The 71424-nt window shown below is 44.6% G+C and overlaps 5 protein-coding genes across 6 annotated transcripts in view; 3 read left to right on the plus strand and 2 right to left on the minus strand.

Annotated features, from left to right (window-relative positions):
• The window catches only part of med10 (mediator complex subunit 10), a 7653-nt gene extending 5416 nt beyond the window's left edge, over positions 1-2237 (minus strand). Inside the window, exons 1-2 of the mRNA XM_080002357.1 lie at positions 2005-2237; positions 1796-1879 (exon numbers count right to left, since the gene is read on the minus strand). Of these exons, the coding sequence (XP_079858483.1) occupies positions 1796-1879; positions 2005-2126 (206 nt within the window). The 5' untranslated portion in view covers positions 2127-2237. The remainder of the gene's footprint in view (positions 1-1795; positions 1880-2004) is intronic.
• A 2025-nt stretch (positions 2238-4262) lies between these two features.
• Positions 4263-10369, plus strand: ube2ql1 (ubiquitin conjugating enzyme E2 QL1). The gene is made up of 2 exons (XM_080012400.1): positions 4263-4765; positions 9578-10369. Exons 1-2 carry the CDS (start codon positions 4412-4414, stop codon positions 9707-9709), a joined length of 486 nt encoding a protein of 161 aa, XP_079868526.1. The 5' UTR covers positions 4263-4411; the 3' UTR covers positions 9710-10369.
• Positions 10370-26612: 16243 nt separating this feature from the next.
• Positions 26613-45740, minus strand: nsun2 (NOP2/Sun RNA methyltransferase 2). The gene is made up of 19 exons (XM_080010198.1): positions 45580-45740; positions 43014-43171; positions 42810-42914; positions 42571-42676; positions 41640-41711; positions 41434-41518; positions 40924-41116; positions 38025-38099; positions 37702-37832; positions 37513-37586; positions 37217-37347; positions 30692-30788; positions 30290-30480; positions 30009-30101; positions 29781-29916; positions 28413-28493; positions 27757-27895; positions 27350-27389; positions 26613-27250 (listed from the first exon to the last, which is right to left on the minus strand). The coding sequence occupies exons 1-19, from the start codon at positions 45643-45645 to the stop codon at positions 26974-26976; spliced, it is 2250 nt and encodes a 749-aa protein (XP_079866324.1). The 5' UTR covers positions 45646-45740; the 3' UTR covers positions 26613-26973.
• Positions 45741-47161: 1421 nt separating this feature from the next.
• srd5a1 (steroid-5-alpha-reductase, alpha polypeptide 1 (3-oxo-5 alpha-steroid delta 4-dehydrogenase alpha 1)) lies at positions 47162-56241 on the plus strand (the record flags this gene model as incomplete). Of its 2 annotated transcripts, XM_080005589.1 has the most annotated exons (5): positions 47162-47472; positions 49492-49658; positions 54810-54911; positions 55845-55995; positions 56113-56241. In XM_080005589.1, 5 exons carry the CDS (start codon positions 47162-47164, stop codon positions 56177-56179), a joined length of 798 nt encoding a protein of 265 aa, XP_079861715.1. In that variant the 3' UTR covers positions 56180-56241. The 2 variants fall into 2 exon arrangements, with proteins under 2 accessions (XP_079861715.1, XP_079861716.1); XM_080005590.1 differs by lacking the exon at positions 49492-49658 and having other exon boundaries at positions 47381-47472.
• Positions 56242-63929: 7688 nt separating this feature from the next.
• Positions 63930-71424, plus strand: part of tent4a (terminal nucleotidyltransferase 4A) — a gene marked incomplete at its 3' end in the record, with an annotated part of 11303 nt that continues 3808 nt past the window's right edge. Inside the window, exons 1-7 of the mRNA XM_080009181.1 lie at positions 63930-64147; positions 68142-68265; positions 69133-69179; positions 69345-69465; positions 69606-69713; positions 71041-71169; positions 71393-71424. The exon at positions 71393-71424 is cut by the window's right edge and continues 182 nt beyond it. Of these exons, the coding sequence (XP_079865307.1) occupies positions 63945-64147; positions 68142-68265; positions 69133-69179; positions 69345-69465; positions 69606-69713; positions 71041-71169; positions 71393-71424 (764 nt within the window). The 5' untranslated portion in view covers positions 63930-63944. The remainder of the gene's footprint in view (positions 64148-68141; positions 68266-69132; positions 69180-69344; positions 69466-69605; positions 69714-71040; positions 71170-71392) is intronic.

Genomic DNA, 71424 nt, shown 5'->3' on the forward strand with positions numbered 1-71424 from the left:
CATCAGTTCTCTGCGCGGTAGCACAGCAAAAAAATTACACATAAATTGTGAAAATATTGGAAGGATAATAGCATTACACTAATAACGTTTTCACACCAAAATTAGCGGACTGACCCTGGGTTTTTTAAACCCGGGTCAACCTGCTAAAATGTCATGTTCAACGTCATGAACAAGTCGGAAAAGGGCCGTGTCATGGTGCCAGTGTGGTTGGGAAAAACAGTGGAGACAGCAACTTAAACAAACAACATAAAACTTTCAAAAATAAAAGTATTTTGAGCCATTCAAAAGAATCAGGTCTTCATGAACGACCCAACACTACAGTAGAAGTAGCATGGAGCACCGGCACCATGGATACTCTCTGCTAGCGGTGCACACTGATACTCCATGCTGCCGGTACACGAGTGTGCACTGGCCGGTGCGGGCACCGGTCCTTTGCCAGTGGACCGGCTTGGGGCGGCCCTGGAGTGACTTGGAGCCCAGTGGGGAGCGTGGGGGTTCTCCGCTGTGGTCCCCATGGTACGATCCCCACACTCCCAACATTTCAGGGACCCCATACGGAAAAAAGTCAGTAACTTTTGATTTTGTATTCTTAATGGGATATGAAATGATACATGGATATTCCTGTCTATTTATGCGGCTACGTCCGGAACATTAATGCGCGTCGCATCACAGTCCGGTAAAGGGGCCAAAATTAGACGGTCGACCCGGTGTCCTGCTCACATCAGAGTCGATCGGAGGTGGAGCCGATTAAAACCTGTGTCTATTGCAGGGTCATTTGACCCGGGACCGAGACCGGGTTTTTCCTCCCGCTGGTGACAAATGCCAGATGTTAGCGGGTGTTACCGAGTTTTTGGTGCAGTGGGAAAGGGGTATAATTTAGATAGAAGATTAACACCCCAGCCAAGGACTGTTTCAGCTGCTGCCGTCTGGCAAGCGGTACCGCAGCCTCGAGGCCAGGACCAAGAGGCCTTGAAGCCTGAGTTCTTTCCACCAAGCAACCAGGCTTATGAACAATGGACACTAAGGCCTGTTGCCTGTCTGTCTGTCTGTGACACACACACACACACAGTTAACATAACTTGTTTTGTTATTGTATTTAAAATTATTTTTGTACTATTGCTGCTTTTTCTATTGTAATTTTATTGCTACTGTTACTGCAATGTCGAGGAGCCGGAACCCAAGAATTTAACTTCATTATAATTGTATAATGGAATGTAACAATAAAGAAATCATGATACTTACTTACTTGATGCTTACTTATTCAGATACATGTATATTAAACAGCACATGGATCGGCGGCATCAGTACAAACTCATCAGCATGGGGTTGACCAATTGCAACTACACCACAAATAGTTTCAATTATGGTCACTCAGATCCACCGACCTAGACCTTTTATTCGCCCCCTCGCTCCAATGTTAAACCCAAAGGTGACTCCATCTCTCTGTAACACTCACCTTCAGTCTATCAGATCAGCCAAATCTGTCGATTGTTTTAAGCAGCCCCCTGTAAACTCGTTTTTATAAGTTAGCCTTTCTATGAAGCTGTATCTCTGATTTATGTGCCCTTTGTTTAAATGTGCTTAATATATGCCAGGGTACTTCAATAAAATATGATGTATTATTATAAATAGACCATATAAATAGTGTGCAACCTATACAGGTTATGAAGGCAAGGTTATAGGCTGTATTAGATGCACGAGGGAAATACAAGAAATATTTAGGAACTGTATTCATTTATTTAAATATATCAATATATGAAGGAATCAGATCAGACACTAATAAAATGACACTCACTCAAAGGCCTCGAGTGGGACATTGATTTCGTGGAGCTGCTGGCGACACTTCTCGATGTCTTGCAATCCTGAAATCATGAAGTTTCTGGAATGCAAAAAGAACAGACATACAGTTAAAATTTTTACTAACACTATTACTATTACTATTATAACTAATAATTACAATCAGTATATAGCAGTAATGATAATACTCCGGTACACACGACGCACAGTTTCTGGTTGAGCCCTGTCTGGCTGCTGGGCTGGAAGTCGCTGACGATGATGCCGAGCTGACGGATATTTTCAACAAATTTCTCAAGATGCTCTTCGAGGTTATCAAACTTTTCCGCCATTTTAAAATATATTCGAGAAACATATATTCTTTATCTTACAACAATGCGTTGACGACTCATAACGATAGACTATTTTCTCCGTTCGCCTAAGAAAGCCATAACACTGTACCGCTTTCCGGCACCGCGATAAGCCAATGGCAACTCTAAATGCTCAAGCTACCTGGGAAACAGCCAATCAGAGAATGCCGACATCCGATTCCTTGAGTCGTAAACTGCCGCGATGAATTGACAGACACATTCTCTTTTTGTGTCAACTCAGTCGATAGACCCCGAGGTTCACGGGGTCTCTGATTAAATTCTGCCGTATATGTCATTTGTCCTTTGACTTGGAGTGTTATGCGAAAACGTTGTAGAGAGTTCGACACATCCGTTTCATATTCTGCACATGTATATCAACGTAAAAAGACAAAATAGTATTCTATCGTAGTTTATATATGAATTGGTATGCAAGCCTGAACAGTTTATTATTTCTGACAATGTGAATTGTTGATGCAGGCGTTTATTGTTTGTTGATAATTTGCTGAGCTTATTGTATATTGCCATTTTTCTATTGTTTTTTGGGGGGGGGTTTATTGCATATTTGTCAATTGTTTTCATTGTTGTGAATTTATTGCCTGTTGTTTTGATGTGAGCAGATATAACACCGCAATTGCCCTCTGGGGATCTATCTATCTATCTATCTATGTCTGTCCATCTGTCTGTCTGTCTGTCTATATATCTATTGGTAGTATGTGATGTTCAAAGACAGTTTTGGGCTATTACAGGCGAGCAAATACACCTTTTGGGTGCATTATAGACCATTAAAGGTATTATAGGTATTTTATGACACATATGACACCGTTGGTGTGCCTCGATGAAGTTGTTACGTTGTTAATCAGGAGAAAATAAAATTACCTTTTCAGTGTGTATTGTTTTTGGCAAACTGGTGAGCGGTGCTGGACACCCAGAACACAAATGAAGAACATCCACAGTGATGTTCGGTCACGATCTTTTCACTCATTCGGGACAAACCCGGTAGTTTCGCTTTCTGCCGTTTTTAAAGGACAATTATTAAGCTGGGAGGGGCGTCCTGGTCAATCCGTGACGTCTGGAGCGCCGCCAGTGCACCGTCCGTGCGTCCTTCCACCGCCTCACTCAAGCCGGGAATGTGCGGGCGGAAGCCGTCTTATGCCTGGAACGTGGCCGCGCACGCACACACGCTGAATCTCACGGAGGAGCGAACGTGAGCGCGCTTCGCTGGTAATTGGGATTACCGGGGGTGTGGTGGAGGGTGGGGTGGGGGGGGGGGTTGGTTCGGTCCTCGGCCACATTAGAGCCAGTGTTGCAGCAGCTGCACCGGCATCAAAGGCTCCCGTTCCGCTGCTGCAGCCCGGACCCGACGACAGGAGCTCGGATGGTGCGCGATAGATGTGCGCGTTTTCTCACACGCACGGTGGAATTCGTCAAGTTTGGCGCGTTCAACGGAGCGGTCGTGAATCTCGTCCGTCTGCGGTGAGCGTGTGTTCATTTAACGGGCGATTATTTTACAGCTCGATTCAGCTGCTGTGCACTGGAAAGAGCTGCGGGCATGTAGGTACAACGCCGCGAATGAATCAGTGTATTTGATATAACGCGTTGACTGTATGATGTGTACTTTGTAAGACTGTCATGGCCCACGGCACCCTTTGAATTGCACAAACTCATTCCTTTATTGATCTGCGTCGTTTTCCAGTGGAGCCTGGTTGAGATGATGCACTGAGAGAGCCCCGGCGTCGTTTCCACCTCAGGCTGCAGTGATCGCAGAGGGATTGCGGCAGAACCCGCTCCCTCGCCCGTTTCGTCGTCGTTACCAGCGGGACCGGGACCTGCAGCAGCAGCAGCAGCAACGGTGTGGTGATCCCTCGCCCGTGTTACCCGGCGACAAGATAATGGCCACCCTACTGCGGAAGATCGGTCTGATTCGCCTACACGACCGGGACACCGAGGACCCCAAGCACCACCAGGGCTCGCTGAAGGGGACCAAGGGCAGCCAGAAGAACAACAACGCTGCCAAGCACTGCCAGACCACGAACGACGCCAACCTGCTGAGCACCCCGGAGATCAAGGCCAAGAAGCTGGACCAGCACGGCAGGGACAGGCCGTCCGGGGGGAGGGATAAGCAGGGCCGGGATGCGAGGGTGGAGAAGCAGCAGCAGCAGCAGCAGCAGCAGACCCTTGGGGGCAAAGCCACCGGAGCCCCCACCGGGGTGCCGCCGCTTGCGCCGCCTCACCGGCAGCACTGCACCCAGGTCCGGACGCGGAGGCTGATGAAGGAGCTGCAGGAGATCCGCAGGCTGGGGGACAACTTCATCACGGTGGAGCTGGTGGAGGACAACCTGTTCGACTGGAACGTCAAACTGCACCAGGTGGACAAGGACTCGGCGCTGTGGCAGGACATGAAGGAGACGAGCACCGAGTTCATCCTGCTCAACGTCTCCTTCCCCGACAACTTCCCCTTCTCGCCGCCCTTCATGCGTGTGCTGACGCCGCGGCTGGAGAACGGCTACGTGCTGGACGGCGGGGCCATCTGCATGGAGCTGCTCACCCCGCGGGGCTGGTCCAGCGCCTACACCGTGGAGGCCGTCATGAGGCAGTTTGCCGCAAGCCTCGTAAAAGGACAGGTGAGGGCTTGGTTTTTCCCCCCTTTTATCCATATCGGTTCATCCCGGCCATCCCCGCAGAGCACGGGTTCATTTGTTTTGAAACGTGACATATTCCGATGAGACTACGGGCATTTGGGCGTCCGACGCGTACAGCGCGCAGATTGGTTGAGGGTTTTTAGTTGGTTTTTTTTTTCCCCCAAGATCTGGAGTATTATTCATCTATATGTCACACTGGAGGCGGCCATTTCACGAGATGTATCTCTCCTTTTATGTAGCTCCATCGGTCCCTTTTCCCCATTAAGAAAGAAAAACATTTGGAGGAGAGAAAAAAGACTGCCATGCCAGAATGACAAAGTGATGGAGGGAAAAAACCTGGCTGTGTTTTTTGGTTGTTGTTTTTTTTTAATCTTATTGGAAGCCCAGAATCATTATATGAATTGGGTACAGAAATAGATGGATAATGGCAGTCATCTGATAATCCTATTTTACACAGATACGTGAATAGACGTGTATATTATTATTTACGTATTTATGTTTAATTGTTTATTATGTATTAACCATATTGAAGGAACATGACCATTCTAAGTCTACGAGTTGGGTACAGATATAGACGCATAATGGTGGCTGACACTGACTAGATTATGTAATCCTGTCAAATCTGCCCCCCTCCTCCATTTTCACGGTGCACCGCAGCAGCAAAGTGCCCCGAGTACCATTTAGGAACATATCGCCGCGATAAAAAAAAATAGTCCCTTTTTGTATTTTATTTTTTATATAATTTTATATTATCATTATACATATATATTTTGCATTGCATTGCGTTATTACGGTGTTTGCCTCTCCGCATGCTCCAGCGTCTGCCCAGCGTGACGTCACTGTTATGACAACGTCATGCAGCAGACCTTACGTAAACTGTCACTGGGATCCCCTCCGGAGGACCCGAACGGTGACATAACTGGACCCCCCCCCCCCCCCCCACGTTGGTCCATTATTAATAAAATGTTAATGAGCTGGAGTCACGGAAGGATTCTGCCACATCAAATGTTTATTATAGACAGTGGAAATGATAGATTGTGGCTATTGATCATCATATCCCATTAGAAGCACAACCAGGCCTCCAATATTTTTATATTGTAAGGCCTATAATATATTTTTGGTCTGTTTCTTTGTTACGGAGAGGCGGTGGTGGTGGTGGTGGGGTACATGGAAACATGTGTATTGTACTACCCACTTCACCCCCCACACCCGCCCCGTCTCACATACAAGTGTGTGCCGTGTCAGCGTGCATGTGCGCATTCATCCTGATTTGCAGCTCAAGTAGATGAGTTGACGGCTCTGACTTATTCTGGTGCAGTGTCTTCCCCTCTCCAGTTTTGGAATGGAAACAATATTGATTTAATGTGTGTGTGTGTGTGTGTGTGTGTGTGTGTGTGTGTGTGTGTGTGTGTGTGTGTGTGTGTGTGTACCTTGGCACATGCATGTGTCCTCCTTTTCTGTCCAATAGAATAACATTAAATGGGAAGTGTACTGTATATGCTACATACCTCCGTCCGTTAGCCCACTAATGTGAGGAAACTCAAACAGGCAGGAACACAAGACTCGAGCGTGCGTGCGCTCTCTCTCCGCACACGTGCGCGCACCAAAACACACAAGCCCCCGCGCACATCCAGATTAGAATTGATCTGGAACTGCCTGCACTCCCCATGTCTGTATTATCAGACATTGTGAAAGTATTAAAGGCTTGACCGTGAAATGAAATAAGGAGACAATCCCGTCCTTGAGACATGTGTTTTCCACCCCGGACACCATCTCAAATGAAACAGCTTCATGAAAATACGTAGAGTATTGATTGAAACCAACGGCGATCTCCATAGTTCACTAATAACTTACCGCTGTGTGCACAAATGTCTGCAGATGTTTGTCCACACACGCCATCGTTCAAAGATCAGACCTTGGAGCCGCCCGGGGTCTATCTCATAAGATAACGAAAGTGATGATGTTTGACGATCTCGATAATGACAATGGTGTTTATCCTCACCCAGCGGTTCATGTTCGCATTATGCAATCTCCAAGCCCAGAGCGACTTTCCCAGCATGCAGCGAGGCACGCCATGCCAATTGACTGATATCCACTCGCACAATTACCCAGCAGCCACTTTAGACAAGTGTGTTTTCCCCACCCTGCAGCCCACACACACTCTTAGTTTGGTACGTTTTTTCCACTCTTTCAATCCCTCTGTGCCTCCCTTTCACACGTTCTCTTCTCCTTATATGCACATGCAGAAGCAAGCTTTTGTCTTTGGGTCCACTCTGTGTTTATGAATCTACTCCTCCACACACACACACACACACACACACACACACACACACACACACACACAGACACACACACACACACACACACTAGTGGGATTACAAGGACTGGGCGATAATGTAGAAATCATACATATGCATATTTGTTTATGAATTCAGATTCCCATGTTGAAAATCCATCACACTGAAATCCATGATAATGTCAAGTACATAGATTCCGATCCCTCTACCAGATTTCATATAGCAAGAAATTGTAGGTCAAACCTGTAGATGTATTTAAACTGAAAATTGTAATTACATCCTGTGAGGAATGACCAGCCCCTATGTGCATCTGCAGCAGTTAGGCTTTAATCGAACAGCGATGTCCATCTCCCCTGCCATCCATCACCATGGCGATATTTAACGATGCACCATCACCATGGCAATCCGCAGCACCAGGTGGCGGCAGCCATTTTGAGGCATCGTCAGCCACCGTATGCTGGGACGTGGAGATATGCATGGTTAACGAGGAATCTCCCGATGACGCTTACCTACCCCTTTACCGTGTCAGGATGCAGTTTAAAGATGGTGGCTGGGAAAGCTCCTGTGTGTGTGTGTGTGTGTGTGTGTGTGTGTGTGGTGTGTGTGTGTGTGTGTGTGTGTGTGTTTGGGGTGTGTGTGTGTGTGTGTGTGTGTGTTTGTGCGTGTGTGTGTGTGTGTGTGCGCATGTGTGTGTGTGTGTGCGTGCGTGCGTGCGTGTGCGCTAATGGGGGGGGTCCTGCACTGCACCTGCAATCTGTCCAAAAAAGATGGCAAACAAATGTCAAAAGTAGACTCGAGGGAAAATAATGCAAACTGTGTTGTTATGGGAGAGAGACAGAAAGTGAATGAGAGAAAGAGAGAGAGAGAGGGGGAGTGTGTGGCCATGCACCGAATCGAGGACAGGACACACAAACCCCCCCCCCCTCAACCCCATCAAACATTGTCTGTGTGTGTGTGTGTGTGTGTGTGTGCATGTGTGCATGTGTGCGTGCGTGTGTTTGTTCTCCACCGCATTCCCAAACTGAAAATGCTCAAGCGGCACACTAGATTTTTGGGACACCACGATCCTCGGGTGAACAAGAGATGTTTCAAATCAAATTTCTGTGAGTCCCCTTAGCACACTGACAAACATGTTTTTTTTTTTATATTTCATGTAATATTGTTTACTATGTGGTGTACTGGCTTAAGGTTTAGGGTTAGGGCTAATATCAAATTAAGAAGCATAAGATCTTAGGGGGAGAGTTTAATACGTGTTTGCATGGCATGTATCAAAGATTCCCTTCGCATTCAAAGTCCACTGTCAGACAGTCCCAAAAACAGGCCGTATGCCTCCCTTTTGTAATGCAAAACAAGCCTTTTTCCCTATTTTCCTTACAGAGTGTCTCCTCCTACACATAACAAAAAAAGAAATAAAAACTTGAATATTCTCCTGCTGTTGCCAGTGCTGCTCCATCAGTTCCCCCTCGACATTCTGGAATTTACATCAGATAAATTGACGATTTGGCAATTTGATGGTCGCATGGTCGTTTGCCTGAAACGTGCTTCATGGGAGAGTGGAAAATAATGATGATGATAATAATAATAATAATAATAATAATAATAATAATAATAATAATAATAATTATAATAATGTACTATATGAATATGCTGTGACCCTGTCAATGTTGTCATCCTCTGAATGGTGAAAGGTAGGGATTAACCAACCAAAAACCAAGAGTGACTCCTCTCTACTCTGATTGATTTGTCACAGCTGCGGGTCCACGTCTTTTCTTTTCTTTTCTTTTCTTTTCTTTTCTTTTCTTTTCTTTTCATTCCCTTTTTTTTTTTTTCAGAGGAAGACGTTTGTTTGTCTTTCGTTCCGCTCCGTTCGCCTGCCCACATCAGCGTCCTCGAGGGGAGACTTGGAACGGCGGCCAAAATCCGAATAAAGCAGATTTCTCATCACAGGAGACACGCCCACACACCTCTCCCTCACGCCGTGTGTTTCCTTTGTTTCCCGTGGCCGTTGCGCGATTGCGTGATGCCATCGGGACCAACTCCAATTCTAGCCTTCTAGGACCAAGGGCTTAGTCTAGGGGGATGGCAGGAGCGTGTATCCAGTGTGTATTTATTTGGATCTTGAAGGAACCTGGAGCACCCAGAGACCGACCAGGGTTAGAGAGGGTTGGCAAAAAATAAAAATAGCCTCACTTGGTCATGGCAGTGCCTCAGAAGATATTTGTTCTTTGTCGTGCCAACGTCTTTTGGGGTCTGGCGTATGTGACGTCACGGTGACAGTGGAGGGAACGTCTCCACTTCCGATGGAGCGTAAACGTCCTAAATAGGCTTTCTCTGCCGTCCGCGGCTGAAAGAACGAGTGCCGCCTGCCTCCCTGCGGTCACGTCGTCACCAGTATACCAACCTGCGGGCGTCTGTCTGTATCTAACCTGGGTACTTTGTCGTCAGTCTCAGCGTTAATAACGCCCCCCCCCCCCCCCCCCTCTCTCTCTTTCTGCAGGGCCGCATCTGCAGGAAAGCGGGGAAGTCCAAAAAGGCCTTCAGCCGCAAGGAGGCGGAGGCCACCTTCAAGTCCCTCGTCAAAACCCACGAGAAGTACGGCTGGGTGTCCCCGCCCGTGTCGGACGGCTGAGGTCCCGCCCCCCACCCCCCCCGTCCCACTGCAGCCCGGCTCTGGCTCCGACCCCCCCCCCAACCATCACCCCCAACCCTGAACACCCCCCACCCCGACATGCAGAAAACACACCACGCCAACTCAAAACTCTCAAACCTCTCAACTTGGCTTTTTACATTTTTGCTCTTCGGTTTCGGTCGTTGGTTTGGTTGGAGCGTGGACACCGGTCGCCCCCGCCCCCCCCCATCCCCGCTCATCTTTCCCTCCCTCCATCCATCCCTCCCGGATGGAGTCGGGTGAGCAGAGCGAGAGAGGAGCGTCGCCGAGAGCTGCGGAGATGGAGCTGTGTGTGTGTGTGTGTGTGTGTGTGTTGTTTTTCGATGGTAAACTGTGTGACTCATTCGCCGGGACCAGCCGCTGGGGGACCATCATCGGGCCTTTTTTTTTTTTTTTCTGTTTTGAACCTAAGCGCCGAGAAACAAACAAAGGGGACTGCAGGGGCCTCGCCGCCTCTACCGCTGGACTCTCTCACCCCCGTACGCCACCCCACACACACACACACACACACACACACACATCGCACCGAGCCGGCGTCACTATCCATCCGCCCATCTGGTCATTTGCATAGAAACGGAGCCGTTAATGTTTAATAATTGGGCGAGTGTGCTAGTGTTTATATTTTACTCACCCACCCCCCTCCCCTCCTCCTCCATCTTCCTCTTTTTCAACTGGGCTGTGGTTCACAGTTCAATGCAACATGAAGATTGTAATTTATGTGGAGCTGTGCTCTCTCTCTCTCTCTTTCTCTCTCTCTCTTTCCCTCTCGCTCCCTCTCATGGCTAAATTTAGAGCTCAGTGTTGCGTAGTCCGCTATTGTTTTCTAATGAAGAAACGAAAAAAAAAATTCACATGTTGCTTTATGCAGAGACTATGTATGATAAATAGAATGAAGGTCAATCAACCTCCTTTCCTACTCTCTCATTCTCTCTCTCTCTCTCTATTATTGTGTGTGTAGGAGAAGAAGAAGACTTGTAATTCCCATGATTTGTATACCAGATGGTACAGTTGATAGCCAGGCTTCAGCATGAGCGGGTGTGTGTGTGTGTGTGTGTGTGTCTGTGCATATGTGAATGTGAATGTGCAGATTTATGTAAAATATGGAGTGTGTGTGAGACAGCGAAAGAGATAACCCTTTAACCATAAAAAAAAAAAAAAAACAATGATTTACTGTGAATGACTACTGATGCCTAAAGGGGGGGCTTGTTGTTTTTGTTGTTGTTGTTGTTGTTGTTATGAGATAACACTTGCGTTAGGCGCAAGCTTGTCACGTTTGTCACCTGCTACGGGACATTTAGGGATGCTCTCCTCCGTGCCCACATATCAACACGTACGCAGGTGGAGAGGCGCTTTGAAGGACGCTCTCCGTGATTGACGTCTGCCTGGTGGACGAGAATGGCAGATAGGGAGCGCGGTAAAAACACACACACACACACACACACACACACACACACACACACACACACACACACACACCCACACACACACACACACACTAGGCAAAAGGGATTTGCGAAGGCCTTGATTTCCTTCTTGAAATGCCAACCAGAATGCAAAGCAGGCTCAAGATAGACGGTGTTTGCCGCTGTGATTGCAACACGAAAGACGAGCTACACACCATCCTCAGAAAGAAACGCCCTCATTGCAGGGATCAGCTTCACAGCAACATGAATCGATTCCGGCGCGTAGCCGCACCTGCCTCGACGTGGGTGTCTGTGTGTGTGTGTGTGTGTGTGTGTGTGTGTGTGTGTGTGTGTGTGTGTGTGTGTGTGTGTGTGGCTGTGCGTCCGTTGTGTATGTGGTGTCAAATGTCAGGGACGAAAGCTGCTAATTGGCCTGACATTTCTGCAGAGCGCCATTAGAGGAGTGGAGGGAGGGAGTGAGGGAGGAAGAGGAGGAGGAGGAGGGTGAGATGAACGGACGGCTGTCAAATCACCTGCCCCGTTGGTGATATTTGTGGCTCTCCCGTGCGGTGGAGGGGTTGCATTTCTGGGGGGGTCGGGAACCCTCCGATTCACAACCCTGCTTCGGTTGTGACAACAACAACAACAACAACAACAACAACAACAACCAAACACCATCTGGTACTGTATGTGATCATGTGAGAAGTCAACGCGTGTTTGATTTTTAGTTTGTTTTTTTCCGGTTCGGCTAGTCATTTCAAGGGCGATTGTAGAGTGTTCTCTTGGCCTGTGGGCGGGAGACGACTTTTTAAAAATGAATTATTATTATATGACAAAATATCTCCAAACTGAGTGTTTGCTGGTTTCCAGAGAATCATTTTGTGATATAGTTTTAGATTGGTAGTTTACAGACACTAACCGGGTGAACTGATTATGTTGTAATATATTTGCATGTGAAATGTGATTGGTAGTTAGCTATATCTTCTTTTTTTTTTTCATGAAAAGCAAGAAAAAATACCAGGGGGGCGGGGGGTAGTGGGCGGGGGGAAACAAACAGAAAAACGCTTCTCTTCTCTTGTTCTTTGAGTTGTTCTCTATGTACTTTTTCTTTCTCTCTATGCGTCCTAAAAGAAAAGAAATGTCACATTGTGTTTAATGAATGTTTTGTGTTTTAATTTATTTGTGGTTTGCCAAAATCAAGATTTCCGAAGCATGTCGCAGGTATTGTCACAGAAAAATGATAAAGAAGAAGCGGAAGAAGAAGAAGAAGAAGAAGACAAAAAAAAAGAAGAATGATGGCCTATGTATTTGTGCGATGGAGGGGGGGCGGAGGTGTGTTTGGATGTTTTTGGGAAGGAAAGCATTTCTGGGACCGAAAAGACAGAACACCTCCAGAGGCCGGAGGGTGTTCCCCCCCCCCCCCCTCCGGAGCGTTCCATCACGGGGGAGACGAGGGCAGCTCTCCTCCAGCTCCCGACAACACTCCCAAGTCCAGCACTCTCCCCTCCCCCTACTGGTGGTCTCGGTCTAGACGGGGATTTGACAGTGATTCGATCCGGCCGAAGATGCGAGATCTGGAATCTGGAGTTAACCCACACCGCCCCCCTTCCCCCACCGCCGCCACCACGCCCCCCCTCCCCCTCCTCCTCCTCCCCCCACCGTCCCACTTTCCCCACAGATCTGCGGTGGGTCAGTGAAAACCCCGTGCAGTCGTTCTCGAAAATCACGGAGAATCCGACCTGTGATCAGCTCAATCCGCGGGCGACTTCATTCCTAACTCCCAACTCAACGGTTTGGTCCAGACCAAGGTCACAAGGTTCAAAAGGTGAAAGGTCGTTGCAAGACCAAACAGGAATGTGCAATAAAAGTTACAGCTGATTCAAACCTCTGCTGTTTGGACTTTGTGGTTTGTTTGTTTTTTTTGTTTTTTGGTTTTTTTTTCCCATTAGCTCTGCGGGTGAATATCACAATGCATGTTATGTAATCGCATTCGGCCAAACGCACCAAAACTGTTGATTGATGGCATAACGCGTAACTCTCTATAAAGAGCTCAGTCGCTGTAAATAATGGTTCCAACTATGCACCACTATGCCGTTAACCGCTAAAAACTTCAGAAAAATGTAGAACTGTGCTTATTATTATACCCTACTTATAGTGATGCAAGACTCGTGAACAATTTTTAAATGACTTGGGTCGGGAGCCACTCCGGGACGAGTGGGTGAGTGAGCGAATCTTCAATTTCACAAACTGAAAATAATTACTGCCTGAATTGAGGGCCAAAGGCAAATGAGGCCAAGGCGTTTGGCACAATTTATGGTTGAATGTGACTGATTTACTCGTCTCATTCCGCCAACATAACGTTCTGGTGAGAACTCCATTCACACCTTCGAGCCGAACCGACTCTTCTGACGCTGGTCACACCGGAAGTCCTCCCTCGCCCACGGTGCGTTACGCCAACTGGACCAAATGAACCAAGAAAATCAAACAGCTATTTTTACTGAGTGACACGCCAAGAACCCAATCTATGAAGAGAGTTGGAGCTTCCGTCACGACGTACTGTATGGTTGTCATCTTCAGGGTGAAACTTGTTCTGATGAACACAGAGCTGCTATGCTGACCTGAACCGATGAATTTGATGAAATTAGTGCAGCCTTGCAATTTTGATCTTGCAACACAATCATTATCTGAGGTAGTTAAGGTAGTTTAGGTGGTTTTAACATGTATTTTTCATCGCGATTTTTGAGTTTAAGTGAGTGCACGTGACCAAACAGGCCTCTCCAGGCTGTTTTAAAGCTGCAGATGCGTTGTTACGTGATGGATTCAGTCATAACTCCCCGTACGCTCTTCGCCTCAAAATGACAATTTCATACATTTGTCCTTCGTCCTCCTCATGGTCACACGCTTTGTGTCCTTGTGGCCTTATCGCCTCTTCGCTGGGGCGCCTTCATTATTTATAAGTCTCTCAGTTGGGACATGGAGTTCTTCTTGGAGACGGAGAGAGATAAAGGTTTGGTGGGCAAGGTTGTACATGGGCACAGGCTGGTTCTGTCTCTCACTCTCAGTGGATATGAAGGTCGTCTCTGAGCGTGATCGCCACTTAACACATTGAAGGACGTGGGGGAGGGGTACAAATTGAATACATGCTCTGCTATGCAACGGGATTCTCAAATATCCGACATGCATCAACCCACCACGATCAGCGGGAAAAAAAGCCTTTGTTTTTTATCTTAGTTCATCCAAGATCCACATCATCTGTCCTTGACCGCCGAGAGAAATGGAAGAGAAAATCTGAGAAAGAATGTGTCTCATTGTTCCCCTTCAGACATACATGTCTTACATACCTACACGGTGGTATGTAAGCACGAAAACCACCTGAATCTGAAAGGAGCTGGTATTTGAGGGGACTTGTAAAACCTCTAACCTCTAGCAAGTAACTCTAAAATGTAATTTGTGTTGCCAGGTGAAATGAAATGACATTTAAAAAGATCTTTGTCTACCATGGCCCGTGGCTTACATTCCGTTTTTCACATTCCTCGCTGGCTCTGGAGAGCGGTGAAGGATAGGTCTGAAGTGGAAGTTTCAGTGGCATTCAGGAGAACTCTCTGTAATACTGACTGACTAAAAGTACTCAATGGTTCCAGCCCCTGACTCTGAAATGACAAGCATGAAGCAGTGTTTAACGTGAGGTTAGAAGCCTTAAACCCAATGCGTGTCCTTGTTGTATTCAATAGGCAATCTGCAGTTAATGCTTGGTCAAACGTATTAAACATGGGTATTTTCATGGTTCATGGTTATAATATCTAGAATGTACCATATTTTTTCAATTTCTTAAAAGACTTACTCATGAAGGTGGAGCTTTGTTTCTTGCCGCTTGCCAACGGGGCATTCTTACTATAGACCAATCAAAAGGTTAAAGTTGAAACGGTCAGATGAAAATATTTGAACATTGGCCGTCCAAAGGAAACGCCTCCTCTATGAATCTGGACTGGACACACTCATCTAAGGTCAGGTGTCTGTTGATTGTGGGAAATGACATGCATCCAGTTTAAAACATGTTTGTCACCCGTTATAGCGTTAGGCTGGGCATAGCTTGTTAAAAAACGAATGCACCTACAGTATAATAACACACACACACACACACACACACACCTTTGCATACATTTTTTTTCCTCCACAAGGCTGCACATCACTATTAATTGATCCCAGAGCACTCGGGTTTCTGTCTAGCTGACATTTCAGCTCTATTCATTAGGGAGGGGATATAGAGCAGTGCATGGTTGAGAGAGAGAGAGAGAGAGAGAGAGAGAGAGAGAGAGAGAGAGAGAGAGAGAGAGAGAGAGACTGATGACAGCATGCTGAATACCCTGTGGACAACAGGCTGAGCAAATGAGTTTAATTTCCTGATTAGTCAACACAGTGAACATCCAAGAAGAAGTGCGTGTGTGTGTGTGTGTGTGTGTGTGTGTGTGTGTGTGTGTGTGTGTGTGTGTGTCTGTGTGTGTGTGTGTGTGTGTGTGTGTGTGTGGGTGTGTGTGGGTGTGTGTTTTCGCACGCTGTGTTCCTAAAGATTGGACTGGCAGAAAAACTGACAAAAACATTCATTCTTCAATCGAAAGGCAAAAGAGATGCGATTCCCCGAAGGTTACCTTGACACGGACGCATCCGAGACAGCCTTGGCAAGTAAAAAAGGAAAAGGACAAGGGAACCCAGAAGGGAGGGAAAATAAGTCTATGTACTGCGGAAGGTGACCTTGAACCCGTTTCTGCCTCCATTCAAGTCCTCTCGCTCCCAACAGCGACAGCGACTGCGGCGGAGCTGTCAAGCACACAATCTGGGATGGTAATAAGCAGCACCACAGCTCAACAAACAATGTGTTTCTTGTGGTTCACCTTGATGACACATCCTCAGAAAGAGCATTTATTCGGGTTTAGGACTTTCTGTCAGGAGTGGATGTGGGTATGATCCCCATCGCCATGAGGCTGCTCACTGATTTCAGTACAAAGTAGCCCACTGTTTTCAATCAATTAGCTTTTGAAAGCCTGCACAGGTGTATTTCCTTAATTTCACAGGAGCTAGGCTAGCTGATCCCCTCTGCAGCCATGCATTGCGCCAACACAGTTAGCATGCAGCCGGTCGCCATCTCGGTTCTGGAGGCACAGGAAGCAAACTGGTGTTGACCTTCTCATCTGAATCTGGGAATCTGGGACAAAGAACAAATTTACCCCAAAACCGGAGTGTCCATTCAAAGGAGGATAAGTAAGGAGATGGACGGGGACAAAAATATATATATAAATAAACGCAATAAACAGAACAACGATGGGGTCAGGCAGCAGTCTCCTCCTCCACTCCTCCCTCTCCCTCGAAAATTGCGTTAGCTTTATTAGATGAGATGCAATTTGCGACTCTCCCCATTTCCGTCCTCGCAGAGGCACAGGCAGGCAGCTGGTGAGATTTCCCAGAATGCCTCTGTATATTAGGTCAGCCATGTCAAGTGCAGGGCCAAGGATATATACTGTACATAGACACATGCACGCAAAAACGCTGCCAAAAACCTTGCCCAGCGGCACGGCGGAGGCCTTGCCGTCCCGTGAATACCAGAAGCTGTTTTTCCACTCTGTTCCACTCACACTGACAGAACGGCTGTAAAAGGGTCAGAGGAGGAAAAAGCCCAGTGGCCCCAGAGGCCTCTGGGAAGTGGCCATTAAAAATAGCCTTTGTTGAATTATTGATCTGTCCCATCTCTGGCCCACAACGCAAGTCAATGCTGGATAGATATCCATGTATGACCCGCTGCCTTTTTTTAAATCAGGGGAAATTGTCGCGCCGCCTGATGCCTTGTACGGATGATCAATGGGTCATGGGTTATACAGTATATTACCGGTTGATCATAGGGTTCCACGCAGGGAATCGACCAGTAGGCCAAGAACCGCTGTCGTGAACGCTGTGCCGTCGGAGATTGCACCATCCTCCAAGAAGAAAAGCCTCAGATTCTCGCAAGGACGAAGGAGGTGGGAATCTACCGAGCACCCTTTTACAAAGAAGGTTCAACGATGCTGGGATCAAGGGACTTGAAGAGGCCTCGGCAGGCGGTTAGTTCATACAGTCGAGGCCAAAGATATTGGCACGCAGAAAAAAAACTCACAAATTCTTATTAACGTGGGTTGAAATTGACAAAAGTGTTTGATCTCCACAACTCTTTTCCCTGTGAGTGAAATAGAACTTTATTTTTGATTCAGAACTCAACATATCCTTTCAAATCATAAAATTAACAGAAATGGGCGTTCATTGTGGACGCCCCTAGATTTAATATATGGCGGCACCGCCTTTGGAGAAACTATCTGCCGTCGAGCACTTCCTGTAGACTTGGGTGAGACACCTCTGCACTGGCAGTGCAGCGCACTCTTCTTTTGCAAACTGCTCTGATGTGGAGGCTGCCTTCTTCCATCTGCCGTGCGCAGATCTCTCCGCAGGCGTTGAATGGGATTTCGATCTGGACTCACTTCTGGCCACTTTAAAACGGTCCAGTGTTTTGTATTTGAGCTACTCCTGAGTGCTTTTTTTGATGTGTGTTTTGGGTCAGTGTCCTGCTGGAGGACCCGTGACCCTTCGACGGGGGACGCAGCTTTGTGACACCGGGTGGAACATCGTCTGACCTCCTCGCACAATTCTCAGCTTGTTGTTTTCTTTTCTCCGTGCTCGGCGTGGTACACACAGCGACACAGGACACAAAACAAGTACTGTGCTCCATCTCAAGCGCTCGAATGACTGATTATTAGATCGCAGGCACCGAGTGACTGATCACAGGTGAGTTCAAGGTGAATCACCTGCTCGAAATCCAATTATGTCTTGAACTTCTAAAAAGGTGTAAATAATATTGTCTCTGGACATTTTTGAATAATCTTGGATTCAATGTTTTTTTTTTCTATTTTTTGTTTTGTTTTGTTTTGTTTCCTCTGCAAACCAAAGAATTACATTATGTGGATACCGAAATATGTTTTAATTCCACAATTTTCTCGAAGCAATGGTATATAATTCAAAAAAAAAAATGCAACGGCGTCAATATTTTCGGCTAGGACTGCATAATAATGCATATCCATTATTTCTAATGATGAATAAAGGATATGCATTGGTCATTCCATTGTTGCAGGTACGCGAATGGAGACCACCAGAGAGTTCAAGAGGACTACACAAGATTATTATTCTATGGCCTCCATACATTATGCACCCACGCACCAATCTACTGCCGCATCGCCTTGGAAACGTGCTGTTCAATTATGGATTTGTTTTCCCTCTTGATACTTGGATGTATGGGGCGAGGACGGATGGATGTGTGTGTGTGTGTGCGCGTTCGTGCTCCTGTTCTCTCTATCCATCCATTTTGCGCGTCTGCCTGCGCGCCGCACGGCCGTGCAGCCAGGACAATCAAAAATTGATGTGGCTTGGACGGCCTCATCTGAAGGGCTTCCTCTGCTCTGTCTCCGCGGTGTTGAAGAATGATCGGCGGTTATTCGGGGGCTGCACGAGGTAGTGGCTGATATTTTCTAAGTTATGAAAAGGATGGGTAAGTACGAGCATCTAAAATTAGAACACGGCACAGAATCAACGCTTGTGGGTGGATTTCTCTCACTCTCCCTCTCCCTCGCCCTCTATCTGTGTGTGTGTGTGTGTGTGTGTGTGTGTGTGTGTGTGTGTGTGTGTGTGTGTGTGTGTGTGTGTGTGTCAAACACAAACAGATCCTCTCCCCATCTCTCTTTTCTTAAATTGCGTTGTGGTGTTGTGTAAGCCGTGGCACGGTGCAGGGAGGAAAAGCCAGCTCGCCTAAGACCCCCTCCCCCCCAGAAGCTTCTCTGCCGCTCTCAGCAGACTGGGGTTCACTATAAATATTTTATATGGCACGGTGCATGTGGGAAAAAAAGTATTTTTAGACGCATTCGACTCTGCGGGCGCACGCACGTGTTGCCGTGTGTGTGTGTGTGTGTGTGTGTGTGTGTGTGTGTGTGTGTGTGTGTGTGTGTGTGTGTGTGTGTGTGTGCGTGCACCTGCTTCCACTTTTAATGAATCCGTCCGTTAATCCAAATTTGAAACGCGCTGACAGCGGCGCGGACAGGGACTCAGGGAGCGATAGCGGCCTGGCTCAGCTCAGTCAGGCGGGAGGAGGGACGTATGAACCGGACAATAAAAACATTTTTTTTTTTTTTGCCTCATAATTTTCTGAATTATCCGCGCTGTTTGGGAAACGTGCACCGCTGCACACGTGTGCGCACGTGTTAGCGTGCGCTGAAGGAGTTGCATAGTTGCATTACAGCCTAATCTGGATTTCCTTTTTGTTTCCACTGATCGGCCTTTCGATTGATTTTTGTAAGAATACAAAAAAAATAAAAAATAATAATGGCAATATGCAATGCCATAAAAAAAAGCTAAAAATTAACTCAACTAACGAAAAATAACAAAAAAAAGGCTGATTTGACAACGTACAATAAACCTAAAAACTGATAAATAACAAAGAAATGTAATAAAAAAATGTCAAAATGAAAATGACAATATATGGAAAAATATGGAAATCTACTTTTTTGTTACAATGTGTTGCTTATCATTATAATTAGTATATAATGTCATATTTTATTGTGTGCAGTTAACCGTTAGCTTACAATAAGACAATAAGAAACAAAAAATACAAATAGAAGTGACCTCAAAAAAATTGGAACTGTAAAATGTGCTCATACATATTGTAAACACTAACTAGGTGAACCAGAAAGCTGAACATAAAGATGAGAAATAATGGCAATAATAAACCTATTAGCGAAACATTATATATAAGCCTTAAAAAATTGACAAAAACAATAGAAAAATAAGCCTTATATTTTAACAGTCAACAAAATAGCAATAAACGTCAAAAAGGAACAGTAAGCATATACAAGTGTATCAACAAATTCACATTTTGGAAGTTGTGCAATTTATTTTTTTGTTTGTTTTTCTTTGTAAGACATGAACAGCATCAACATATTGAATATAAAAGAGACAGTCCTGGTATGTGTGACACCTCCACCTCTCCTCCACCATTCCCTCCCCCCTGTGTCGCCTGGTTCATTCTGTCTCCACCCAGCTGTATTAGTCCCATCAGTCACCTCTCTCTCTCTCTCTCTCTCTCTCTCTCTGACTCTCCGTCACGTGTGTGTCTGAGAGGAATGTGGTGTGTGTTACACCTGGCCTAATCTGTCGCCTGCTGTATTTTTAAACGAGGCCGCAGGTAACTGGGTCAAACTTGTGCAACCTGCCTGCACACAGTCACACACAGACAGACAGACCGACAGACACACACACACACACACACACACACACACACACACACAGTGCTATGAGACAAATCTAACCTAAAAGAAATAAACTGTCGGCATTAAAATGTAAAAATGATGAAGGTCTGGATCTCTACACAGTGGCAGGCTGCGCGGCTAGTCAATGCAATGCCATGGCAACAAGTCCGGCGGATTTATGTGTTTATTATTTATAATAATAATAATTATTTTTTTAATTTTCTCCACACTGAAGGGCTTTATTACATTTTTCTCTGATCCACTCACCTTCTCTCTCTATCCCTCCTCCTCCTCTCCTCTCCCTGACCGGGGTACAGAATCAGTGGTGTACAGTAACAAAGTAAAAATACTTTGTAGAAGTATTTGGGGGGAGTATCTGTACTTTACCTGAGTTATTGTAACAAAATAACAAAATGAAATCGGAGCAAAATTAGTAGTTAATGATGTAAGTGAAGCCAGTTATCACCAAGTTATCACCTGGTTTATGGTCAAATCAAGGGTCATATCAGCCAGCGAGCTGAGTGTAAAAACAAACACTCTCGAGCCTCTGTTCAGAGTTGCCAGGCCCACGGCTTTCCCGTGGAATTGGGAAACTTGTGTTGAAGCAAGGTTGTTGTTTTTTTTGTCTGCGGGTTGGGGGGGGGGGGGGGGGGTGGCTGGGCTTGTCATGGAGACCTGGCAACCCTGCCCGTGTTAAGTTTCGTTTCTGCGTCACTGCTACTGAACAAGCACAGTCAGGTCCCAGAGACACAACCAAGCAGCCTGTTGGAGAGCCATACCCTCAGCGACAGCCTCCTCCAACGGTGATGCTGCCCCACCTGCACCTGCACCTGCACCTGCACCTGCACCTGCACCTGCACCCGCACCCGCACCCGCTCCTGCCCCCACACCTGCACCCGCACCCGCACCCGCACCCGCACCCGCACCTGCACCTGCTAAGACTGATGGAGGCCAACACCCAAGCCACATTTACAACAAATGTTTTCTTATGGCAGAGTGAGAGACACGTCGTTCTGAATGAAGTGCCTCTTATGCTTCCTCAAAAATACATAAATATTGGCAGGCTTTACAGGCTTTCTTTCCATTTACTTTTGATTTAGATTGAACACAATTTAATTACTTTTGATACTTAAGTACCTTTAATACCAGCTACTTAAGGACTTTTACTCAAGTAGTATTCTAATAAGTGACTTTTACTTTGACCAGAGTAGTTTTTTAGTAAAATACACATCTACTTTTACTCATGTGTGGCTTTCCAGTACTTTTTCCCACCACTGGACAGGAGCCACCAAGACTGCTAATGAGATACACATTCATCACTATGCATCTGTGTGTGCATTTGTATTTGTGTGTGTGTGTGTGGGGGGGGGGGGGGCTTTTCGTGCATGTTTGCATTTGTTTGTTGGTGTGTCTGTGTGTGTGTGCACTGGGGATTTTGAAAGGGGGCTTAAGGCCAGCAGTGAGAAAGAAAAGCGAGAAAAGAGATTAAAAGGAAACACTCTCCCTTCGCCTCAGTCTGTTTCCTCTCTGTTACTAGGCAACACCTGCAGGCATGCACTACATAAAGCCTGTACCAGGCATTCAAGCCATCCACCCACCCTTCTCTCAATCCTCCACCCACCCTCCACCCCCTTACCTTCTCTTCCGCCCCCACTCATCTCCCTCCTCACCTCTACCCTCCCCTACCCCACAATCACCCTTATTCGTGTCTTCACTGGACTCCTCTTCCTGTCCTTCTCCTTCTCCTTCTCCATCACTCCACACCCACTCACCCACCATCGATCATTCCCACCGCCATGACCCTGGCCCCGTTAGTGGGGTTGGACGGGAGAAAGCGCCTGTGGGCTCTTGAACTCTTCCTGACACCCATCCTGGCTGGAGGCGATACTTTTCTTATTTAAACGACAGGAAAGGCACCGACCAAATGAGACCCCACCCCTCCCCTGCACGCACAAGCAGTGTCAATGCCGAAGGAGAAGAAATAACCGACAACCCCGCCCTCACTGGGAACCCTGCCCTCCCCCTCGGACCTGTGGAGCTCCAACCGTGAGAGCGCAACAACCACCCGTTAGCCATTCATCTTCGTAGAGACGGGACAGGACGGGATGGAGTAACATACACGGCAAAGGAAGAGAGACCGGGACAGAGGAAGAGAGAGAGGGAGAGAGAGCGAGATAAGGAGGTTAAGGCAGGTAGTGAATGATGGAGCTATCACGGCAGCGTCTCCGGATAAAAGGCCTAACCCCAAACTGTCACTCTGACGTATACCCCATCTGGCTCTCTCGCTGCCACCAAGGAGGAGGAGGAGGAGGAGGAGGAGGAGGAGGAAGGGCATTAATCTTAGACCGGCGAAGAATTCTGTCATCCTGACAGGGCAGCTTTCACGCTGTGTCGGCAATAAGCCTTATCATATGCGGGAACAGAGGTCTATGGTCCTCCAACTCCTTCGCGCACCAGCAAAGGTTTTTTTGTCAGACATCGTAGGCGAACCCACATGGGCGACCTTTGTGAGAATAGGCTTTGTTTATCATGGGTTGTGATGCTGGTGCAACTTGTAAAGCACATCCTCAGTTTCCAAACACTTTCCCAATAAAGGCCAACTCCAGCCAGTGTGAAAAGGCTCGTTGGGTGTTCATTGAATCACTTATGGCATGCAACCCATAATCATCTTGTGTGTTCCCATCAGTCAGTGTGAATACTTCCTAGAGCGGAAAAATATGCAGGTATCCACGTCCCTTGCTTCATATTGGAAAGAGGCAGCAACCTGAGGACTAACGACCGGGGGAGCCTGCTACTTCCATGTTCCATGGAGCATATTCTGGCTTGGAACAGATCACAATTGCCAGAAGAAGGTCAATCTGCAGAGGAGGGTTAGCGCAATGGGAATGCTTCTGGATACACAAACTGCCTTGACTTAGAAATGGATATAAAACCCTTTCTACAGTTTGAGTGAATGGGTATATTTTTTTACAGATTCCGTGTTCAGTATATATTTTACTCTCTTCATCCACACACGTGTGAATGCAAACTTGTAACACACAGCAGGGGATTATGGGTCGTGATGTGTGATTTAGGCATAAGGCTGATTCAGTGAATGACGAAGGATCTCAGGGAATTCATTCATTGTATATTTAATAAAAGTGTGTGCGGAGCATTTTTATTGTGCAGACTTTTTTTGACTCCGTTTCTCATCTGTTTGTAATACCATCTCGGCCTGCGAGTAATATTGAGCAGCTGAAACTTGAGCCCTTCTTTCGCCTTCACAGCAACCCTAGATGCCTTGGGTATGGCTTGTTAAGCATCTAGTCATTCTTATCAGTGCTAAGCAGTACATTTTGCCTTTTGCACCTTATTAGTTGCTTATTCGTTTTCCCCACCCACCCTTCACAATTCAGGATTTCAGACTTATTGATTCACGGGGCTTCATCTTTCTCTGACATTCACCAAGGCATAAAGGTCTATAATTTATCATATTCATATTTCTTTCAGCTGCTCAATTTTGCCTGGTCTCGGTGACAGAATTGCTCATTCATTTCCTGTGGTTTTGGGATGAGTTGAAGGGCATCTTTCATTGTTGAGGGAGGGAGAGCGAGCGATAGGAGGTTAAAAGTGGGTAGTGAATGATGGAGTGTGTGTGTGTGTGTATCAGGAGCTCAGAAACAGAATTAGTTTTAATAGCCAGGTACATTTATATATACCAAGAATTTGTCCTGGTGAGGTTTGGTGCAGAGGTTAAGGTTTTACTACAGACAATTAGGAATAATAAAATAAATAAGAAGGTTAACAGTCGTAAAGAAAATGGAGGATAAAAATAAGGTAAAACAGAATAAAAAGTGAAGTTTAAAAGTTTAACTATTTATATATATCAAAAGCCATAAATTAGAAAAAAGAAATAGTCAGATATATAAAAATATACATGAATGTGCAAAGCACGATACTATGCATAGGATGCATTTATTGTTTGGGTATAAATGGTATAAATTATAAGTATGAATCACTTCATACTAACCAGCTTATTACAGTATGTACAGTGTAATACCAGAGTTATTGCTCATATGTTTATGCACAAGTTGTGTGACTGTTTGTATATAATGACTACATGATAATATGATGGGCGGGTGTGGGGCGATGCTGATGGTGATTCCGCTAGAGTCAGGAACAACAGCTGAGCAGGAAAAATAAAAACAAAGGGATTAAAGCTTGTTTCAATCTGCATCGTCACGTACCGGAAGGCGGGTTGTGTGTGTGATACACTTGCAAACCCAGGGCAACATCCTCCTCCCTTCAGGTGTGTGTGACGTAGAATGATGGTTTGAAATGTCCATCGATCCTGTGTCTCCCAATCCCAACACACACACACACTCACACACAGACTGCACAAGAACACTGTCAGACAGAACCAACATCCATAACCAATGATTTACAGACAGGTTTAAAAAAAGGGCAAGCTGTGGTGTGGTGTGGTGTGGTGTGTGTGTGTGTGTGTGTGCATGCGTGCATGCGAAGAGCTGAGTGGGATTTGGATTAATCCAAACATGAAACACAAGCTTTAACCCCCCACCCACCCCACCCTGTGTGTGTGTGTCCCCTTCCCTCAGTCTCTCAGCGTTGCATAACGGCTTGATTATATAATCCCCCAAACATATATGCATGTCCACGGGGCTGAGTGCTAGGGTGCATGAAGCATGCACGAGGAAGGTGCAGCGAGGAGGAGGAGGGAGAGGAAAGAAAGAGGGAATTCAAAGAAGGGGAGGATGAGGGGGTGCGAAGAAACACTGGGTGGGTGAGAGCTAGGGGGCCAGCATCCGCAGGGTTCATTCTGGCATTACAAAATGAAATTCAAGGACTTCCAAGTACTTATTTAGGCAGTATTCTTTCATTTTCAAGGACTCCACATAAAATAAAGATAATACATTTTAAATTATACACACACACACACACACACACACACACACTGTACATCTTTTTTCTTTTATCATCATCCATTATAAGTTATTTTTATTATAAGTTTATTTATTATTATTATTTCCAACCATGCTGGATTCAATTGCGTACATAATCTATGTTGTAAAAGAGATTCTGGATTTTTTTGTTTTATTACGTTAGGGTTTGCATAACAAAACAGTGGGGAGGGTAGCCTTCAGATGAAGCAACAGTTCAAGACCATTCCTGAATCGGAGCTTTGGAAAAAAGTGTAAAACCTGCCAGACCGAGAGATTATCAAAAAAGATGACAGAAGAAATGGAGTGGAATGAATGGGAGAGTGAAAGAGGAACTGGATGCAGATGGGAATAAAAATAGAAGGTAAGCAGGAGGGGGAGAGGATGATGGAGGGACGAGAGAGACAGAGTGGAGACTAAAACAGCGTCCATGTCTGGATTGGATGTGACATCATTACTAGTATTAGTGACTTGGCAGCACACGCCAGAGCTAAAAGGCAGAGGGCATCACTCACACTGACGACACACGAGGGCTTAGCCGAAATACAAATGTTCCTACGCGTGGGTTTTAGGACACATACGGACGTGATTCAGTAACAAGTCCACCCCCCTTATTGCAGAGCCGTTCTGTCAAATTAAATGTATTCCTTATCAGCCTCCAGACCTGCCCATCCTCCCGCAACTCATCTCTTCCAATATCCTCCGAAATGCCTTTCTTCTCTTCCATACTTATACCAGTCTCATGTGCCATATTCCAGTCCCTACTTTGCTCCCGCCTCCAATTTACGTCTATCGTCTTAACCAATTGTCAATAACAAATGGCACAGTCGGAGTAGCGGTCTGGAAGGCGGCGCTCTCACAGGCAACAGTCGGTGTGACAAGTTTGACAACGAGAAGAAATAATACAGGGAACATGGGAAAAGAAGAAAACTGGTCTGGAGAAGAAGAGGATCATTTGGTCCCATGTTCCCTTGGCGAGCTGCGTGGCAGCACTGGAGGTGAGTTGGCCGGTCGTCATGGCAGCCGAGCGGGTTGATAAACACAAGCGGAGATGGAACGCCCGTTGGTCGGAGAGCGAAACAGAAAACAACTGTTTTTTTTTTGTTGTTTTTGGTCAAGATTTTACAGATGTGCCTTTCCAACCGTGGCAGCAACTCAAAACAATTCAAACAAGCAGAGAAAGCCAAAAACCATCTGGTGTGTGTGTAATGTTTTTAATAAACTGGATAAATCCTGTCTGTTAGTGGTGTGTATAACAATGGCAGAAAAAAAAAAAAGAGAAACCTTTCTTTACCCATGCACAACACAAACAGAACACAGTTTGGCCGCTTTGAGAACGGGAAAACTTATAAAAATATAATAAAGTTAACTAAATAAAACAAGCCGCTTGACTTGAAGTCAAACCTGGGGACCTAGAGTTTGTAAGCCGGGGCTGCTCGGTGGTAGTCCCACAGCGGCGCCCACCCCCCCCCCTTTCTCCCTCGCCGTCACACATTTGGTCTTGCTTGGCCACAGTCGCCTCTCGCTCTCCTGACCATCCCTCTCTCCTCTGATTTCCCATCTCCCATCCTTTAGTCACTTGGTTTCCCGCCATTGGGCGCCGTTTGTGAGGGGCCGTCCTGGCCGCCGTTCTCAGCGTCTGATCCGCCCCCTTTGGCCTCCCCCGGCTCTACCCCCTCTCCGGCCTTTTCGCCCTCCCTCCGGCCCTGGCCCTGCTTGTCTCGGAAGACGTCCACGCCCAGCATGCGCAGGTAGTGGAAGCGCTCATTGCGCGGGACGAAGGCGCGGATGGATGTCTTGCCCCGCCAGCCGCACAGCTCGATGGGGCACTGGGGCTCCACCGGGTTACTGGACAGACAAACATAACAAAATAAACAAACAAGTTGGCATATTTATTTGAATGAGTGAGCCAGTGAGTGAGTGGGTGAGTGACATCCAGAGACTTACTTTGGATTCGGCTGGTACCTCAACACGATACTGCCCATGCCTGGGAAACACAACCCAGGGTTAATGTCTTCGGTTTATAACCTACCATTAAATCTAAGTGGTCTCATTAAATGTGTGAATCTCTAATGAAAGAATTGCAGAAATGGAAACCTGACCCTGTTTTTAGATCTAATTGTGTCATTGTATAAAACCACTGGTATTTTGTTCTGCTGCCTATCTCAGCCAGGTCTCCCTTTAAAAACAGGTTCTTAATCAGACTCGGGACTTTCCTGGTTTAATAAACCTTCAAAAGGGGGTCAAAATACACAGTTTTGAATGGTTACTTATGAGTGTGTTTGCAAATGGAACAGCTTATTTTTGAGTGAATTATTGATTATAAGTGGGGGTTTCAAATTCGGGCAGCTCACCCATTTTCTTGGCCTGGGCGTGCGCGTCATCCTCAAGCTTGCTGAGGAATGGGTTCTCCTGGGTGAGCAGCACCTTGATGTCCTCCACGCTCACAGTCATCATCCTGGAACGGATGTATGGGTTCAGGGTGTAGATTCCCTGTGGAGACGGGAGCATTGTTCAAGTCAATACAACAATATAGTCTTCCACAGTACAATGGATGTGACCGTATTTGGATTCTTAAATTACACCGAAAAATAGTCATACACTGTATACACACACACCCCGGTATGCCACCCACCCACACACAAGTTGTTTACCTCCAGAATTTAAATTTTGCACCAAAAAATAAAAATCAGCTTCATCCTAAATATAGGACATAGAAGCTGAACCATGAAAAACAGGACTCTCAAATGCAATTTTTTCCAGGCCTGAACACCCACTCAGGCAGAGAATCACATATAGCTGTTCACACAGACCGCCCTCCAAACTGCATTCTGTGCTGTTTTCCTCTCATCCATTTGGACTGGAAGTTACTTTGCTTTAGGTGCTACAGTGACAGTTGGTTTCTATATTACGGTGGAAACTGTGGATTTTGAATACAGCACAAGTGAGTTTAAAATACCCAACTCAGCTTCATGTGCGAAACAACTGAAGAATAGGTTTGTATGTTTACCTCCTGGGCCAGTCGGAAGGCGCAGCCAAACTCTTCTCCGTCACTGTTGCGAGACCAGACTTTGACTCCAGTGTTGATGACCTGAGAGACACACAAAACACACATGTAATGTGGTCTGTGATAAAGGACTTGGCTTTTGAACTCAGGTCTTGTACGCAGTCAATCAATTCACTCCCAGTATTTCTGAACAGAGTTTGTTGTCCAATTTTTATACCTTATGAAGAAGACGCCAGAGGGGAGTGTGTTAGAATGACATGACCCCGTGTAGAACGAGCCAACAGTGTGAATTTCAAACGCAATGCTTCTGGTAATGTGGAGGTAGGGATAGAGAGATGTTCCTATGTGTGTGTGTGTGTGTGTGTGCGTGCGTGTGTGTGCGTGTGTGTGAAACCATTATTGGGAACAGCGTGTGTGCTGGTGCAGACATCCAGAAATATTTAACCCACCTAATGACTACTGACAGAGTGAGGACAAACACGCTAGGGTCGTCACCAAACTACACTGATTTATAAAATAAATAAAAAATGGAACACAGGATAGCTCTGTCCCGGGAGTCCTACATGGAGCACGTTAAGATGATATGGGACGATTTCGGACACATTAGGCCTAATATTAGACTAAATCACACATTTAATCTGGACTACCTAGCCTCTCAGTCTTGGTAAAAAAATAATAATAATAATAATTTAAAAAAAACAAACTGATTTACAGAAGGAAGGTGAGAGCTAATCAGGGTCTACGTGAAGATTAAAATTAAACCTGGTAAGAGGCAGGTTCATTTTGGATCAATGGATGTGGACCTCCAGGTGGACCAGGTTGATCTGGACTAAGACCAGCACCAAGACTAGACAGAAGGAGCTGACTAGTCCATAATGACCTTACTTCTCAGAAAGGCATTTCTAATTTCTGGATTAATTTAAGTATTTTATTTTATTTTTTATTTTTTCCTAGGACATATTGTGTGCTATCACCGGGTGCGTTGCATTACATTTCACTGCATATATGTATGGAAGTATGTATATGTATGTGACAAATAAAAAATCTTGAATCTTGAATCTTGATTTAGATGTGATTGTGATTGTGATTTAGATGAAACCTTGTGTTTTAAAACTAACTTTAATTTAAAGACTAATCAAATGCCTGAACATTCGACTTAATGTGAGACAATGTCACATTTGGGCTTACATCAACCACTAGCAGGCTAGGGAAGCAGGTTAGCAGATAAACCTTAGCGGTTTTCAGCTAAGCCATTGATCAACTCCTCGTCCTAAAAAGCACCGATAGTATTGAACTTGCAGTACGTGGGTGTGGATATTGTTTCAAGCATTCAGAATCAATATTTATTAACGGCGACACGCTCGGGCACACCTTCATGCGCTCGCTGTTGTTGAGCATCACGTTGCGCAGTTCTTTCGACACCATGTACAAGTGTCTCTTCTTGCCCTCGTGCGTCCTGGTCAGAACGTTGAGTTTAGGGAAGTCCGGGGACAAGTCGTAGAAGGTCCTGGGAGCCAAAAAAACACACACCGACTAGTTAGAAAAGTCCAAATGGCAATAATTGTCATTATTTTTCCCCACAAAATTGCACAGGCTTACTGTATGGAGGGAAAGACGGGGTCGTCTTCAGTGAGAAACACAAAGGGGTCTTCTTTGAAACCAAACAACTTCATCTTCTTGGAGGGTGGAGGCCTGGCATACGTGGAGAAATGGAAGGTCAGGACAAAGGCGCGCGCGCACACACACACACACACACACACACACACACACACACACACACACACACACACACACACACACACACACACACACACACACACACACACACACACACACACACACACACACACACACACACACTTTAAACAACCGGGACTCACCCACAAACTCTCTCCTGCTTTGTGGGAGCTTCCTGTGCTTGCTCTACCTTGCCTCCCTCCTCTGCTCCCCGCGCCGCCTCACTCTCTGGGACCAGTGTGCTGTCGGGCGGGAGACCGTCGTCTGTGGGAGTGAAGCTCGCAGGAGAGTCCCCCGCCTGGGCCACCGAGCCGCTGGAGACCTCCTTCCTCAGCTGGAGACAGCATGGAGGGAGGTGGATGGAACAGAGAGAGGGGTGTGGTCTCAGCTGTGGTTACCGAGCTGAACAGGTAGGCGCCGTCTGCGTTCTCGAGGGAGAACGTGTCTCTCCTACTTTAGCTTGAGGCAAGGAACACCAACAACCTAATCTACAGTCTGTTTATTAGTGTGGGTGGGTGTGTGTGTGTGTGTGTGTGTGTGTGTACCTTAGGGTATCTTTTGTTCCAAGGCATGGGGGCTTTCTTCACCAGAACGGCTAAAAAGAAACCTCCTGTGTTCTGGTGATGTGGCAGAATCCTCATACTGATGTTCAAAACAAAAAGATAAATAGAAATAAAGATCCACATGAACAATCGAATCACACACAGTCAACATACAATACACAAACAAAGACAAACACAATCAAAAATGTCTTGGGATTATATGGCACCACCTACTGTTACTGTTCAGTCTTAAATCGGCTCGATTTGGAAAAAGAAAAACTGATGTAACAGCGCCCTTTGCTGGCATACCCTGATAGTGACTGCAATCAAATTTGAACACTCACACCAGAAGAGTTTTTCTTGTACATGGTTGCTCACTGGCCAAAGAGCTGTCGCTGTACACTCGCACCAGAAGCGATGGCTTTCGCTTGTGGCCATCCCCCCTCGACTCATTGTGTAGTTGTCATGGCAGCGTATACAGATTCATGTACACATAGCTGCATTGATGGCAAAACGTCAATATTATTTTCAAATGACATCTCTGCGTTGTTATCAAGTATGGGGGTTAAATGATTAATACAGTGTTTATTAGCGGGCGGAGCAGCAGAAATGCTTTATCACTGCCCCACGTGAGAGCAAAATTTGTATTAAGTTGAACTCTGCACAACTTTCTACCATCGCAAGTCATCGAGATCGCGTCACGTTGTTCTCCGTTGCCACCTCCTATTGGAATTAAATGATTTCCAGTCACTTTGTCGCTGCATAATGGCCTTGCCGATCTGAAACAGCCATATCAGATAACTAAAAGACCAGTTCTGCGGGGCTAGGATATCGCCTTGACAAGGTTTAACGCTATTCAGGGAATAGCAGAAATAATTGCTAACAAAGAGCAGAACAAGGTTTCTTCGATTCATTTCTTGCACTGCACTATACTTTTTATGCATTCTATGTGTTCTATTTTTTAACTTTATGCATTCAATGTCCATTTATAATGTGTTTCATTGTACCTCGTCTTGATGCTTTTTATGTTTTATGTGAAGCACTTCCAATTGCCTTGTTGTTGAATGTGCTATACAAATAAACTTGCCTTGCCTAGTGTGAGCCTATGTTTATGTTCCGGTCACACCGCCGGTGAGAGGGCTGCAGCGTGAAGCCAAGCGGCTTTCATCTTGTTGCCAGGTCTCTGTGCCCCTGGCTTTTGTGGGTGTGGCGGCTGAAAATCATCTGGCTGTTGTGGGCTTGCCAAACATTTCAAACCCTTTCCATATTTAATACACATTACATAGATAGATGGTGCCATGCGTACTTCAAAAATAAAGATTATTATTTTTAAACGGTGTAGCTGTTAACTTCGGAAAATAAATAAACTCTTGAAAACTTATGTAACTAATCTTGCCATCGCCGAGTTCCGTCTAAAAAGCATTGCAGCCTTTCGCTTTGCAGCGCATGTGTGCCGGCAGTAGGACTGTACCTTTAGTCTTTTTTTGGCCAATATATTTTCTTTTGAGACGACAAAAAAAAAAGCTAATTAAATTACATTAGATTGCTCTTCATCTTGTTTATGTAAAATATTTTTTAATATTATTGTCTGATGCATATCCAACTGCAGCAAAAACCGCCATCTTGCGCATTTCTAAAATCGCCAAATAAGTTGAAAAAGACCTTTCTTGAAGGAAAATGAGAATTTTCCAGATTTGTGTTCCTATGTGTATTTTTTTTTTTTTTTTTTTTAATCTCTCAACGTATTTACAAAACCGAGTTTAGCAGAAAGTAGAAATAGTAGAAAAATGTTGAACTGTGGAGATAAATATTCCTGTTAGATTACATGGGGAAACGCAGTTCACTTACCGAGACACTGAACAGCGCTGAACAACGCCAATCGATCGTTTCCTTTAAAGTGAGCGTCCAGGTGACGATCATTCAGTCAATGTGAAATCGTTTTGATAGAATTCAGCCTTTAATCGTACTACTTTTACACACACGGAGCCATTGTTGTGAAACTGTTTAGAAGAAGAACCCTTAGTGTCGGACACCTACAGTGCGTCACTTCCGTAAACAGACGGTTAAAGCGCAGCACTGGGGTGTTTCAGTCTCACTTGTCAGTGAAAACTTTCTTCTCTGTATCGTTATGTATTACGCAAAGCGGGTGGCGGAAGCTCTGAATCATATTTCGGATCTTAATCTGACCAGTGCGATAGATCCAAGTCAGTGTTAGTAGCGCATACTGGATTTCATTTTCCGCAATGATAGTCAGCTCTCCGAAGGCGACGCGGAGAACGACAGCGACGCGGAATCTGATATTACTCCGGACTTGGAGAACATTTCCAACAGCGGATTTCAACCTTAATGTGACGATGAAACTGAATATTTTCAAGAACAACCGGAGGAGACGGACGATACGTCGTTTGTTGTTAGAATGGAAGTTGATGACGTGATGAAGTCCGTTGAGGTTGGTGATTTTCAGATTTTCTGAGACTCATAATATTGATAGATTCTACATTTTGTTGTGTTGTCCGTACTTTTAAATTCCAAAATAATTCCACTTTTATAAAACATGTATATTCTTACCTTTAAATAAAAGCTTTTTTTTTTTTTTTTTTTTTTTATAAATTAGTTGGGTGTTGTTGACACTGTTTGTGATTGGCTAATTCATCGTTATGTTAATTAGCCATGAGGCTTTGTTTGCCCGCCAACTTCATTTGCATTCTGGGAGCTGGCTGAATGAAGCCAGGTCTCTGGGAAACTTTGAGAGTGATTATCTCAGAATCAGTTTGCCACACCCTTGTCATTAACATGTCATAGCTGTAAAAATATTTGCTTGATTTGCACAAGTGACACCTTGTTTGGAAGCGCCGATTCTCCACTTTCAAATGATTCGAAAAAAAATAAAAATAATTTGAAAGCCGCCAAATGATCTTAAAGTCTGCGGTGAGTTGAGAGTCTGCATTCTTGGCGTTGGCTTTAAAATATCTCTTAGCTAATGGTTGTAAACAACAAATGGTGTTAGTTTTTGGCTGGAATTTTATGATTGTTGATCACGTTTGCTAGTCAGTCAATCCTGAGTGCCAGTGTAAAGACTACACAGAGCATTTTGAGCCAACCTTGGGAAAATAATTTGACAAAGCAGTGTGACAGGGAGTCTTTGTGCTGCAGCTAAATGACTTCATCCGTAATTCACACCGTAGCCGTCTTTTAACAAGGATAATCACATCATACACTACTCACAAAAAGTTAGGGATATTTGGCTTTTGGGTGAAATTCATGGAAAATGTAAAAAGTTCACACTAGTGATATTATATCATGAAAGTAGAGCAATTAAGTAGAAACATGCAATGGTGATTTCCTCACCTCAAACAATTGATTGAAACAAAAGCCAACAACAGTGGTGGGTTTACCACAACAAATAATGTCAATGTCTCAATAACTTGTCATGTGGCCTTGAGCATCAACTACAGCTTGACAACGACGTCTCATGCTGTTCACAAGTTAACTTATTGTCTGCTGAGGCCTGGCACCCCACTCTTCTTGAAGGGCGGCCCTCAGGTCATTGAGGTTCTGGGGTACGGAGTTACGAGCCTCTACACAGCGACTCAGCTGATCCCATAGGTTTTCTATGGGATTCAGGTCTGGAGAAAGTGCAGGCCACTCCATTTGAGGTGCCCCAGTCTCCAGCAGCCGTTCCCTAATGATGCGACCTCGATGAGCTGGAGCATTGTCGTCCAAGGAGATGAAATGAGGCCTGTGTTGTTCATGCAGGGGCACAATGACTGGATTAATGATGTTATTCAGGTAGTATGGGCTTGTCACTGTACCATTCACAAAGTGTAGGGCAGTTCTGTATTGACTAGACACACCTGCCCACACTGTAACACCACCACCACCAAAGGCTCATCTGGTGACAACAGTGGCTGATGCATAGCGCTCTCCTTGACGTCTCCAACATCGTTAGCGGCCATCATTTCTGCTCAACGTGAACCGACTTTCATCAGAGAACAGCACTGAGGCCACTGGTCCCTCGTCCAGCGGAAATGTCGAAAAGGTCGGAAAGGTCGTCTACCACGCAGACCACACTGATGTAAACGGTTTGGAAAAGTCTGACGTGACACTTGGGTGCCTCTCACCTCCCTTAAATGTGCCTGGAGTTGAGTGGCATCATCATCCGGTTCCACAGGGCACTGTTCACAATGAAGCGCTCATCAGTGTGGGATGTGGCCAAAGGACGTCCACTTCAATGCCTTTCTGTGACTCCTCCAGTCTCTGTATCTCTGTTGCAAGCTGCTGATGACACTCTGTGACACTCTAAGCTCAGTGGCCACTTCCCTCTGAGAACATCCTGTTTGAAGCCTCACAATGGCGAGGTACTGTTAATCAATTGTTAGGTGTCGTCTTGGTCTCATGATGTCAAAACGTGAACAGCATGATGAAGAGGACTGTTTAAATACCAATTCTAATTGAACCAGGAAATGTATTGGTCGATTCATGGATCAAACACCTGTTGTGAATTTTGCCGTTCAGCTCCTTGTTAGAGAACAGCAAGTTGTGCAATAAGTACTGAAACATTGAACAGTTGGACATGTGCATTCAAAAGTTTAGAGAAGGTCAAATTAAGATCACCTGTAAAGGTTAAGGTGCATTTTAGGTTCATCCTGAAATTTCACCCAAAGGCCGAATATCCCTAACTTTTTGTGAGTAGTGTACTTTATGTGAGATACTACGGCTAACTATATACAGTATACAAATGAATATCATTAAGATATAACCCTTGAAATGCATCATCTTGTAAAGTTACGTACATATTCATCAACTAGAGATGCACCGACTGTAATTTTCTTGGCCGATTCCTATTTCTGTTTCTTTTTTTAAGGCTGACCTGCAGATTCTGATTTCCCATCTGCTGTGGGTCGATGAAAAATACATCATGTGATCTGATCACAATCATGTGATTGGACAGCTGCACATATGGACTACACTGCAACTTTTAGTTACCACAATAGTAAGATTGCTGATTTTGACACTGTTTATTATTGTTCATTATTCACTATGGAACAATAATAGAACATGAAACTGTCACTGAGTTTCAATAAATAAAAAAAAAAAAAAAAAAAAAAAAAAAAAAAAAAAGAATATGGGACCGTCATCAAGCTTGAGCATAATTTCAACCTCTAACTCTCAGAGTTTAAGTCGGACACAACATATAACTAACATGGAAATGTCCAGTTCAAACTTCAAATCCAAGTCTTTCATTTTAAGTGCGAATATACATTTATATAATATTTATATGGTACTTTGCAAATAAATTGCAATCATTACAAAAAAGTAAATATAATAAATGGCTGACTCTTCTTGCTCTCGTTCACTGGAAGTCCTCCTTCCTTTTGTGCGTTAAACCAAGTGAATCAAATCGAACAACACGTTTTACTTAGTGACTGGTCAAGAACCAAGTCTAAAAGAAAGAGTCAAACTTTTCATCATGATCAGAGCTCTGCTGTGACAACGATATAAACACAGTCTGCACACTGTTAGAATATTGTCAGTCGATAAATAAATAATTTATCTAATCTTCTTTGTTTCCTTTGAAGTACCTCCAAACAGCTGACATTTTCTTTCTTTCGCTCTCTTTTTTGAGTGTCAACTACGCAACTAAGTTACATTACGTGGGATCAGGTTTGAGCATCTGAGCATCTTTACGAGTACAGTACATGAGCACAGTATTTGGCTGTAACTTTGATTGACACAGAATCTAAAAATATATCTGACACTGATCGGCCGGTGAAAACCGACCAACTCTGGTCACTGGTTGATTGATCGGTGCATTTCACGTTTTATATGTTAACATTACGATCTAATTTTTGTGCTTTATTATAACTTTATATCTCCCACTTCCCATTTTACCTCACAATACAGCGTTAGACTGCGCTCAGTGCTGCGCCTCAGTGGATGTTGAGTGAGAGGGAGGGAGGGGTCACAGAACCACAGGTCGTAACATCTGGTCCAATCCGAGGGAAGTAGTTTAAATACCCAATAAATGTACGCTATCGTTTTGTATTGGTTGATTGATTGATTTCCGTCATTAAATTACTAATATATATAATTTATTTTTCATAGTTTCAGCTGCCTTTTCGTACCTGCGTATTTTGACTAAGAATTGCGTAGTTGGTACAAAAGACGCGTGCAGGTTGGCAGGTCAGACACAGGCATTGCAGCATTGAAACAATGGAATCGTATTCTATTGGGACTCATGATTACGTTCATAAGTCTGTGCCAATTCACATCCAAGCAGATAATGTGCACGTCTGTGTGTGGGCAAGTGCGGTAACAGAACTGAATTAGTTGCAAACGCTAGTTGGCCAATTTTCTGGGATTCATTCCAACAGCCCAGGCTCCAAGTCTATTGGCTGTACATAAACACACGTGTGTGTGTGTGTGTGTGTGTGTGTGTGTGTGTGTGTGTGTGTGTGTGTGTGTGTGTGTGTGTGTGTGTGTGTGTGTGTGTGTGTGTGTGTGTGTGTGTGTAAAACAGGGACGTACCATCTCTCCAGGTGCATGCTGGTGAGCTTCTCAGAGTCTTTTGGGGGGAACATGGTGGGGCGGATCTGCGTGTGGCGGCTGGCTGGCACCTCTGAGAAGTCTGCGTACCACTGGCCATCTTTAGTCATCAGCTACGGAGGCAAGGTGACGGTGAATGCTGAAAAGCCTCAAAAGACTACGTCCACTCCTGTGTAGACTGTTTGCGTCTACATTTTCTTCGATTTCAATTTAGTTTTTTGTTTCCTAAAGTTGTATGTTATCTGTAATTTGTAATGTGTGAAAGAGCTCCTCTGTACCTTCCAGCTGGTGACCCCGGGCATGGACTTCAGCCCCGGCAGATCAGCCGAGCTGTCCACCAGCTCCAAAGCTCCTGGCGGCAGAGGGAGAGGTGTTAAATGACTTTGTCAGGGCAGAGGATTCAGTTATATTCACAGCATCAAACATGGGAGAATACAAAAAGGCCGATCATTTGTCACGTGTGTTACCTTCGCTCTTCTCCAGCAGGGCTGCGATCACGGCTTCGTCTTCTATGGGGTTGAGTGAACATGTGGAGTAAACCATCCGTCCTCCCACTGCAAGCTGCTCCACGCCGCGCACCGCTATACGGATCTGGAGCCTGGGAACACACGCGAACACGCACGCACGCACGCGAACACGCACGCACGCACGCACGCACGCACGCACACACGCACACACACACACACACACACACACACACACACACACACACACACACACACACACCATGTTCCCCTGATCCCTCCCAATTCAGTGGAAGTACACATTTCCGTCACGCACGGGTACCCACCCGTGGAGATGCAGGCTGTTGCTGGTTGTCCACTTCTTCCACACGTCTATGTTTTTTCTCATGGTGCCGTCTCCACTGTGAGAACACAGAAGCAGCCAATGACAGATCTCGCCTGGCACTAAAGCTAAAATACTGTCCCCCATCTTTCCTACTCTTCTGTTGTCTTTGGCAGGGGCGGCTGACTTCAGTGCCAGAGCCTGTTGAGTCAGTCAGCATTTGCAAACTAAAGCAATTCAATAGCAGCCATAAAATGACTCTAGATCTAAGGAACTGTAAATAAACATGGGTAGCTCTGGGTGTGTGTGCGTGCGTGCGTGCGTGAGACAGAAAGTAACCTGAGATCTTTTCAAACATAAAAGGACCTGCCAAAAATACGGACCAGTCAGCCCACAGACAGAATCAACCATCTCATCTCCATCTGTCTGCCTTATGAATTGTTTCAAACTAGGGTTGGGTGATATGTAGATGTGCAACGGATCACAAAACTCACAGTTTGGAATCGTATGGCGGTTTTGAGTTACAGATCGGATCATTTTGTGGATCAGCAAAAATTGAAAAATTAAAAAAAAATAAAAAATAAAAATAAAAATAACAAAGGGAGACAATTATAACTTTGCTTTCCATGTATTCTGTAAAACACTTAAAGAAAGTAACTTTTGCCCACGGCCTTAAATGAAAACAATATTGAAGATGTTCAAAGATAAAATTAAATCTTAATACATAAAATATTCAATACTCAACTGTTAAATTAAAGTGCAATATGAGGCACGCATGATACCTTCGTCCTTTAAACATGGTAGTGATTAAAAAAATATGTGAAGGCCCTCCCCAAGTAGCTGAATTTAATTCCAGTATCATGTTCAATTTTCATTTCATGAAAATCGGTGCAGAATTAAGTTACAGCTGATTTTGTAGGAGGAGGAGCCTGCATCTCTCAATACACATCGTATGTTCATATGTTGTTCACTAGAAAATCTTGAATGCTCCAATATGGCCGACGAGCAGACTCATCGCGGCAACATGCAGCAGCTCATTCTCGACATGTCGTAAAGTAGCAGCAACATAGCGCGACATACCGTGAACCCATCATTGCGCTTAAGAGTAAAACACAGCATGCATCTGTCCTGTCTATAATCTCATCTTGTCTATGAACTCATCTTTTCGAGTTCATATCAGTTATCGGCGAAGTCTAATTATTTTATAATTTGGTCTCATTGGCTACATCTGCTGAACGTCAATGACAAATACACAGTGTGATGTGATCACATTCACCTGATTAGACAGCTGCACATACAGACGGCTGCAATTTTTAGTTAACACAAAAGTAAGATTGCTGATTTTGACACTTCATTCATTATTCACTATGGAACAATAACAGAACATGAAACTGTCATTGAGTTCCAGTAAAATAGAATATGGGACTGTCACCAAGTTTCCGTATAATTCGACCTCTAACTCTCACTGAGTTTTAGTAGAACCAAAACATATAACTAACATGGAAATGTCCATTTCAAACTTCAAATAAATATCTTTCTTTTAAGTGCAAATATACCTTTCTATTATATTTATACTTTTTTTCAATAAATGGCCAACTCTTTTCACTTTCATTCACTGCAAGTCCTCCTTCGCTCACTATGCGTTAAACCAACTGAATCAAATTGAGTGACTCGACTACAACGGTCTCAAAAAAGTTTCAAACCTTTCAACATGAGCGGAGCTCTGCTGTTACAGCGATAGATACACAGTTTGCACAGTTTTGGAATATTGTCAGGCGATAGATAATTTATCCAGTCTTTGTTTACATTGAACTACCTCCCAACAGCCGACATGTTCTTTGTTTCGCTCTGTTTTTGAGCGTCAACTACGTTACATTACGTTGGAATCAGATTTGAGTATCGGAGCATTTTTACTAGTACATGAGTAGTGTATTGGGATGTTATTTTGACCGGCACAGAATCAGAAAATATATCTGATCGGCCGGTCACCGGTTATGGCCGATCGATCAGTGCATGTCACGTTTTATATGCTAACATTACAGTTACATTTTTTTGTGCTGGAGTATTACTCTCCCACTTCCCATTTTACCTCAGCAATGCAGTGTTAAGCCTCGGTGGATAATTAATTACTGCTGCGCCCAGTGCGCTGCGAATCAGCGGATGTTGAGTGAGTGAGAGGAGAAGTAGGGTTACAAAACCACAAGGTCGTAGTATCTGGTCCAAGCCGATGGGGTGTAGTTAAAATATTGAATAAATGTGTGCTCTTGTTTTGTATTTGATTGATTGATTTTTCTGCGTAGTTTCAGCTGGCATTTTGTACCTGCTTATTCTGACCAAGAATCGTGCATTTGGTAGACAAAATGCATGCAGGTTGGCAGGTCTGGATACGCCCGCCTCGGAATTCTTAGAAAGCTAAATTCCAACATTCAAAAGAATAAAATAATAATAAAAATTATAAAATAATTTTTACTGTTGACACAGAGAACAGACCCATTTTAACATACAGAGAAGCGATGCATATAATTTTCAGTGGCGACACACTAAGTTTTTTAGACAGGTTCATTATTTGGTGAGTTGAACTTAAGGAGACAGACCATTAAATTAGCAAATTAAAAGGAGAGATATCGCACAACACCCCCTCCAAAAAAACGGCCAAAATAAATGAATAGATATATATACACACAAAGTAAAACAACAATAGCCGATTGACTCAGCCCATCACCGATTGCCGATATATTCCTCCAACCGCCCAAGCATATTTCACACCGCAAAAAATCTCTCCCCTATGTACACACACAAACTTTTTAAAATTGACCTTACTAAAGTCCATCCAAAACCGACTCTGCTGGACTAAGCCTTCCTTCATCCTGCGCCCAATGACCGCCCACTGACCGCCCACTGACCTGCAGGGCACGTCGCAGAGAATACGGTCGTAGAACAGGACGTCCCTCTTGCCGCCCGACTCCACCTGCAGTGTGGGGATGCAGGAGGCGTCGTGGTTGACCACCATGATGCAGGGGCTGTTGAGACGTTTGGCCTGGTGCACCAGCAGGTAGCAGCGCTTGTTGTCCACGTCGTTGGCAATCACAAATCCCTCTGGAGGTTATTGTTTGGCCGTGGGGGGTGAAAAAGTGAGAGCGGTTCAGACGTATACCCACAGCTGCTGCCACTCATTCCAACAGCGCAAACGTCAGCACCCAAATGTTTTATGGCCCCAGGTGCATTTACATGTACAAGGAATATGTCATGGTGATTATTTACTAATATTTAGAGGTGATTAACATTTTAAAAAAGCTTGACAGTCTGCGTAAACATGTAAATATTATAAAATAAAATGGAAAGTAAAAATAAAATATACACAACAAAATACATACAGAAAAATATTTAGAGCGTGGTAGGTGACTGTGTCTGACCTGGGAATGGTACCTCCATGTCAGAGTGGAGCATTTCGATCAGCTGGGCTGTCTTGGAGCCTGGGGCGGCACACATGTCCAGGATCTACACACAGACACACGCACGTCAGCGTCATACAGCGACAGACCGGGGCAGCCGGGAGGCATTATATCAGGAATAATAACGCAGCACCTTTCGACTATAAATAATATTTTTCCCCCCATACCTTGTGGTGTGGCTGGATCTTCAAAAGGAGAGGGGGGATCATGCTGACCGCTTCCTGTCGACTGATGTTACCCTGTGAGAGCAGAAGCAGACATGAAACACTCTCTTTCAGGCCTGCTTCGGTTATTGGGATAAATTGAATAAATTGTTGATAATTTTATTTATTCAGTTTATTACAGTTTATTCCACCAGGACATTTACTTTGAATTTGTTCTGGTGAGATTTGGTGTGCTACACTGCAGACCATGAGCATTAATATAAATACATAATAATAAAAAGCAGTCCATAAAAAGGAGAATAAAAATAATAACATAAATAAAAAAGGGGAAGAAAAATAATTAACATTTACTTGCGCACACTACGAGGATGTATGTGGACGTATCCGTGAAACATTTTTATAAAAAAAATACATTTCTGCTGAAACACTGCATTTTTTTATGTTAATTTTCAGATTCAAACATTTTTTTTTACAATTAGAGTATCTAACCATGGTTTGACGCCCCTTGTGTGTGTGTGTGAGTTACAGCGAGATGGAGAGCTGAGGTTTTCGTCACGGTTGTTAATGACAGTAATGTACCGACCACATACCTTATGTTTACATTTGTTTATTTTTTATTTGGTGTCTGTTTAAAAAAACAACACTATTGACCTTAATGATCTTTTCTGTTAAAAAACTACTTCATCTTTTCCTTTAAAATAAAACAGCACATTGTTATTTCTGTAAACTGTCTATTTATTACCAAAGCATTTATCAATAATACAGTTAGGATGGAAAATATATGAATGTGTTGCGTTGCATGTCGATAATTTCAGTGGTGCTCCTAAAATTTTAAGTCGGAAGCCCCAGTGTTACTAGTGGAAGAAGTTTGTCTGGAACACAGGACACAGTGCCTGTGGTCTCCTGCGGTCGTGTGGACAGGTAGGGGACTCACCGACTCTGTCTCGCTGACCAGGAACTGGTGGAACTTCTCCAGCAGCGGCGACTTCCTGATGATTTTCCTGCTCATGTTGGTTTGCCATGCCAGCTCCTCGGGGTACCTGGTCACACAAGCGGCGTTGACAAAGCAGACCACATCATACGCGGCGTGGCTAGTTTGAGTTGTTTCTTTAATCTGTGCACAGAGAATACATCTGGTCATGTTGGTCCTGGGTAAACCGTGTGAGACATTACCAGCTGAGAGGCTGTGGAGCCTCGATCTTCGTGCCATCGATTTCAACCTCCTGAATGTCCTTGAAGTATTTTTCCTTGAGACAGTGGAGGATCTCTTGGGCATGGCTAGCAAAGAGAGAAAATGGTTACTTGACCACATACAAAAGACAAAAGGAGATAATAGTCTGCAAAAGGGCAGTATGATGTCATCCCCAAACTTCTCACCTCTTGTATCCAGTGATGCGAATGGTTGCTGGCAGCGGTTCCCTCATAGCTGCCATGAATTCTTCAAACTCCCCCTCGGGCACTAGACCCAGCTCCTTATAGTATTCCTCAAACAGCTTGTTCTCTTTGACTATATCAGCATAGCCGGCTCCCCAGCTCTGAAGAAGAAAAAAAAAATGTAACCGTAAAATGAGAGTGGACGACAGCAAATAAATACATCAAATGAGGTCCATTCAAGTGACCTTTATGTGCAAAGCAGACAGCTCAAATTATATTGCCATCAATGACATAAAATTAACTTCCTCAATATGCAGCTGGTAGCCCTAAAACCATAAAATGTCAAACTTTTAAACTTAACAAAGGCCCCGCATTGTTATATACACCAATCAGTTACAACATTAAAACCGGAGAAGTGAATAACATCTCATCTCATTCCAATGGCACCTGTCAAGCAGTGGGGTATATTAGGCAGCAAGTGAACATGAAGTGGTCTTGTGGGGTGTTACTGGTATACAGTGGTTAGTACCAACCAAATGGTGTCCAAGGAAGGACAACCGTTGAACCGGCAACAGGGTCATGGGCGCCCAAGGGCTCATTGATGCATATGGGGAGCAAAGTCTAGCCTGTCTGGTTTGATCCCACAGAAGAGCTACTGTAGCACAAATTGCTGAAAAAGTTAATGCTGCTATGATAGAAAGGTGTCACAACACACAGTGCATCACAGCTTGCTGTGTATGGGGCTGTGTAGCCACAGATCAGTCAGTGCCCATGCTGACCCCTGTCCACCACCGAAAGAACCTACAATGGGCACGTGAGCATCAGAACTGGACCATGGAGCAATGGAAGAAGGTGGCCTGGTCTGATGAATCACGTTTTCTTCTACATCATGTGGATGGCCAAGGTTAGGGTCCGAGCCGATCGAGCATCTGTGGGATGTTCTGGAATAACAGTACAGTACTGATCCATGGAGGCCCCATCTCGCCACTTCTGGCTGATCCGTGTATACTATAGGCTCAATGTTTGTATTGCAATTTAAATAACCAAGGTCACTATTTCACTATGAGCTACTTCTTCAATATATAGCCTGTATATGTACAACCAAAATCTAGACAATTGCATGCACACAGAGACAGACAGACATTGGGGGCACGGGCGTGTGGGCGGTGGGGTTTGCATGCGCATAGAACATAATGTAATGTGGCAAATGTGGTCTCCCCGTTCCAAAAGTGATTTATACAAAAACATCTAGTTTTTACTAAATTAAGTACCATAGCAACGGAAAGCAACAGGAAGACATGCACCCCGAAAGCGGGAATGTACAGGATTTTTTGGAACAGTATCGACTTGGACAGTCCCTTAACTTAGTTGTGTTTAAAAATGTGGTTTCATACAAGTAGGAATATAAATAGAACTAAAATAAAAAGACAGACATGGGAGTTGTCTGGAGGAGAAACAAAAAAAACAAAACTGCTCTATTTCTCTGAGTTAGGTTTACGTTTTTCATTTTCCATGAAAGTGAGAAACTCAGGAAATAAAATAAATCTCAATCTTTCTCGATGAGATGATATTATTCTTATCAGGTGCGCTTTTGTTTTTTGTTCATCTTTTTCTTAATTAATGGGTATCAAGGTAGCGGACTAGCGGGTAGCGGATATATTGATGAGGAATTCCTCATGAACCTCGAACCTCGGTGCACCTGCGATGTGCGCACAGCGGAGTGCAGATCACGGGCGTCTCCTCCCAGTGATCTGCACTCCGCTGTGCTGCTCCCTTGCCCAGGGCGGCAAAACGCTTAGAACCGGAGCTGGGGGTCCATGCGCCTTTTTCTTTTTTTTTGATGAAAAAAAAACACCTGATCGCCAGTGGTGACTGGACAGCTCTGAGTGGACAGGGGGAGAGCCTCAATCCCCTCTCTCCCTCACTACCTCTCTCCGCTACAGTTTCAGAACATGGTAAACTGCACTTACACCGTTTCAAGTCTCCGATTTTTTTCTGGCAGATATATATATATTTTTAAAAAAAAAGTGTCAATGTCAATGACTGTGGATGGAGTTGATCGCCAATAAACGATTTAATCGTTAATCGGCTCAAGCCTTGTGTGTGTGTGTGTACATATATATATATACACACACACAGACACACACACATATATAAACACAGGTTTATACACATAAACATGTATATATACACACAAACACACGCACACGTATATACAATCTTATGTGACAAATAATCTCTTAAACGCACACGTATACACACACACACAAAACCATATATATATATATACACACACACATACATACATACATACACGTGTGTATGTATGTATACATATATACACACACACACACACACACACACACACACACAAATATATATATATATATATATATATATATATTCCCACTTTTTTGTACAGTCCTTGGAGTTTATCCCTAACCACTTCCATTCTCTGCACTGCACGTGTATGACTGCGTGTGATTAATACATCTTGGTTCTGCTTGTCGCTGCCGTTGCCAGCAGCTAACCTTTAGCAAGAGTTGGAGGAGTACAGTTCCAAACTTACGGCGTTGTCCCTGTTGTCCCGGCCGGCGGGCTGGCTCCTCTGCCTCTGCCTGCTTCTTTTCCCCATGTTTGAACAGCAGACAACTCTGGGGAAAAGCCTGCGAAGCGTGGTGCAGCTAAACGGTGGCGACACAGACGTGAAGCTGCTAGCGACCAGGCGACTGCGTGGCTACCGCACGGACCCCTGCGCCGCGCGTGCTACCGAACGTTCTGAGTTACTGTGCGCAAGCGCATCCTGTTGCGCACCGACGTGCGCCAGGAGGACCTTCGTAGCGGCCCCGAAATATGCCTGCCTGAATTACAAGTTGTGTACTGTACATTTTTTAGTTTCAGTTCATATAGAAATGGATTTTTCTTTTTTTTTTTTGTACCCTACTCAACCTCACAACGAATGGGTGTCGTACATCAGAGGTAGGTGTAATTTAATTTAAATTCAACATTTGAACCGTCCGTTATGCGCGAAGTGGGTATGTCAAGAGTCAAGAGGCATATACGCGGAGATTACGCACAATAAGCTCTAGAAAAAAAAATACTATAAAAAACACTTAAATGTGCGTAATCGACGCGAGGCGCTCGCACAGGCGACCGCAAGGGGCGGAGCTACAATCGCGGTTCTGGGCTCTATATTATATTAATTAGCGCGCTTTCCTAGTTTGACCCTTTCAACCATCCGTAGTTCCAAGCCCAAACGCTTTGTTTTGTGTTTTATCGTCACTTCTACATTTCAATGAGTCATATCGATTAAATACATGTGAGGTTAGACTTTCATTTTTGTTGATTCTTTGTTTTTACCCAACTCAAATAATGGAACTATGGAATTGTGTAAATAAATAAATAAGAGGCAAACGTTGTATTTTAGTCTATTTCTAACTCCATTGTTATATTTAATCATCTCAAATGTATAATGAAGAACGACTGTGTCCTGATTGGTTAATTATTAACACAGCGTAATCCTTCCGGGCCGCCGATTGGTCGACGCGAACTGCCCAGAAAATGTTGTTATGCCGCATTTATTGACTGGTAAACTCGGAAACATCTAACGTCTACTTGGAAAAGCGCAAAAAGAACGGCCATTTCAAGTCGTACTTTTGAGGCAGATCGCTCCGGCCCGAGTCTTCCTTCGACTCTCTAATTGTTATGTTATCAGCAGGCTTCCCAAGCAGGCTGACCAAACAGTAGAAATATAATAATAATAATAATAATAATAATTATAATTATAATAATAATAATAATTATAATTTTAATTATAATAATATTCAATTAAATTGTCAAATGTATACAAATAGCCAATAAATAAACAAAACGAGAAAACAAATAAACAGGTATATAAAAATGGTATATTTTATATGGAAATGTAATTCAATTCATGGTGTGGATCGAGCCAGGTATGGCCAACCAACTCGAAATGAACAATTTCCGAGTTCCGTGAAACGCAGCAACACACACCGGCTGTGTATGCGTCTGTTACGTGTCTCGTAGTGGTGGCCATACATTTGTTTCCAGTCAAGAACAGTATTTATCTAACATTATAATCAAAACGTTTCCAAAGCGTGCATAGGGGTTTTTTTGTGGACCGACCCATGATGGATCCAGTTATCGCATTGATTTTCGCCTCGGAAGAAGAGGAGTTGTTTACCTTGGACTGTATGGCTTACTTTATGGTATTCATGGCCGCCTGCACTTTTTTTGCAATGCTCTTCACCGAGGCGCCTTACGGTCGATACGCCTCCAGCAAATTCGGCTTTCCCGTCAACGTGAAGCTTGCCTGGTTTGTTCAGGAGTTGCCTGCATTCATGGTCCCTCTCTGTCTGGTGGTGTGGACATCCTCTGCGAAAACCTCACTTCTTCCCAATCAGTTATTAATAGCAATGTATTTTTGTCACTATGTTCAGAGGTAGGTTAAAAATGCATGCAGTTATTACTATTATTTACTATGATGAACCCCTATTGTTTTTGCTCAGATTTTATATTATTAATCTTCTTTGTGTTTTTCGGGCGTAAAGTACAGGTACCCCTCACTTAACGATCGAGTTACGTTCCTAGGACCAGGTCGTTAGGTAAATTGGTCGATAAGCGAGGACCCGTCTTATTTCACGGTAAGGGGGCGTGGCGATTGCGAAGGCGAGTGTAGTGAATACTGACAGACTGCGGGAACAGTCCAATACAGACTGGTCGGAGAGCTGGTCGTAAGTCTGAACGGTCGTGTAAACAGGTAGGTCGTTAAGTGAGGAGTACCTGTACCTGAACCACTGCAACCTCAGTACGCAGAGACATGAGGTCTCGTTAGAACCGGGACGTTTGAGACATCTTGTTTTTCGAGTTTGGTCAATATCCATGTACATTTGGAGCAGAAATTAGTAAAAAAAAAAACTGTTGTTATTTTACAGAAAGAAGTAGTAGTAGAACGTAGAACGTTGCCGTGACTGGATTAGTTTGAGGATTGGAGCGTGTACCGTCATCATCCAAAGTTCAAGCTTTGTCTCTCTGAAGTCATTCTCATTCAGCGACCTGCCCGATGGACTGCATAGCGCTTGCTACGCGTCGAACAGTGATACGCAACCCATGGCTTGCAACGACTCTTTTATGATTAGTTGCGGTTCTTTAAGGTGTTCAAAAATTAATAATTAAAATTTCAAAGAAACGAAAGAAAATTTTCTAAACGAGTATTTCCATAAATTTGAGATATTTTCTGCAGTATTCAAAACTGAATTTGGCGTGAGACACATCAAGCGATGGCAGCTTCAAGAGGGAGCGGCACTTGCCGTCTCTCGTAAAACATGTGAAAGCAGCACAACCTGTTCTAGCTCTCTGTCTGGAGTGTGCAAGAAAATCTGTGACAATGGGGAAAACAATCTCAGCAAGAAGCTGGTAATAAAAACATGGTTTTAATAATATGATAATGGTAATAATAATTAGTTGCAATAATTGCATACGTAATGCTTTTCATTTCTTAAGATACTTCAAGTAGCCTTATTTTAAAATGTTTGATGCTTTAATGGAGGAAAGGGACGTTTCAGAAATTGGGCTGTTGCGAAAATATATTTTGTGAATGTGGCTCCTGAGCTGGGAAAGGTTGAGCGTAGACATACATCCCGAGACAATGCTGCGTTTAAAGGAAACTCGGAAAATTAACTCTTGCTGCGTCTCACAAAACCCCCGAAAACTATAATTGGTCATAGAAGGCGTTTTCACACCACAGGAAGCTCCAAGAACCTTTGAAGGAACCGTCACTTTCTTTTGTGTCCGCACTGCATGATCCAGGAACAATTTTAATTGTAAAAACACAGTTCTTGAGGGACATCAGTAACGTAAGAACATGGTGATTGGTCGAGACGTAAGTCCAGGGCCATCGGTCGAACACATGAGCCAATGAAGCACCGGTAATCAACATACTTAAAAACATGTTTAAAACGTTAACAATAAACATGTCCTTATTTATACACAATTTATTTCGAAAAACATTAAATCAACGTAAAAAAAAAAACTGCATCTCGACCTTAATGTGGACGCAGTGGACTTGGAGCAAACAGTGATCAAAAGAGGTTTTCCTCAGTGTGCCGGAACCTTGGAAACATGTAATATGTACCTTTACGATTAAACTGGACCCTGTGTATTGCTGCCTGCAGCTATAATTATTATTATTATTATTATTATTATTATTATTATTATTATTATTACTGTTTGAATACTATATTATTATAGTATGACTCTTATTATTATTATTATTACTGTTTGAATGCTATATTACTATAGTATGACTATTATTATTATTGTCATTAATAGTGCTGTCTGTTTTAGTGCTACGACCTACAGTCAAAATCAACACCATATCCAATAATCGCAATGGTTTTTGTTATGCAATTATTGGAATGTATTTTAAATATCTTATTTTTTCCTTTTTCGATTATTACAGGTCCCTCGTTTATCCCTTTTTAATCCGGGGAGGTAAACCAACACCCTTTGCTCCGTTCACACTTGCTATTGTTTTCTGCATCTATAATGGATATATGCAGATGAGATACCTGAGCCACTATGCAGACTACCCTGCAGATTGGGTTACACACCCCTGCTTCATATTAGGTAGGTGAAAGGTGATGAAAATGGGTAACTGAAAATGTTCTTTTGGGTATAGCATTATTAGGGGCTCAACCCCTTTTTAGCATCTCGTTGGATCCAGGGCATTTCAGACATATTGTTCTTGTCCAAGTTTGATCCATATGAATCTATATTTGGAGGAGGAATTCGTGAAAAATGTGCAGGCTGTGTCTTTGAGGGGACTTTCGCACGGGAGGATTTGTGTGGTGTACAGTAGACTCCATTGGTGTGTAGTGGTCAGCGTTTCTGTTATCCGGTAATTGCCGGTTTTTGACCGGGAAAATCTGTTTAAGTCCGACATAAATCTCTCCGGTCATAATGTCTGGTGAAAATAATTCCCTCGAAGCACAAATTGAAATAGCGCTGGGTGGATCATTTAGATAAAAACGTCTGCAGATCTCTTCATTTCCGCGCTTGGCAAGTTGCAAGGGGAAGCCAATCAGTTTGGTCGATCTAAATCTGATCTGAAAGCTTCACCTCTGACCAATCACGTTTGTCAATATATAACTAAGCCCCGCCCCCTCCCTCGTGTACAGGTTGGGCTTGTAAACACAGTTGTCCAGCGGTTCCCAACCTTTTCGGAGTTACGGCCCACTTGAAAATGTCAAAAGTGTTCGCGGCCCACATCCGACCAGAAGGAATACGGGAGCCAAACAGTGGGTTCTCAGAGGATGAATATTTTAACAATCATATGCATTCTCATACATACAGTGCAGTAGTGGTAAAACAATAAAAGGGATGGGTTAAAAAATAACCTTATATCTATGGAACTTTCACGTCACGTTAGTAACGCTATCTAGTAAGCGCTGTGTGATTTGCGCAGTGTTTTGAATGTAGCCAAACAACTCACGCTAGCGCTGATAAAACCAACAAAAACAGGAGCACATTAATATTAACTTATCTAATGAGAAGGCTGATGTTGCATGGCAGACACCAAATGCTTGATGTCTGGCTTAAGGGACGACAGTCTCAGGCAAAGATCTGGATCAACATTCAGTTTATTCCTGTGTTTTGTCTTCAATGCCACAAGCACACAAAAAGCCAGTCTCACAGAGATACTTCGTCGGGAAAGGCATCAGAAATCGCACAACTCTGTCTGACAGATCGGGATACTCAGAAGCAACATGAAGCCAAAAGTTTGTCACGTACTTCTGTGAGAAAGCCAGTTTCAATGCACTGTCGCAGGAGAGATCCACAAGATTGTCCTTCTCTTTTGCGCTCAGGCCTGCGAGGGTCTCGTCACTGTGGCTGGCAAAGGGGTTTTCGATACAGCTGCACTGCACATCTGGGATGGGGAAGTATTCGAGCAACTTGGTCCTCAAACCATGCAGGTGCTCTTTGACATGATTGATCACGGTGACGGGAAGCTAAATTTCTTCCTTTGTCAAAAAATCGGACTGATTGTCAAACGAATCGAAGTCTGACTGGTCAACTCGCTTGGGCCACATCCATTTTTCTTATGGTCGCTTGTATTTTATTCTGGACATTGAACATGGTCACTGCTTTTCCTTGGAGACGGAGGTTGAGTCCATTTAAGTGGCTGAAAATTTCGGCCAGGTATCCCAGTTTGGCCAGCCCCTCAAAATCACTGAAGCGATGTGCAAGTTCAAACTTTGTGTGGAGAAAAAACACCTTCACCTCATCACGCAATTCAAAAAGTTGCATCAGTACCTTCCCCCTTGAGAGCCACCAGACTTCAGTGTGTAACAGAAGCTGCTTATGGTCACTGCCCATCTTGTCACATAAAACGGGAAATAACGGTGATTGCAGTGGGCGGCTTTTGATGGAGTTGACTCTGACCTCATCTAGAACAGTCTTTAGATCTGCAGCATTTTCTTTACAGCCAGTGCTGCTCTGTGTATACTGCTGTGGACAGATGCTACAAGTGGAGCCACAGCTTTCACCTGGGTGATGACTCCACTGTGCTGGCCCAGCATCGCACAGGCCGCATCTGCACTCACTCCCACACAATTTGGACCAATCAATGCTGTTTAAAACTATGAACGCGTTCAGAATGTCAAAAATGGCCTCAGCAGTTGAACATGTCGGTAAGGATTTGCAAAACAGGAACTCTTCTTTTATCGCTCCATTGTTTTCATACCTGACATAGGCAAGCAGGTTCAATAGATTTGTGATGTGTGTCGATTCATCCAGCTGGAGGGCATAAAATCGACTCTCTTGTACGCTCGTTATCAGCTGTTCTGACACATTCTCTGCCATCTTGTCCATCCTGCCTCTGATTGAGTGATCAGACAATGAGATGAGGTTGATTGGCTTGCACGCCTTCGATCCCAACATCACCTCAGCGATCACTTTTGTGGAAGCAAGAATTGAATTCTCCCTGATTATATGCAGCCTACCAGGCTTGGCTATGAGTCGGGCAACCCGATAAGACTCTTCAGCTGCCTTTGCGTTCTCGGTGCCCATACATGACGTTTCGATGACTTTCTTCTTGCCCTGATGCTACTTGAGCTTATTATCGAAAAATTCAAGCGGCTTGGACATGTACTGTCGGTGTTTTGTCTTGAGGTGACGCCGCAGTTCACATGGCTTCAGAGCTTTGTTTGATAAAATCTTGGAACACACCACACACAGCAGTAACGGTTCGTCTTCCGTGCCTGTCAAAAAAATCCCAATTATATGTATTCAGCGCTTTACTTTCTCCGGACCTTTCTTTTTTGTTTGACTGTCCCGCCTGTCCGATGTCCCGCCGGGACTTCGCTTGCGGATGATGTACTAATGGCTTCTTCCCTTTTCAGTGTGCTTGATGCTAGCCATACTATCCATTTTGATTAACACCTCAAGTTAAAAAATGTACAGGTGCACGTTGATCGTGGTCCGGCTTGGCCGTAGTGCGCCCTGCCATAAGTTCCTATCTATCAGTGATGATGCATTTTTGAAGGTTTTAAAGAAAAAATACCATGAATAATTCGTTTTTTTTACATTTAAAAACGTTTTTTTAATAGGTTGGGAATTGCTGCAGTCGACACAGACAGTACAGCACACACAGTACACATGGAGCGGAGATAGCCGCAGCGTCTTGAACTCTGGGGAGAAACAGAAAGATGATGTGTCGTAAACAACAGGGACACAGACATCTATAGTTTGCAGTTTTTTTGAAGACGGACAACACCACAAACTTTATTATTTAATAGGATCCACTTGCCATATTAATTTTACTTTTGATTTGAACAAAAATGTTATTTTAGTCAAACTTTAACAAAAGCGGCTGCACTTCTTACTTATTGTTAATGAACAGAAATTATTTGTTTTCAAGACGTAATATTTGTTATATTATTTGTTTTTTAAAAATTAAAAAATTGAATTAACTGACGGGACTTGTTTTATTTTTAATACTGTATTCAATAAAATATATTATGAATCTACATATCTTCATGATTTCATTGTTTATATAGCCTGCTTATCATTTGTTTTAAGCTCAATAAACACAGATAATATTTGATCTCTCACATTTGTTCGGGAAATTGAAATCTTCCTGGACACGTTGACTGTCACTGTTTTTTTCTAACGGAAACTATGGTAGTGGTTGCTTCGTGCAGGAATTGCACTGGGTCAAGAAGAAAGACAGCAGGAAGGGAACTGGGAAAATTGTAAGTCGTGTTAGTAGTAATGCTGCGAAAGCGTTCACTCCATCTACAACGTGCTTGTGCAGCAGCATTCTCAAGACTTTAAACTGCAAATTGTGGAATTTCTCAACTTTCAATGGGTAAGTGAATCTTTGCTTTCGCTTTCAACCATTTACTTTTCATTTAATTCGCATTTAGAGTCTAATTGTTTATTAACATACTTGGATTAGCTTGTGAGTTTAGAGTTTATTGTTTATCTTTTACACAGCAGCTCCTGCCTTGAATACAATGCATTTTTATTACTGGAATGAGTAATAATCTATACATACGTTGCTGCTTTTAACAGAAGGAAGGTGGTGCGGGTTCTCTGGGTCCAAGGGAGAAGCCAGGGATGGTAGCGGTGGCGGGTTTGTCCCATTAACCAGAGGAGGCAGGATGCAGGAGATTTCCATAGTGTATATTTGTGTATTTATTGAGCTGTTTCTGTAATAAAGTTTCAATAAAGTGATTATTATTGTTATCGGTTTGTGGTGTGCGTGCAGTGTGTTTTAAAGCAGCCACACCTCTCTTGGGTCGAGGTAATTGAGCCCGGGATCAGGGAGGCTGTACGCCTGTTGCTCATCGGAGCAAACAACGAGCAACAGGTAAAACTCCCATCCCCACACACACGGGGAGAGCCTCTGCCATGACAAGTGTCCATCTGCTCCCGGCTTGTAACATCTTGGCCTTCTACAAACTCTAAACTGGTGTGTTTGCAACATCTCTGCCTATGTCTCTGTGTCGGACGTCCCTGAAAATGCCACTGGGGTGCTGTGTGACAGGCAGAACTGCCACACAGTTTTTTGTGGTTCGATTATTAAAAGAAGAAAAACACGCAATGGATATATTCTTGTGTAATTGATAAAGCATCTATAGCTTAATACATTATGAATAAATTGATAGATTTTTCTACTACAAAAAATCGATTGCTTGACAAGTCAGTTTGACTAGAGCCCACGCATAGTTGACCGCAGCAGGGAGAACGGCCGTGTTTCCATGATGCCGACAGGTACGATATACCAGACCAATAAAGTTTAGAAAACGAGTAAAAAGCATGAAGTAAAATATTAAGTCTATTCTTGGGCGTAATATTTGTTTTCCTGCCTTTATGATATTTTCTTTACATATGTGAGTTTTAATTAGTTGTGGGAGAGTTCGTTTGTTAATTTAACTCAGTAATAGATGTGTGGTATGTGGTTGATGCATACCAGGCCTGGTAGTTACATATTTTCACTAAATACATCTTTTGAATGGACTTCTATGGGAATCTATGCTCCAGTTAACGCTTTGTGCCCGAAAAAATAGTCGACACGTTAAAAATCACGAGGGGTTTAGGAGCCTAGCAACGATGACGCTTATGCTTAGTGTGATCCTCCGTATTGATTAAAAAGGCAGCGTATCTGAAGCGATTTCACGACGGTTATATGTAAACACAGAATATAAAATGTTATTAAAAAAGGACCCAACCTTCACGATAACAATTTTTCTGTTTTGTTTGCTCGGTTTCCAGGATCTGCCATGTGGTTGGCTGGCTGGCTGGTAAATGTTCACTCCGACCACATCCTGAGAAACCTGAGGAAACCCGGCGAGAAGGGCTACAAGATCCCCAGAAGTACGACCCGCGGGGTGTTAAATCTAGATGGTTTGTTGTCGCCGGAGGGAGGATAGAGCAACCTTCTAATACCACTAGCCTTCATATGGGATCATGATCATGAGGCCTCCAGTGCCTGCACCAGAGCTTCTTCCAAGAATCCTGGACATAGTTCTTGGGTGGTAGCTTGCTTTGGTTTTACACCTTAAAACACTAAAACCCAGAAGGAAGCTGTGGTGTTGATGTTAAAAACAATGGACATGCATAAAATTTACATTTCATATATTGCATGTATATTGAATCCACTCCAAAACAGATATTACCTGTAACATTTGTTTCTACCTTTGCTCCAAGACACGCAGACAAGCCTTTTGATGGTCGTTGTGGCGAAATGGACTCATACTGGTCACATCAATCACAGATTTTGACAGAATAGGAATACAGTTTTGGGTTTGTAGGTCTTGTTCGGACATGTCACTGGCAACCGGCGAAGGACAGCAATGAAAACAGTCACATATTGAGTTGAAATATTCAGCATTTTTCCTCATCGGGCCAGGTGCAGATTATGTTATATTTTTGCTATATTTCCGGCCAAATATTCTCGTTTGCTGAACTTTCGGTGCATTTCTGTATGTAATGTAATGTAATCCACGTGTCTTGTTTCTACGTGGTTATTTCAAGTTGCTCTGTTTACCAGTGACACAACAACGGTGCCTGCAACATCTGAAAAGATTATGCAGCAACAACAACAAAACTTCTTGAAGTTTTTGAAAAGAGAGGAGAGCAGACTGCCGTACATTGGGCGATAGTAATCCTTGAATGTCTGTTACCATTGAAGGAGCCTTAATATACAGTATTTACTGCTGTAAACAGCATTCATTTTGATTTTTGAATGATTAAACACAGATAGACGCTGCATAACTGTACCTGATTTTCTGTGCATTCTACCCATAGGTGGTGTGTTTGAGTATGTGTCTGGAGCAAACTTTTTGGGAGAGATCATCGAGTGGGCGGGCTTTGCACTAGCCAGTCACTCTGTTCACAGTGTGTCCTTTTCCATCTTTACCACGGTGGTTCTCTCCACCAGGGCTACAGCTCACCACAGGTGAGGGATACCAGCAAAATCACAAGTCCAAAGTTAGCATAGGGTGTCTGTTCAGCATGTGTAAAAATACCTGAGAACACAAAGTAAAGGAACAAAAATGTCTGTCTCTCTCTTCAGGTGGTACCTCACTAAGTTTGAAGATTACCCAAAATCCAGGAAGGCCTTGATACCCTTTGTGTTCTAAAGGGATCGAAAAGCAAACTGCATTTACCTCAAAGTCTTTTATCCTCACCCGATATAAAAGCATTTCACTACAGTGCAATATGTATGTGACCAATAAATCGTTTAACTTTTTGAATGTTTTTGAATTTGATAAATAAGGTGAGATAAGACAATATTGATGTCACACAGAACCACGTCTTCAAATTTCAAATTTAATTAATGCTTCTGTTTATCTCAAACAACTTGGGCACTTCAAGTAAAATGACTCTGTCTGTGCTGGAGGCAAGTACCATGGAATGTCATCCTACTGAGATTTTTACTGTGGTGAAGTATCCGCTGTGGGCCACGCTAATTCTCCATGCGAGAAGTGAATATATCCACTTTTTTGAGGGGCTGCACTCAACGCATCTGCAGAGAATATTATGGAAACAGATGGAGCGTTGTCCTGACAGTAATGTATTGGATTTATACAACGCTGCACTGGCCATAAACGGCTCTCTGCAATTTCTGAAGTGGCCCTACCATCCGACCTGCACATTGTCCCCCCACACAACATGCCTTCTGAATGCAGAGCAATCTGCCCCAAAGTTTACAGCCTCCCTCTGGAATTATTCCATCCGGAATGCTGCAGCAGGGGCCATTCTTCATGTGGGTGGGGCGGTGGGGGCAGGGGTTCGCAAAGTCAATTCAAATGCCGTGGAAGGGGCTATATATCAAACTGAGGCCGACCCATTTGCCTCCAAGCATCATCGGAAATTACTTTGATTTAAATGAGCCGTGCGGTCATTTGAATTCTGGATAAAGGCCTCCCTCCGACCCCACAACACCCACTTTTTGAGCCCCCTCCTCATCGCCAAGCCACGTCCTGTTCCCGCAACAGAGGCTGCGGGAAAACCTGTGGTTCTATTGCGTCCACGAGATTGAGAGCTACACCGCACGCCTGGCATGGTGGAGACTGTACAGCCGGAAAATGGAAGTCACGCAAAGATGAAGCCTGGCCCTCAACCACCCATTCACGCCTGAGATGAGAAGGACAGTTTTACCTTGGTACTTTACAACTGTGACGCTTTTTCCACAGCAAAGAGATGAGATGCGGTGGGGTGGGGCGCTGTGGGGAATCCAATCATGCGCTTTGAATGTTAGATTCCCAGAGCATCAATCATCACCTGTTGCCCACAGAGGACACTTTCCTACAGCACACTTGATCTGTGCCACCAGCCAATTTTGTAAACCTTGGACAAATAATATATTTTTAAACTGAGGCATTTTTAGACAGAATATTAAAAAATATATATATAATGGGTGTTTTTTTTTGTTGCCTTTCCCCATACGTTGTCATCAATGAATTTAGAGAATAAGTGAAAAATAAGGAGGATCATCAAAATGAGGAATGAAGGCCACAGGTCGCCGAAGGCTATCCAGAGTGACATTTCATGATAGAGGTACGTACTCTGTTGCGCTCTCTCTCTCTCTCTCTCCAGTAACATTTGTACTTCTTTAATGTATTCATGGGGTCGTTACATGGGCGGCTGTCGACATCATCGTCATTATTATACACACAGACTGAGCTCTGACAACCTGTCTGGAATGGCATTCATTTCACATATTCACGAGGTGGGCACCAAGGTATTTTCTATTTTCAATTTCTAACACAATGGTCAATGTACCACGTGCAATATGTTCATGTTATACAGTATATTTCTGTTGTAAGTGGAGACTCCCTCCAATGTGGGTGAAATATCTGGAATGTGCTTCAGCCACGTCAGCCTCATTACTATTCAAGGCACATCAGGTCAAAACAGACAGCTCCTCTCTGACCGAAATATGATCTCCTGTTGGTACAGACCCATTTTTTCCCCATTTCTGCCTGTCTCTCTCTCTCTATGCTCGCAGCCTGGGTTCTCTCTCTCTCTCTCTTTCTCAAGCTGCCTCTCTGTTTCCTCCAGGTCCTGTGATCCCTTGTCTCCATGTGTTCTCCCTCCCTCTCTCTCTCTCTCTCTCTCTCTCTCTCCCTCTTTGTCCCTCGCTCTCTCTAGCTGCCACTCTCTGTTTCCTCCAGGTCCTGTGTTCTCTTGTTTGTCCTGCAGATGTCCTCAGTGTTTTCCCTCTGCATTGTCTGGTCTCGTCATTACCATAGTGTATTTAGTTTGTCCTCCCCTTTGTCTGAGTATTTCCAGAAACTCTGTGTGTCCTGCACTTGGGTTCACCTGACAGCATCGTGACGGTCTCAGCCCTTGGTGTGAGAAGTGGCTGAGACTAAGGGTTGTGTTGCAACCCTCATACACGCCCAACCTATTCAATGTATAGAGGGTATGCGCAGACGTCACTTCCCCCACCGAACACGCCCCCTCAGTCAGACGGAGTGGCAAAACATCCTGCAACATGGCATGACCTTTAGTAGGGGAAACTGCGAAACAGGGACATGCAACGATTATCTGCATAAATTAAAGGCAGTTGGACTCGACAGTGATCCTTACAACTTACCAAAGAACCAGTGGTCCATGGACAATGAGTTTCCTGACATTTATATGTACCTGATTTTGACACCGGGGAAATACACAAAACAAAGGCTGAAGGCATACAAAAGTCTTGATGCTTGGTCGTACTTCAAGGCTGCATTTGTGGGTGAAATTCAAGTAACGAGGACACCAATGGATACTCTGTTTCTATGCAGATTTGTATAAATATTTTTATTTTATTACAACTTTTATTTTGAAAGCCGTAGGTTTTAGGCCTACTCTGTTCACATCTAACACTGCCACTCACTAACTTTATATATGTGTGCAGGTAAAACACAGCTACAAAATGAATGAGCCCCCACTAGAAGTTGCATGGCTGCAGGGAAGACAGGGACAGTTTGGACAGCCCATTGTACATGCATGACAGGACTTGGAGAGACACGTTGTCACGCAGCAGCGTTAATGTTCGCAGTTATGTCCGGAGTGAGGATGCATGATGACACACTGTGCACTTCATTGCCATGTCAGTGGCTTCGATCGACACAAACAAGGAAAATCTGCTACTCTGAACCCTCTTCTATGGATATGACCTGTCCCAGAACGCAGGGGAGAACGGTTTTGGCTCCAGTGGACGAGAATGTCAGAGCACCGTGATGCCAAACCTACAGAAAATGAAATTGCATATTTTCTGGATAAGGTCAAGCATGCAAACCCAAGAACATGCCCTGCTCTATGTAGCTCCAAAACACCCCAAGGGCATTGTCCCTATGGCTCTGAAAGAGGGCTATCTTACACCATTGGGACGACTTTATGAAGCTGGGAATGTTGGTTTGACCTTCAATGAGCTTCTTGACGTGTGATAAGGTCTTTGAGGATTTGTTGATCGCAGATGCTCAGTGTAAGCTTGTTGAACAGAAGACAAAGGGACAGGCTTCATTAAGAATGTGGTTTACCCACAGACGTGGCAGGATAACTGCTTCCAAGTTTGTTGTGGCTTTAAAGAGAAATTATAATCAGCCTCCCAAATCACTTGCGAAAGCCATATGCTACCCAGAGTCAGCAAAGTTTACAGCAGTAGCTACAAGGTATTATTTCATCATTTCAAGATTAAAGGTAAATTATGAAGTTTCAAAGTTGTTGTTCGCTAATCAAAAGGAAATGTACTGTATATTTATGAACCTAACCTAACTCTGTTTTATTAAACGTGTCCAGGTGGGGCATTCAGCAGGAGGCAGAGGACATCAAAACACCATCATTTTTATGTAACCCCCACTGGACTCTACATTTTTCTGCAGTGCCCTCATCTTGGTGCATCACCTGATGGGAAGGTGTCTTGTGGCTGTTGTGGCTCTGGGTGTTTGTATTTCAAATGTCCTGACTTGGCAGAAGACAAGACACTGTTAGAACTGTCGAAAGAAAAATACTTTTGCTTGGTGAGTTCCTCACCCTCAGATGTGACACTGAAACGTAACAGACAACACAACTATCCCTCTCAAGTACAGAGCCAGATTCATGTTACAAAATCACCATTGATGACCATGACTTGGGTGTGTGGACACCTTCAGAATTATATATTGACAGAAAAACCCAGATTCAAATTTTGAAACACATGTTATGTATGGAATGTTGCCAGAATTGCCAGGAAAATGGTGTACGCCATGCTGTGCTGAATCTTGGTGTAGAATCTGATCGGTAGAAAGTTTCAACAGACCATGTCTTGAGGAGTATCACTTTTATTTGTCAAGCTTGCATTACAAACGTTAGTCACAATCTTCATCAGAACATTACAGGGATCAAGGGATGTGTCATTCAATATGCACCCCCCCCCCTTTTTTTTTTATATAAAAATACCCAAAAACGTGAAAACACAAAACATTCCTGGGAAAATACTACATACATTAATATGAAACTAAATAATTACAGAATATTTACAAAATTGACAATGTCAAGATATCATGGGTTATTTAAATAGCAGTTCACATTAACTTCTATTTACTTCATCAGTCTGAAGCCACTATGATCACAACACGTTCACACAATCCTGTCTATAAGGCTGTCCTCCACTTCGCCATTTTGTTCCACTCTAATGGGGCTTAGAGGCAGAGTTGAGCCCAGAATTGTATATTTCTGCCTTAACATTCCAATCAATCACTCTTTCAACATGGATTCTCCCATGACAGATTTTTTTCGGGCAGATTCAATCTTTTTCCAGCTCAGCCGTTTCTTCCCTTGTGTGAACGGTGGTGTCCTCTGCCGTGAAACCCCGGTGAGCCGGTAGCAAGTCCCCTGGCAGGAGCTTGTCCAGGTGTTTATCGGTGACACGCCCACCCCAGGCCTTGGACACCAAGGAGATGCTTCCTTGTGGGCTGAAGGAAATAAGAAATGTTATAGTGTCGTGTCAACACTGCAGTGCAGGCACAGATACTCCATGACGCCGGTGCGCGGGTGCCGTCCTTCGGCGGCGGGGAGTGGTGGCTGGGAGCCCGACAGGGAGCGTGGGGGGTTCTCCGCTGTGCTTCCCACAGTGCGATCCCCACACTCAACATTTCAGTCCCCCATGAAGAAAAAAAAAATCAATAACTTCCGATTCTGGATTCGAAAAGGGATATGAAATGATGGAGTGATACACGGACATTCCTGTCTATTTCTGCGCCAGCGTCCGGAACTTCATCGCGCAGGTAAAGGGGCTGAAGTTAGGCGGGTCGACCCGGGTGTCCTGCTCACATCAGAGCGGATCGGAGGTTAAAAACCTGTGTCCGTTGCAGGCTCATCTGACCCGGGACTGAAACCCGGGTTTTTCCTTTCCCACCGGTGACAAATACCGGATGTCAGTGGGTGTTACCGGGTTTTTAGTGCCATGGGAAAACGGTGTAAGACACTCTGGACAGCCACTGTCTTGAAGGATGCGATACGTACGTCCCCATTACGGGGCTTCTTTCTGTTTATTTGATTCGATTGGAAAAAGGGGGGAAATAAACTACAGTAAGAACACCGTTTTTATTTGCTTTGTTTGGGGGGAAAATGTTCTGGTGTGAACTGCGGATCCGCGCCCCCCGCTACAGAGCTGCCCAGCTCAGCGTAATGGTATGGTCCGCTTTAAGGGTGTCTGAAATGGTATTACAGGAGTCTTCCAGGCATGACTGTGGAAAACATATTGTAATGTTGACGATGACCGGTCATGTTTTGACCCGCGGCAGCGAGGTCTCTACTTGTGTTGTCAAGGCTTTCCTCAGAAACTTCTTGAGACGGTGGAGATCCTTCCAGGTTGTTGACAAGCCCGAGTTCCATCAGCGGTGGCAAGGAACTGAATAGACTTGGCACGTAGTCAGGGTGTAGGAATTTAATCGCTTTTTTGCCCTGAAACAAACAAAAAGTTTTTCTTGCAATGTTACATTCACTGGTTTCCATCTAATTTACATTCGATGTATGATGAAAATCCAACATACCTGACACAAAATGGCAACTGCAGATCCACGTGTGGGTGCCTGGATTCCAGTTGTTTCTGCGCTGCACTGTTTGCTTCTCGTTTAATCATGTCACGGCGGTCCGTTAAATGTACCTTTGTGCCGCCCGCCGCGCCACAGCTCTTGCCCATTTTAGATTGTTTTTTTTTTTCTTCTTCTTTTCTGCGTTCTCGCAGTATTCAAGCTGAACACTAGCGCTGCCACTCAGTGGGTGTAACCCACAGGCTTCCGCCTATTGTGACGTCACGTGCATAGCCTCTATAAGCTTTCCGTTTCTGCGTGTGTGTGTGTGTGTGTGTGTGCGCGTGCGCGCGGAAGCGAGAGAGACCTATCGTAGCTGACACAAATCACTGGTGGGGGGGGGGGGGGGGAGTGGGAGTGGGGTCCTTAACTGTGTCACATGCGGCACGTGAGTGGGGGGTTGGGGCAGAAGGCGTAGACATTATGCAAGTCTCCCTCTCTCCCCCTCTCCCCCCCCCCTCTCTCTCTCTCGTCACAGGCGGTGCTGCTTCTTTATCGGGGGCTCTACTCCATCACAGACCTTAATGGGCTGGAAGAGGCCTCTACGGGGCCTGATTGCACACGGCCGTGTGGAACGATCAACGCCTCCCGCTGCGTGCACCCGATAGCAACTCAATTCAGTAACTGTGGTTTAAAAAAAAATAAATAAATAAAATAAAAAAAACCTCACTGTCAAAGGGGGGAACGTTTGGGTGCCATTTACAAATAATATGACAGGACGTGGAGTTTGACTTTATCAAGGGCCCTACGCCACTACGCCCTCTCTTGCCAATAGACATACTTTAAATCCTGAAATAATATGTATTTGCATACAAAGCAAATACATATTATAAGAGGAAACATACTTGTCTTTTTTTTTTTTTTTTTTTATGCACGCACTGGAGTAACTGTGGAAATGAAACCTAAATGCAACACTGAAAACGACGCTCCAGCATGCAATGAAGCCACCCTCCAGCTGAGAGAGCCAGAGAGGTGGAGGAGTGGAGGAGTGGAAGGGGGGGGGGTGTTCACGGCGATCATTTCAAAAAAAAAAAAAAATCACCCAGTACACATGCGCGTCGATTTGAAGAGAATACGCCATATTGAATTCCCGTAGGAATCCGCTAGCCTTATCCTCATTTAGCGGCGTGAAAAGGGGGCCACTTTTATCAATGGTCCTTCGTGGGGATTTGCCGTTCCGCGTCTCGTTCTCTCCGCCGCTCGGGCAGACTCGCACCCTGGACGCCGCGCAGTCCTAACGGGCGCGTCGATCCCGTTTCTCCGAGGGGTTTTTTTTTTAACTACAACGAGGAGAGACGAGAGAGAGAGAGAGAGAGAGAGAGAGAGGAGGAGGGGAAAAAAAAAGGGAGAGGAAAAAAGGGAAAAAAAGAGGAGAAGTTGAATGGATCCGAGGGTGGCTTGGATTCAGCCCGAACAGAAAGGACCTGCGAACGCCCTGTGGATGCACGTCTGGGAGACTTCCCAGGGAGTCCGGGCGCACAACCACAACCACAACCACGACCATCTGAGACATGTCGGGCTGAGCGGCGGCGTCACGCTCGGGATGGCGCTGTCCGGCGGGCTAGCGGACAACTCCGGGACCGCGAACGGCGACGGCGTCGCGCTGGATCTAGGCGAGGGGAACGTGCCCCGGAAGGCGGGGTCCGCCTCCGTGTGTCCGCGGGGATCCGGAGCGGACAGCCCGTCTCCGCGCCGCTCGGCGGAAAGGACTAACGGCGGGACCGCGATAACGGGGAATCTGAACAACAACGATTTCTTCTTCAGCCTGAGCGACAACGTGCACAACAATGTGAACCATTACCACCGTCATCTCCAGGAGCATCCTACGTTCAGCCTGCAGCAGATGTGTGCCAAGCGGCCGCAGATCCCCCAGATCCCCTCCTCCGGGACCCTGAACCTCCACACTCACCACCCGGGCCGGAGGAAAAGTGACAACAAGGCGAGCACTTATGGCATGAACTACCTGCTGTCACACTGCACCAATGGCAGCTCCGCCAGTGCCTGGATGCCCTGGAAGACGAGGAAGTACAGCCCCGGAGTGCTCGGGTGAGGACACGGCGGCGGCGCTGTTCGGGGGAGTCTGAGAATTCTGGGGTATTTTTGGTCGTCGACCGGCGCCTTCGTCCCGCCGATGGCCGTCCGATCCGGAGTAGTGTCGTGTCTTCGTTTGTAATTTGGGTGTTTTTCCACGTTATTGATATTCTTTACGTTGGACATTGCGGTGCGTTCAGCGGGTCAGTCGTGTGGTTGGGGGGGAGGTGTGTGTGTGTGTGTGTGGGGGGGGGGGGGGGTCTCGCTTGGCTAACTGGCCGGCTAACGTTAGCCGTTAGCTCACTGGCTAGCCAATGAGCGACTGGGCTTCTCATGGTAAAGGAGCGGCGCCTGCCATGGAGCTTAGCCCGTAGCTTGGCACGTAGCTTAGCACGCAGCTTAGCACGCTATTCAAGGAGAGTTAACCGGCTGCCAACGCCACTTCTGGTAATCTGTATTATGTCCCAGCGTCACGTTACAGACACGTTACAGACACACACACCCCCCCCCCAAAAAAATGCCCGAATTCCGCCGAATTACCAACGAAGCTGCCATTCTGCAAGGTGAAATGACACCATTAGCGACGGGTTGGCTGAGCTGCAAATTGATTTGGAGACGTAACAGTGCGCGGGGGCTCGGATGGAACCGTCGCTCCAGCGCGTCACACGCGCCCTAGAACGTCAATGGAGGACGAGACGGGCTGCGCTCCGCTCGTGGGAGCGTTTCAGCGCGTTACGCTTCCTCCTGGAGGACTGTTCCACTCCTTTCTGTGTAGGGGGGGCACGTTTTCAGTTTTTGGGGTTTTTTTTTTTTGTTTTTTTAAACCAGTCGAGGACTCCTACAAATGCACAATACGTTTTATTTCATTTAACTTGTGGAAAGGATACACAGGGATGTGTTTGACTGTTTTAGTTGGGGGTTGTTTTTTTTATGCCGTGCAGACCGGTCAAAATACCAAACACTGCGCAACTGCAAACGGTTCCTCGCGGACGATCAGACCTTTTAAAAACGTACCACCGTTTGACAGCGATTGAGTGAGTCGATTGTGATTGGTTGAGACGGCGGTGGGCGGGACTACGGCGGGAAACGGCCTCCTTCTATTGGAGGGCATTTGGTCCTATCTCGTTTTGAACCAATGGCCCCGATGTCTGTGGCGAAGATTGTGCGAGTTGTGCCCTTTTTTTTTTTTTTTAAAGTCGATTAGAATCGCTCTGAATTCATATTATTTTATATTAGAGTACAACCGACGGAGCCATTGCTTAGGTTTGGCCAATGTCAAGGTCCTCATAGTAAACCTGCGGCAGACGTGTTGCCTAGACTCGTGAAATTTGAACTGATTGTGCACTGGCAAGGAGGCTGTGCTTTCCCCCCTGGGACAAAAGTGGTTCCAATGGTGCCTCAATAGGCATAAGCTAGAATTGTTGATGTTTTGCCCTGTGCTCAACTAGTCTTGTTTTGCGTACTTTGTTTACCGTGTCAATTTGCCTTTTGGGGGCGATCTTCAAGTATCGAGTTGCACAATTTCAGTGCAATTAGAATGGGGATGCTCAAACACCTAGACTGCTATAGACTGCTGTTTTCAAGTCCGATTCTGTGATCATGGACTCAGTCATGAAGTTGCTCTGATTTTTAAGCCCAGTGTTGCATAAAGCAACAATCAATTTTGGTGAGACGAAGCAGTAAGAAAGTCATATACTGAAAATGACACAGGGTTTTGGAAATCAGTGATCTCGCTACTATTGTAACTGAAGTTATTTAATACTACTATATATGTCAGTATTCTGTATCGGCCTCTACTCAAGTGAGAACTCATACCGTCTGAAAAATAATTGTGTACTAATGTCATAGTTTTGTGCCACATATAGCCAATGTTTAGTTCATTGTTAACAAGTAAGGGAATGTTTTTACAAACCATACCCCAGAATTAAGAGTGTAGTTATAGTGACAGTGGGGCTGTACCCGACTAAGAATTTTGTCAGTCGAATCAGATTCGGCTGTTCAATGCGGATATTCGACTATTCGCTGAGGGGACAGGGCCGGGTCTTATAGGCGACCACCTAAGGCACCACCCCAAGGGGGCGGAGAGGGAGCGATTGGGGCGATTTCTGCGCACCTGTCTCCCCCTCAGACGGTGCGCGTGCCAGCGATGGAGCGCCGGATGGGGCGTCCTTTTTATAGGTTTTATTGATTAGAAATATATTTTGATTGAAATTTTATTTTTTTTGATTTTATGTCTGCTTATGCCATGAAACAAGGCCATGAAACATGGCTCACGGAACGGTATGGAACAAAACCGAGCGAAATGGAGACACTTTGTCCGTGAGCTTCTCCCCGATCCTCCCCCCTCCATGCGTTATGTGCAGAAAATAAATCAGGGTTAATTCTGCTCTTAATTTGTTTTACTTTTTCTCTCAGTAAGAGTACTGTTAAAGTGCTGGATCGATAAGCAGTATTGGTAAGAGTAGTAGTACAGTTGAAAACTTAACGATACCCATCCCAACTCGTGCACCGTTCCCCGTCTCCACACTGTTTTTAGTTGGGTTTTTTTGGACGAACGGCGATCGGGGCGCACGAAGAGCTGTGTCTTCGGACGCGGACGATTCACACACACTGTATAAAAATATATTTACAATTCTCTCCATTTATAATTCCTTATTGAAATGTCATCCCTGTGAATTTTTGTAAGCTTCTATCTGTTTTATCCTGTTACTGTAATGCACACTAACTGACAAAAATAAAACGACTGCTCGACTTGAAGAATCTCAGTCGACTGACGGATTTCCGACTGATGATTGGAGTCGTCCACTCTCAGGGGGAAGCCCTAAGTGACAGTAAGATAAGAGATGATTTAGTCTTGCTTACTGTCTGCTGGAGGCATTTCCAAATTTCCCTCTATTTTGTTTCATCCCGATCAAGCTGTTGCTGCTCTATGTGAGTCAAATTAATTTGTAGCACTTTCTCATAGTAGCAATGTTGAAAGGATTTGCCACCACAGCCCACGTACAGAGGATGTTCAGTGGAAGCTCGAATTTATTCACCACGTGTGGCTGGAAATAATTTCATTGTCAGGGGAGAAAATAATAAATTGGTTGAATTGGTTTTATATTTGATATAACCACATTGTATTGTATGTGGAGGGTACACCGGCTACTTTGTTTCACTGACGTCGCGGTCTGGTTGTGAATGACATTATCGTTGCTAGGCAAGTACAACAGGGGGCAGTCCTGCGGTTTACCGTTCGTTTGTCCCGTTACGGCGACTGCCGCGCTCAGTGTAGCTCACCGTGCTCGGCCGCCGCGCTGGACTGCGCCGGGGGGAGGGAGCGGGCCGGCCATGCTACACTTCCTCCAGGGCCTCGGGAATTGATTGTGACAGGCTCCCCGTCCTGTATTTCGCTGTGACGCGGCGCACATTCCTAGAGGGGAAACATGAATGGCCTTGGAGGACGAACAGAGATCCACTGTTCCCAGGCATTTGTTTGGTCCCCAAATGTTTACATTGCCGGTATCGCCACAGTCCAAAAGGGGACTTGTACAAAAACGACGACATGGACTCCGAACGTTCTCAAAATGTTGCACCCTATCCCCTTTTTCTCTTTTTTTCTTCTCGCAAGTGTGTGTCTGAGGCCACCCGAGATGTTGTCTTGATACCTCTTGAATCTTGATCAGACTTTTTGTCCCTCCCGTTCCTCTGCCTTTATTTTTTCCAAAATGTTTACAGTCTGTTTTGTAGCTGTGTAAGAATGCTGCCAAAGGTGGATTCCGACCGTATCTGTTCACCACTTCCTCAAAGATGCTTGTTAGAGGGCGTGATCTGATGCCGATTGGCTCAGTCGGATGTGACGAAAAAAGTCGGATCAAAACAAGTTTGCCCCCTGACAGAAAATATTTTTTGTACCTTAAGTGCCTATCAATGCCGTCCGCCGGCGGCACGCTGCCTCATGGCCTGATTATGAGGGAAAATGTGAAGCCGAAAAGACCATAATCTCTCTCCCTCTTTCTCTCTCCAGGCTCCACGAGGAGATTGTGGACTTCTACAACTTCATGTCTCCCCGGCTGGAGGAAGCCGCCATGCGAAAGGAAGTGGTCCACAGGATAGAGACGGTCATCAAGGAGCTGTGGCCAAGCGCAGACGTAAGGCACACACGCCCACACCTGTGTTTAGACAATCTGCTAATCTCGGCGTTCCAGGAGCAGAGTGGCGGTGGGGTGGGACTAGACTTCCCCTAGCTCTGTTTTTTTAAATGACTCAAATTCACCCCGGGAGCAGGGAACGGTCAGCGTGCTCGGGGGGGGGGGGAGTGAACAGTTCTGTGTTGTTCAAGGTTCGCCATTTTCCCAGTGCATGCCGTCCAGTTGAATTAGAGCCGGCCGGCAATTCAGTACTTCTCCCCATCGTGAATGAAGACAGTTTTGTCGCCTGAATTAATGATGAACATGCAACCTAAACACTAACATAAAGACGGGTCTGAAATAGATGAAACGGTATTATGTGAAAACCTTCCAAAGTATGGATGCCATTGACAACTAAATCGTAGTTATACGCTATGGTTCAAGAGGTTTTTTTGTCACATACATATACATACCTTCATACATATACAGTATGCAGTGAAATATCTTTGCAGCGCACCCAGAGATTAAGCACAATAAGTACTGAACTGAAGATAATAGCTAACCTAATTCCTACCTAACTAACTGATTCCTGAAATGTAATGCAGTCAGTGAATAGAATAATATAAAATAAAATAAATTAGAATAAGACTCAAAAAGGTCATACAAAATAGAAGTAAAGGGAGTAGTCATGTATGTGGAATAGGCTATTTGTAAATACAGATATGTGCATGTGAATAAAGTGTGTGTGGAGATGGGAATGTATGTGTGGGTGTGTATGTATGATTCCCTGGCCCCACACTGTTGAAATTGGTCTTATGTTTTAATATAAGAAACGCCTTTTTTGTCTTTGTTAATATTGAAACCTTTTTTCAACCTTTGTTTTTTCAGGTCCAGATCTTTGGCAGCTTCAGCACAGGACTCTACCTTCCAACAAGGCAAGAGCTAAAACTCACGAACAACCGAGGAGATTGACAGTGGTAGAAAATAATTCAAAAGCCTTCATTCAGTTGGCTTCCCTGACGTGTTTCGGCATACCTGGCGTGGCCTAATATCCTCGTCCAGTGTTTTGACTTTTGCCCCCCCCCGCTCTTCGTCCTCAGTGACATTGACCTGGTGGTGTTCGGGAAGTGGGAGCGTCCCCCGCTGCAGGAGCTGGAGCAGGCCCTGCGCAAGCACAACGTGGCCGAGCCCTTCTCCATTAAAGTGCTGGACAAGGCTACGGTGAGCGGTGGCCGACCGGTTCCAGAAATCTCAGCTGGAGGATTCGGGGCTGTGTTAGGCTCTTAGAGGGCTGCTAGATACCCAAGAGAACTATCCTTGATCCCAATACTTAAAATCCACACCAACGCCTTTCCTTTCAGGTGCCTATCATCAAGCTGACCGACCAGGAGACCGAAGTGAAAGTGGACATCAGCTTCAACGTGGAGACCGGGGTCAAGGCAGCACACTACATTAAGGACTATGTAAAGGTAGGAGGCTTCCAACTAAAGCAAAGAGGCCATCGCTGTTGGGTTTGACCGGAAACTCTTGGATCCTTTATTACTTACTTAACTTATGCATGAATAACTTCGAACGCGCTTTGTTAATGCGATTATAATCAGTGGTGTATCAGGTCTGCAGATACACTGAAACACTTAGTTGCTTATATGAGGTTCAGCACTACCTTCATAGATTTTGACGAATGAACAAATGCCACTTCGCTCCGAGATTTGTCTGTAAGTACATTTTCGAACTTCAACTCTAATTCTGTGTGTGTGTGTTGGTGTGGCTCAAGCTCCGGTGACGTGAAGCCAGTGACAGTCGACGCAACGGAGATAATGGAGATTTATCTCCGCCCCGATCACAGTTGCGGTCGAGGTGACTAATGCAACAACGGGGTTGTAGCGAACAGTCCAGAATGCAAGATGAAACCTTTTTCATGCGTGTGAGTGCCTGTCGTAGCGCGACACCCCTCCCACATGCGAGCGCGCGGGGATTAGGTTGTTGATCTTGTGAGGATTAGGTCTGATCGGAGCTCGTGCAGAGTCTTGCAGGGAAAGGTCACGTCTGGCTCGTGTGTTCATAAACAGTGTTGACCCTATCAATAAAACGTAATCGGATTTGACTCCCAGGCAAATGTGCTGCCTTTGTAATCTTTCCAGATTTTGTCCTCTACTTGATCTCGGGTCATTTTATTATGCCAAATAATATTTTCATTTAAACCATTGCATTGTCATCAGATTCTTGATTTTTATTTATTTATTTATTTATTTGTTTGTTTGTTTATTTCGAGAAAAGGCCTTTATCATAAGCGCTAAACTGGGCATGCTTGTCTCTGTGAATAAAGGAAATCTGATAGTTTTAAATTTTTTTCCTTCAACTGGAAATTGTAGGGCCTGTTTTTTTTTTTATTATCTTTTTTTAATGACATGTTTAAATCCTATTGGCATACATGGACACCTCCCCATATACCGACACACGGTAGCGTTTAACCGTAGTGTATTCATAGTTTTCCATTACCCGGCGCGTCACGCCCCCTGAAGTTTTAGGCTATGTGAATCCCACTGAAGCCACATCTGAACGTCTTAACCTTACGTCCAAGAACTGGTCTTGGTTATTCACGTTGCCGTGACCGCCAACCGATTTCCCAGAACCCGCACCGGAATTTTAAGAATACATGTTTTTAGAAATCCTCACTCTCTGGACTTTTTAGGGAATCGGATGAATTGAATCTCAATCAATTTTCCTTTCCAGAGATTTCTGTTATGTATTTACGTTATGTATTTGTAATTTTCCTTCTCTCCCTTCCATTCGCAGAAGTACCCAGCGCTGCCTTATCTGATCTTTGTGCTGAAGCAGTTCCTGCTACAGAGGGACCTCAACGAAGTCTTCACTGGTGGTATCAGCTCCTACAGCCTCATTCTCCTGGTCATCAGCTTCCTCCAGGTACACTCCCATACCAAAATGTGTACAAGTGTCATAGAACCAGTTTATATTTATTTATGACTCTTTTCAATAGATAATTTCTCCGAGGCCTCAGCTATGCCCGTAATGGTATATATGTCCGAAACCATACTGTGGTCAAATAGTATGCAAAAAGTGCCAGGACAACATACTATAATCTAGTGAAATATCAATAATCAATTCCCCGCTTCCCCATCTTCTGCAGCTCCATCCGCGCATCGATGCCAGGAACCCTAG

Source organism: Zeus faber, assembly GCF_960531495.2.
Source record: "Zeus faber genome assembly, chromosome: 1".
In the NCBI taxonomy this organism is placed as follows: domain Eukaryota; kingdom Metazoa; phylum Chordata; class Actinopteri; order Zeiformes; family Zeidae; genus Zeus; species Zeus faber.

Excerpts from the sequence above, each read along its gene's own strand:
- ube2ql1 (XM_080012400.1), top strand. The coding sequence starts at position 4,412 with ATGAAGGAGCTGCAGGAGATCCGCAGGCTGGGGGACAACTTCATCACG. Across the intron at positions 4,766-9,577 it reads CAAGCCTCGTAAAAGGACAG|GGCCGCATCTGCAGGAAAGC; the intron begins GTGAGGGCTTGG and ends CTCTTTCTGCAG.
- nsun2 (XM_080010198.1), bottom strand. The coding sequence starts at position 45,645 with ATGGGGAAAAGAAGCAGGCAGAGGCAGAGGAGCCAGCCCGCCGGCCGG. Across the intron at positions 41,712-42,570 it reads TGGTCAGCGAGACAGAGTCG|GGTAACATCAGTCGACAGGA; the intron begins GTGAGTCCCCTA and ends CTGCTCTCACAG. Across the intron at positions 30,481-30,691 it reads GGAACAAAAGATACCCTAAG|CTGAGGAAGGAGGTCTCCAG; the intron begins GTACACACACAC and ends TGCTGTCTCCAG.